The sequence below is a fragment of the Aythya ferina genome (assembly GCF_964211825.1).
Source record: "Aythya ferina genome assembly, chromosome: 18".
NCBI lineage: Eukaryota > Metazoa > Chordata > Aves > Anseriformes > Anatidae > Aythya > Aythya ferina.
Window position 1 is genome coordinate 718,245 of NC_140317.1, and position 70,520 is coordinate 788,764.

General features: G+C 43.4%; 2 protein-coding genes across 2 annotated transcripts in view; both read right to left on the reverse strand.

Moving 5' to 3' along the window:
• Positions 1–13,500: 13,500 nt before the first annotated feature.
• On the reverse strand, positions 13,501–33,019 carry LOC311421040 (myosin heavy chain, skeletal muscle, adult-like). Its single transcript, XM_084492563.1, has 39 exons — positions 32,994–33,019; positions 31,294–31,534; positions 31,062–31,205; positions 30,813–30,969; positions 30,111–30,138; positions 29,913–30,024; positions 29,732–29,824; positions 28,510–28,573; positions 28,320–28,418; positions 28,110–28,213; positions 27,889–28,027; positions 27,514–27,632; positions 27,274–27,423; positions 26,146–26,316; positions 25,035–25,341; positions 24,852–24,928; positions 24,402–24,489; positions 24,196–24,313; positions 23,900–24,023; positions 23,678–23,814; positions 23,320–23,575; positions 21,218–21,460; positions 20,952–21,128; positions 20,727–20,872; positions 20,537–20,627; positions 20,060–20,449; positions 19,744–19,870; positions 19,394–19,512; positions 18,891–19,087; positions 18,339–18,522; positions 18,087–18,252; positions 17,782–17,906; positions 17,226–17,534; positions 15,053–15,256; positions 14,663–14,788; positions 14,381–14,551; positions 14,190–14,294; positions 13,970–14,065; positions 13,501–13,676 (listed from the first exon to the last, which is right to left on the reverse strand). The coding sequence occupies exons 2-39, from the start codon at positions 31,495–31,497 to the stop codon at positions 13,521–13,523; spliced, it is 5,823 nt and encodes a 1,940-aa protein (XP_084348689.1). The 5' UTR covers positions 31,498–31,534; positions 32,994–33,019; the 3' UTR covers positions 13,501–13,520.
• A 25,867-nt stretch (positions 33,020–58,886) lies between these two features.
• The window catches only part of LOC311421044 (myosin heavy chain, skeletal muscle, adult-like), a 19,939-nt gene continuing 8,305 nt past the window's right edge, over positions 58,887–70,520 (reverse strand). The window contains exons 16-40 of the mRNA XM_084492568.1: positions 70,112–70,421; positions 69,933–70,018; positions 69,315–69,402; positions 69,116–69,233; positions 68,911–69,034; positions 68,689–68,825; positions 68,331–68,586; positions 66,980–67,222; positions 66,714–66,890; positions 66,489–66,634; positions 66,299–66,389; positions 65,822–66,211; positions 65,461–65,587; positions 65,244–65,362; positions 63,865–64,061; positions 63,283–63,466; positions 63,031–63,196; positions 62,726–62,850; positions 62,170–62,478; positions 60,940–61,143; positions 60,279–60,404; positions 60,013–60,183; positions 59,822–59,926; positions 59,602–59,697; positions 58,887–59,191 (exon numbers count right to left, since the gene is read on the reverse strand). Of these exons, the coding sequence (XP_084348694.1) occupies positions 59,036–59,191; positions 59,602–59,697; positions 59,822–59,926; positions 60,013–60,183; positions 60,279–60,404; positions 60,940–61,143; positions 62,170–62,478; positions 62,726–62,850; positions 63,031–63,196; positions 63,283–63,466; positions 63,865–64,061; positions 65,244–65,362; positions 65,461–65,587; positions 65,822–66,211; positions 66,299–66,389; positions 66,489–66,634; positions 66,714–66,890; positions 66,980–67,222; positions 68,331–68,586; positions 68,689–68,825; positions 68,911–69,034; positions 69,116–69,233; positions 69,315–69,402; positions 69,933–70,018; positions 70,112–70,421 (4,251 nt within the window). The 3' untranslated portion in view covers positions 58,887–59,035. The remainder of the gene's footprint in view (positions 59,192–59,601; positions 59,698–59,821; positions 59,927–60,012; positions 60,184–60,278; positions 60,405–60,939; positions 61,144–62,169; positions 62,479–62,725; positions 62,851–63,030; positions 63,197–63,282; positions 63,467–63,864; positions 64,062–65,243; positions 65,363–65,460; positions 65,588–65,821; positions 66,212–66,298; positions 66,390–66,488; positions 66,635–66,713; positions 66,891–66,979; positions 67,223–68,330; positions 68,587–68,688; positions 68,826–68,910; positions 69,035–69,115; positions 69,234–69,314; positions 69,403–69,932; positions 70,019–70,111; positions 70,422–70,520) is intronic.

Here is a 70,520-nt window from a genome sequence, read left to right on the forward strand (position 1 = left end):
TTTGGGCCCCTCGCTACAAGAAGGACATCGAGGTGCTTGAGCGGGTGCAGAGAAGGGCGACAAAGCTGGTGAGGGGCCTGGAGAACAAGTCCTACGAGGAGCGGCTGAGGGAGCTGGGCTTGTTCAGCCTGGAGAAGAGGAGGCTCAGGGGCGACCTTATCGCTCTCTATAGGTACCTCAAGGGAGGCTGTAGCGAGGTGGGGGTTGGTCTATTCTCCCACGTGCCTGGTGACAGGACGAGGGGGAATGGGCTTAAGTTGAGCCAGGGGAGTTTTAGGTTAGATGTTAGGAAGAACTTCTTTACTGAAAGGGTTGTGAGGCATTGGAACAGGCTGCCCAGGGAAGTGGTGGAGTCACCATCCCTGGAAGTGTTCAAAAGACGTTTAGATGTAGAGCTTAGGGATATGGTTTAGTGGGGACTGCTAGCGTTAGGTCAGAGGTTGGACTCGATGATCTTGAGGTCTCTTCCAACCTAGAAATTCTGTGATTCTGTGATTCTGTAATTCCATTCAGTATCATCTTCTCTCAGCTGAACTAGTGACTTCAGCTGTTCCTCATACATCTTACCCAATAGACCCTTGACCATCTTTGTAGCCTACTTTCTAATAGTTTTAAATCCTCATTATATTGTGGTGCCCAAAACTGTACATGGAACTCTAGGTGAGGCCACACAAGTGCAGAGTATAGTGGGACAATCCCTTCCCTCGACCAGACAGCAATGCTTTGTCTGATGCACACTGGGATATGACTGGTCCTTCTGGCTTCCAGGGTACATGGTTGACTTATAGCACTTGCTATTGACCAGAACCCCCAGAACTCTTTCTGCAGAGCTGCTCTCCAGCCTTTCATCTCCTATTCTGTACATATATCCAGCGTTGCCCCATTCCCAGGTGCAGAATCTGGCACCTTCTCTTAGTAAGCTTCATACTGCTGGTGATTACCCAGACCTCTTGGGTGTCAAGACCTCTCTGAAAGGCTTCTCTACTCTCAAAGGAGTCAACAGCTCCTCCCAATGTCATCAGCAAATTTACTTAGTATTCACTGACATCCTGCATCCATGTACTTTATGAAAACATTAAAGAGAACTGTCTCTAAAATGGAATCCTGTAGAATGCCATTAGTGACCGGCTGCCAGCCTGATGTAACGTCATCTACTATAACCCTTTGAGCCTGACCCATTGCATTATGTATTTGCCTAGCTGTATTATGGACATAATGTCCAGAAGGATACTATGAGAAACAGTACCAAAAGCTTTTCTGAAATCCAAAAAGATTATATCAACTGGCTTCCCTTGGTCAGATAGGTGGGTGATCTTGTCATAAATAGAAATTAAGTTCATTGAGCAGAACTTTCCACCTGTGTTGGCTATGACTAATTGCTGCATTGTCTTTCTAGAGTTTTTCAGTAACTTCCAGTATAGTCTTCTCCATAATTTTTTCAGGTACTGAAGTGAGACTGACATGCCTGTAATTACTGAGGTCTTCTTTCTTGCCCTTCTTGAAAATTGGAACAACTTTGCCAGTTTCCAGTTGACTGGGACCTCCCCAGATTCCCAAGGTGTTTGAAAAATAATTGAGAAGTCTTGTGATGACATCAGAAAGCTTTTTCTGTTCCTTGGGATGAATTCTATGGGGCTACATAGACTTATATGCATCCAGGTTGAGTATCAAGTCCCACACATGTAGATCATGATCACATTCACTCTTTTCTTCTCTTTCATCATCTCACTTCTCACTTACTGCAAAGTAAATGAAACAACATTTATACCTCTTTATAGTAAGAAAAGAGATCACTGTGTGCAAGACTGTAAAAGTTTTCCTCTCCTTATTTGATAGAATTGTTATTTTATTTAGAGTGAATGGTTGCTTTTGCACTGGGAGATGGAATCATTTCCTCCTTTGGCAGCAGAAGCGAGACAGTGAAACAGAAAAAGTTTGCATATATATATAGCTGGACTATCACTTCAGAGAATCATAGAATCACAGAATAATAGAATGGTTAAGGTTGGAAGAGACCTCTGGAGGTTATCTTGTCCAATCCCCTGATGTTCAAACAGAGCCATCTAGAATAGGTTGCCCAAGACCATGTCTAGATTGCTTTTGAATATCTCCAATGAGGGAGACTCCACCTCCAGACACCTCTGTCAGTGCTGTCACCTGCACAATGAAAAAGCACTTCCTGATATTCAGATGGAACCTCACATGTTTCAGCTTGTGGCCATTGTCTCCCTTCCTGTCCCTGGGCACCACTGAAAAGAGCTTGGCTCTGCCTTTTTTGCATTCTCCCTTCAGGTGTTTGTAGACATTTATAAGATCATGCCTGACTTCTCCACACTGAACTGTCCCAGCTCTCTCAGCTACTCCACATTCGACAGAAATGAGCCTGGGAGAGCAGTTCCAGGGCTGAGGCTGAGGTTGGTGGCATGACTCAATTGCATCTACACCAATGCACTCAGCATGCACAACAAACAGGAGGAGCTGAAAGCAATTGTGCAGCAGACAAACTAGGACCTTGCTGCCATCACTGAAATATGGTGGGAGCACTCCCATGACTGGAGTACTGCAATGGATGGCTACAAGCTCTTCAGAAGGGACAGGCAGCTAAGGAGGGGTGGTGATACAGCTCTCTATATTAGAGAGTGTTTCAGTGCTGTTGAGATCAGGGTTGGGAATGAAAAGGTAGACCCTTACCTTTGTGGATAAGGATCAGGGGGCAGGCATCCTGGTGGGGGTCTGTTCTAGACTGTCAAACCAGGATGAAGAGACAGATTAGGTGTTTTGTAAGCAGCTGGCTCAATCACCAGTGCTTGTCCTCTAGAGCAACTTTAATTTCCCAGACATGTGATGGAACTATAATATAGCCCTGAGGAAGCAGTCTAGGAGGTTCCTGGATTTCATGGAAGACAGCTTTCAGACTCTGCCAGTTAGTGACCCTACCAGAGGAGGTGCCCTGCTAGACCTGCTGTTCACAAACAGAGAAGGACTGGTGGAGATGTGGTGGTAGGGAGCTGTCCTGGGTAGAGTGACCATGACATGGTAGAGTTCTCTATTCTTGGTGAAGTCAGGAGGGGGATCAGTAAAACTGCTACCTTGGACTTCCTGAGGGCAGACTTTGAATTGCTGAGGACACTGGTAGGGAGGGTCTCTTGGAAGTAAGTCCTCAAGGACAGAGGGGTCCAAGAAGGCTGGATGGCCCTCAAACAGGAAGTGTTAAAAGCACAGGATCAGGCTGTCCCTATGTACCGTAAGATGAGCCAATGGGGCAGAAGACTGGTGCACCTTAACAAAGAACTTTTGCTTAGTGTCCAGGAGAAAAAGAGAGTTCATGTCCAGTGGAAGAAGGGAAAGAGAAACTCAGAGACAGTACAAGGAAATTGCCAGAATATGCAGAGAAAAAATCAGAAAGGCCAAAGCCCAGCACAAGCTCAACCAGGCCACTATGGTAAAGGATAACAAAAAATGTTTTTATAAATATATTAATGGCAAGAGGAGGGTCCAAGAGAATCTCCATTCTTTACTGGACACAGGGAGGAACATGACTACTGAGGATAAGGAAAAGGCTGAGGTTTTTAACACCTTCTTTACATCTGTCTGTACTAGTCAGACCACTTATCCTCGGGGTATTCTTCCACACACACACACCGTTCAGGTGGAAACAGTTAGAGACCCGTTGCTCCACCTGGCCTGTCACAAGTCCATGGGGCCAGATGAAATCCACCCAAGGGTGCTGAGGGAGTTGGCGGATGTGATTGCTGGGCCGCTCTCCGTCATTTATCAGCAGTCATGGTCATGTGGAGAAGTCCCAGATGACTTTAGACTTGGTAATGACACACCCATCTATAAAAAGGGTCATAAGGAGGACCCAGGGAACTACAGGCCAATCAGCCTGACCTCAGTGCAAGTAAAGGTGATGGAACAGGTCATCTTGAATGCAATAACACAGCTTGTACAGGACAGCCTGGGGATCTGTCCAGGTTTCGGTTAGGACAGAGTTAATTTTTCTCCTAGTAGCTGGTAGGGTGCTATGTTTTGGATTAGGATAAGAAGAGTGCTGATAGCACACCGATGTTTTAATTGTTGCAGAGCAGTGCTTACACCAAGCCAAGGACGTTTCAGCTTCTCACTCTGTCCTGCCAGCGAGCAGGCTGGGGGTGCAGCAAGAGCTTGGAAGGGACAGACCCAGGACAGCTGACCCAAACTGGCCAAAGGGGTACTCCATTCCATCTGATGTCATGCTAAACAATATATAGGGGTGGCTAGCTGGAGTGGGGGGGGCCGGCTGCTCGGGGTTAGGCTGGACATTGGTCAGCAGGTGGTGAGCAATTGCATTGTGCATCACTTGTTTTGTACACATTATTAGTAGTAGTACTATTTTCATCATTATTGGAATTATTGTTGTTGTTATTATTATTTTCCTGTCTTAATAAACTGTCTTTATCTTAGCTCACGGGCTTCACTTTCCCATTTCTCACCCCCATCCCAGAGAGGGAGGGGGGAGGGTTAGCGAACAGCTGTGTGGTGTTTAGCTGCCATCTGGATTAAATCGCAACATGATCTTGTCCAGTCAGCATGAGTTCATGAAAGGCAAATCCTGCTTGACCAATCTCATCTCCTTCTCTGACTGGGTGACCCACCTGGTAAATGAGGAAAAAGCTGTTGATGTAGTATAACTAGTCTTCAGCAAGGCCTTTGACACAGTCTCCCACAGTATTTTCCTAGAGAAGCTGGCAGCCCAGGGATTGAACAGGTACACTTTTTGCTGGGTTAAAAAATGGCTGCACAGCCAGGCCCAGAGAGTGGTGGTGAATGGAGTGAAATCCATCTGGACACTGGTCACCAGTACTGTTCCCCAGGGTTTGGTGTTGGGGCTCATCCTCTTTAATAACTTTATTAATGATTTGGATGAGGGAATTGAGTGCACCCTCAGTAAGTTTGCAGACAATACCAGGTTGGGGCGAAGTGTCAATCAGCCAGAGCATAGGAAGGCCCTGCAGAGGGACCTGGACAGGTTGGATCAATGGGCAGAGGCCAAGGGGATGAGGTTCAACATTGCGAAGTCTAGGTCCTGCACTTTGGTCAAAACAACCCCATGCAACACAACAGGCTTGAGGGGAGAGTGACTCGAAAGCTGTGCAGAGGAAAAAGATCTGGGGGTGTTAATTGATGCTCATCTGAACATGAGCTGGCAGGGCGGCCAAGAATGCCAGCGGCATCCTGGCTTGTATCAGGAATAGTGTATCCAGCAGGATCGGGGAGGTGATTGTCCCCCTGTACTCAGTTCTGGTGAGGCCACACCTTGAGTACTGTGTTCAGCTTTGGGCCCCTCAGTAAAAGAAGGATATTGTGGCTTTGGAACCTGTCCAGAGAAGGGCTACAAAGCTGGTGAAGGGCCTGGAACAAAAGTCCTATGAGGATTGGCTGAGGGAATTGGGGCTGTTTAGTCTGGAAATGAAGTTGTTGGGAGGTGGGAGTCAGCCTCTTCTTGTAGGTAACTAGCAACAGGACAAGAAGAAATGGCCTCAAGTTGCGCTATAGGAGGTTTGGAAATTAAAAGGCATTTTTTCTCCAAAATAGTATTGAGGCATTGGTACAGGTTGCCCAGGGAAATGGTGGCATAACCGTCTCTGGGGGTGTTTAAAGAAAGATTGGACATTGCATGTAGGGACTTGGTTTAGTGGCCGACATTGGTAGTGGGGTGATGGTTAGACCAGATGATTGTGAAGGTCTCTTCCAACATTAATGATTCTATGATTCTGTAAAAGTTCAAGCTTATCTATATTTCCAGCCATATTAAAGTAATAACTTCTTTTGTGAAGCACTGGAACAGGAGAAGTTCTGGATGCCCCATCCATATTACTGTTTAAGGCCCTTTTGGATGGCTCTTTGTGCAATGTGATCTAGTGGAAGATGTCCATGTCAAACCCCAAAAGGGAGTTTAGAACTAGATGATCTTTAAGATCCCTTCCCATCCAAACCACTCTATAATTCTGTTATTACCACCCCGCTTCATGCTCAGAGGAGTTATGTCCTCCTTTTATTCAGCAGAGCTCTCCAGAGACAGATCTTGGATATGAGATGTGTATTTTTCTGTTGGCTGCCCTCCTTATCTATTTAATCAGATTATTAAATATTACTATGCTTCACTTCTTCCAGTTATAAAATAGCATAGTGTGTGAGGTAGAATAGACACTTTGAACCAACTAAGTGTTCATTAAGCATGATCCCACCTCTGGATATAGATATAAATATAAAATAACATTCCTTTTTTTAATCTTCCAACGTCCTGGAAATCTTGAGATTACAGATTCATGGTAGGACAGATGACTGTGGTCAGGAGATTTTGCTAGATTTTTCTTCCTTTGATTTAATCACTTCAGGACCAATTTTACTTGCCCTCTAGCAATGGGAGTTTTAGTTTAAATGAGGTTCTTGAAAACTATTTTCTTTACTTTAATGGTGCTTATTTCCCTGTCCACCCATTGTTCTGATAATAGAAAGAGTCAGTAATCACTCTCCACATAACAAGGCAAAAAGTGGTAATCTATCTAATCTTTCTTTGTATGAAAATTATTATTTACTTAGCATTGGCTTTGCCATTCTCCCCTATAATTTCCAAGTTCTATCTTCTCTCTTTTAAGATTTGATGATATGCAGTGTTAATATTGAACCTCCACATATCTGATCGCTAACCATCACTATATAAGATGGAATTGCTTTTCCTAAGTACATAACTTTGCACTTATCAACATTTTCTTGCCCATTGTAAGCATCATGACATTCTTCATGGCGAGGTGCCAACTGAGAACTTATGGGTAAGGATTAAAGAGAAGATAGGTAAGGGTGATACTGTAGTGTGTGTCTGCTATAGGCCACCTGACCATGCAAGAACAAGAGGATGAGAGCCTCTACAGGCAGTTAGGAGCAGCTCGGTGTTTGCAGGCTCTGGTCCTCGCAAGGGTCCAATGCTCCAACTCTCTGTGACAAGGCCTCTTTGCCAGGTGCTGGCCCTGAGGGGGACCTTCCTTCATCACCGCTGTGTGCCAGCTGGTGGTGTCAGGATGCGGAAGCTGTTCTGGGTCAGCCCAAAGACGGACTCAGAGCAGCATCTCTCTGGCAGTGGCCAGAGAGTCATTTGACAAATCCTTTCCTTCTGTCTCTGGCCACATGGTAATTTCACTTGATGGACTTCTTGTGCAGGTGAGGTGGTAGAATCATAGAATGGTTTGGATTGGAAGGGATCTTAAAGACCATCTAGTTCCACCCCCCTGCCACAGGCAGGGACAGCTCCCATGTGACCAGGTTGGTCAAAGCCCTCCCTATCCAGCCTGGCATGGAACACCTCCATGGACAGGGCATCCACAGGTTGCTTCTCTGGGCAACCTGTTCCAGTGCCTCAGCACCCTCACAGTAAAGAATTTACTCCTAATAGATAATCTTAATCAATCCTCTTTTAGTTTAAAGACATTGCCCCTTGTCCTGTCACTACAATCCCTGACAAAGAGTCCCCCCCTAGCTTTTCTGTAGCCCCCCTTACGTACGGGAAGGCTACTGTAAGGTCTCCCCAGAGCCTTCTCTTCTCCAGACTGAAAAACCCCAGATCTCTCAGCCTGTCTTCATAGGAGATGTGATCCAGCCCTCTCATCCTCCTCATGGCCCTCCTCTGGACTCGTTCTAATATGTCCATGTCCATCTGGTGCTGGGGGCCTCAGAGCTGAACACAGTGCTCCAGGTGGGGTCTTATGAGAGTAGAGCCGAGGGGGAGAATCACCTCCACCAATCACACTTCTTTTCATGCAGACCAGGATATGGTTGGTTTTCTGGGCTGCAAGCACACTTTACTGGCTCGCATTGAGGTTCTCATCCACCAACACCCCCAAATCCTTCTCCTCGGGGCTGCTTTCAATCCATTCTCTGTCCAGCCTGTGTTTGTGCTTGTGATTGCCCCAGCCCAGATGCAGGACCTTGCACTTGGCCTGGTTGAGCCTTATGGGGTTCACACAGGCCCACCTCTCAAGCCTGTCCTGGTCTCATCTGGGATGCCATCCTCTAGCATGTTGACCGCAATTATGGTCAGAAGTGTCCCCCTTGTCTGGTCTGCTTGAAATTCACCTGAACAGGGGTTTCCCATGTAGCATGAGTGTTCTTTATGGAACCAGGATCATCGTGTGTTGGGCACATCATGGGTGGGTACCCCTGAGAAATGTCTGTAGCAGCTTCTCAATCCACGCAGTCTTCAACATCAAAGATTGTAACAGGCACTAACTCAGCAAAGTTGCCAGGCAGTTTCTTGAGTTTTACCATAGAAGATTTCACTTAGCTACCTTCCTTCCTTCGACCTTTCTGCTCCCCACAAAATGCTGCATCATTGCTAGAGAAAACAGCATGTGTTCATTGGTCACAAAAGTGTTGCAGAAGAGGGAATTGTGTTATCAGTAAATTGACAACGTACTGCAGAGGCTGGAGAAGACCTGTCTGGTGACAGTGGTCTGTATTTAGCTCAGGGCGAGGTGCTGGGCTTCCATCAGTTCACTCTTGCCAGAGCAGCAGTTCCCTGGTGTCCTCATCTGAGGGGTCCATGTGGCAGTCCTGCCAGAGGCAGTCCTGCAGCAAAGGGCTTGTTAACATGCCCAGGAAACAATCCACGCATTGAATGGCTGATTGGATTGTTTGGGAACAGCCTGTAAACAGTGGATTATCTGCATAACAAGGAAATTTGGCACCTAAAGAGTTTGTCTTCCACATTATGCAAAGCATTCGGGCTGCTTCCAGCACAAGCCAGCCGCTCAGTGTAGTAGGTGTGAGGCATGCACAGAGCTGGTAGTTGAGCCAGAACAGGGTGCGGACTAGATGCTGACACTAACATGGCTTTGTCTTCTTAGAAGGGAGAACGGAAGGGAAGAGGTTGGCCCCTAAGACTACCTCTGCTTACGGGAGAAAATGCTGGAAAGCTGTTTCTTGTCTTGTGACTGTGAAATTACAGGTGACAAGAAAGAGCCCTTTTTAGGCTACGTACAGTTTTGTAAGGGAATGCATGTGTGCGCGAGAGCATGTGTGTCTGTGGGCAATACACAGGGGTGCCTGCACATGCCTGCTGCATCCTTGAGTGAAATGCTCTCCCATCTCTCCTCCTGCCTGCACTTCCACCCACGGGGGGGCTTTGTGTGCATGTGCATTTTCAAATGTGTCTGCATTTCACTCTGAAAAGTACACTTCACTGTGTCCTTCTCTTTGAAAACTTGCTCTTTTCATGTGACTCTGCTAAATGTCCCTAACTGACAAGGCTGGTTGGCCTATGGCAAAAGGACTTTACCAACAGTCCTCGCAGGGCATAGTGGGCTGAACAGTGGGATCGTGCCATTCTGGTCAGTTCCTCTCCCTTTTATTTTGATTGATTTTCTTTCCAGCAAGCTTCATCCTTGTCAGCACTGAGTGAATTACAAGTTCCTAATATAGAAGACAAGTAGTGAGGTTTGTGCCTTCCCAGCCAGGTCAGGCAGAAGAACTTTCCAACTATGTTTGTCATTCACTTGTTATCTAAGACACTGCCAGAATATTTGGAGCAGCAGTTCTCTGCAGCCCTGCCAGTTGGAGAGGGGAGAGTTGGGAGGGGGGCGGGGGGGGGGGGGGGGGAGGGGGGGGAGGCGGCGGAGGGAATGAGGGGGAACTATTTGAAAACTAATTCTGCTCAATATCTGACTTTTTGCCTTCTTTGATGGCAGTTTTCCTGTTGGCTTTGTTCCAGAACTTCTTATGAAATCCAGGGAGACGATAAGTAACCAAGATCCTTTGACTTTTAGACATCTCATCGGAAAAAGGAGAAAAGTTAGTCTGTCTTGGCCTGCCATTGACAAATGGCCTTTTGTCCACTCTTTCTTGTAGCTCTATGTATTTTGCAGTTTCTGTTTCAGGGTATTACCACTTGCTTAATGACAGAGCATGTTCCGCCACCCTGTAGTCAGTCATGCTCAGGCTTTGTTATTCCTTTGTCTTGCTATGACCCTGTATGGTGTGCTCTGCTTGGCATGCAAGAAGGCAGCTCTGGAAATCCTCCTGAAGGAGAACTGGGGAGGTTTCTTCTCAAGGTGTGGTTTCAGTAGGATAAAAGTTCCCTCCTCCCTTATCATCAGCCCCCTTGGAACATTTAGCTCTTATCTTGCTATTGCAGCACCCACAGAGGGAAGCCATCATTAGTAACAGCAGTGAGGGGGCTGGGTGAGAGCTGGGCAGGGTGGGCTGACTGTGCAGCCAGTTAAAACAATGCGAAGCTGCACTTGTAAATAATGGAGGAGCTGGTAGCCACTGTCCAGCTGGAAAACTATGATTTGATTGCTGTCACAGAAACTCGGTGGGAGGAATCACACAATCGGAGTCCTGCAATCCATGACAATATGCTATTCAGAAGGGACAGGCAAGGAAGGAAAGGTGAGGGAGTCACCATCTGTGAAAAACAAACAAACAAACAAACAAACAAAAATAAAAGAAACAAATAAGAGCAAACAAACAAACAAACAAAAAAGGATTGATTGCACAGAGATGTCTCTGAACGTAAACAAACAAACAAAAAAAAAAACAAAACAAACAAACAAACAAACAAACAAAACAAAACAATGCACAGTTTGAGAGATTATGGGTGAAATTTAAAGACTAAGCCAACAATGTAAAGTTTGTGTTTTTGTTTGTGTTTTTTAAAGTTTGTGTCTACTACAGGCCATCCAGTCAAGGAAAGGATGTTGATAGATGAAGAGCTCTTTCCTTCACTCCAGAAACCATCATGCTCACAGGTCTTCATTGTGCTAGGTGACTTAAACCACCCTGATGTTTGCTGAAAAAGTGGTATAGCAAACTGCAGGTGATCCAGATCCAGGAAACTATTAGAGGCAACTACTAGGGCAACTTCCTAGTAGAGATGATCGCCCAACCAGAGGAAAGACATTGGACCTGTTGCCCACCAATGCAAAAATGTATCAGAGAGGTCAAGATCAGGGGTAGCCTAGGCTGCAGTGTTTATGACCTTGTACTACAATTCTCACTCTTTAGGTATGCAGGATGAGCAAAAAGTAGAGTCAAGATTCTAAAACTCAGAAAGGCAAACTTTGGGCTATTTAGGGCACTAGATCATGGGATGATTTGGGAAACTGCCCTCACAGAAAAAGGAACAACTGAGAGATGAGAGGCAATTAAAGACTTTTTTTCTTTGGGCCCAAGAGCTCTCAGTTCCAACGTGCAAGAAGTCAGGCAAGAAAGGCAGAAGGCTGGCTTGGCTAAGTCAAGGCCTCTTATCCAAACTAAAACACTGAACAAAATTGGTGACAGGGATATACATCCTGGAAAGATGATAGGGATATGGCTTGGGAGTACAGGGAGGGGATCGGGAAAGGGGATCAGGAAACAAAGATAAAAGAAATTGTATCCCCCATGAGTGAAACAGAAGACCTGGCTACTCAACATGGAGAACGTTAAGGTACTCAACTACTTTTTTTGCCTCAGTCTTCACCGGCAAGTGCTCTAGCTGTACAGCCCAATCCATGGAGTACAAAGGCAGAAGCAGGGAGAAGAAAGAACTACCCGCTATAGGAGAAGATCAGGATCAAGATCACCTAAGGAACCTGAATGGACACAAATAACTGAGACTTGATAAGTTGGGGTTGTTCAACCTAGAGAACAGAAAGTTCCAGGGTGACCTTATATTGACCTTATATATACTAAAAGGTGGCCTACAGGAGAGATGGGGAGAGACTGTTTTTCAGGGAGTGTGGTGATGGGACAAGATGTAACAGTTTCAAGCCAAAAGAGAGTAGATTTAGATTAGATATCAAGAAGAATTTTTTTCCTATGAGGGTGGTGAGGCATTGGAACAGGTTGCCCAGAGATGCTGTGCGTGTCCCATCTCTGGAAGTGGTCAAGGCCAAGTGTGATGGGGCTTTGAGAAACCTGAGCTAGTGGAAAGTGTCCCTGCACTGGCAGGAGGCTGGAACTAGATCGTCTTTTAAGGTCCCTTCCACCCAAACCATTCCATGAATCTATTATAGGTCCTAACAAGAACACTGCACTTCCGGCTCTCCAGCAAAAAGGGTTTTCCAGGTGCTGCACTTAGATCTTCTCTTGGATCACAGAGTCACTGAAGTCTCACATGACTGGTGGGAGGATCTTCTCCAGGTTCACTGGGAATTTGTTACTGCTTTGGATCATTTAGGCAGTCTGTTGTAAACTTGGACTAAGAAAAAGTCCTCTCAGAATAGTGCCTGTAGGAAAACCTCTGCATTGTAGTTACAGGCAGTCAGAGAGATTTAGCTGCAGAAAGGAAGCTCTTTTGTTATCATGAAGTTTACGTATGTTTTTAATAGTGGCCTTTCACTACATATGCCTGAGACTTGGACTTCCTAAATAGAAGTCCTGGTCCTGGGAGAACTCTAGGTCTAGAATGGAGTTGGACTTGATAATCCTTATGGGTCCCTTCCAACTCAGAATATTCTACAATTCTATGATTCTATGAATGTAACTAATCTTAATCTTAGGCTATCAGGGATTGGTGAACAATAATGTTTTTGTTTTGAAGGGAAGGTAAGGCTACATCTTGCCAGAGGAGGAGCCAGCTAGTGTCTTGTGTGAAGGAGGGACTAATGTGTTTGTGTTTAGTATGGCTATAAAAGGTAACAATGGCTGTAAAAGGTTTGATATGGGTATGTCCTAAGCAAAGAATAAGAGAGGTTGGGGATAGCCTGAGTGAGGTAAACACATTTCAGTTGCACATTTCCTGTGCACTATTTTATTGTTGTGTTGTGTTTGTTCTCACTTGAACCATGCATTTGCATATGTTACTTACTTGTCTCCCATCCCTGAAGCAAAGGTCATTGGAAGAAGGGGTAGGAAGTGGGGTACAGGTATCATGGAGGGACTTATCCCACTGTTTACACCCCTTTTTTGCAACACCTTAGCAGATAATTTGATGCTACAGCAGTTTTAAGAACTCACTAAGACATTGTGCCTAGAGGATGAAAGGTACGTGCATCATCAGCACGTCATGCCTTGTTGAAGGGACAATGCCTGTTTTGGTAACTCCACATGATTCAGAGAAGGAAGACGTGGATGTTATCACCACCACACATTGTGGCACTCTGCAATTGCAAATGCTGCAGATGTTCTCAGAGGAAGGTGATGTCCTGTCTCTGTCAGGAGTTGATCAGGCAATACAAAGCACAGTTATCATGAATTTTGCTTTTCAAACTAGTAGAATCATCCATGGATTTTCTATAACGAGCAAGGGCTCTATAGATTAAGCTAACAGAAGCCTTTTCATTCACTTATAAGAACAAATCATTTGATCATTTTGATCATTTGAAAACAACACAACCATAAGTAACTACAGAATTGAATTACAATAAACAAAACCACCGCTTCTGCAAAGTAATCTGCGGTCTTTATTCTCTAGACTTTGAAGCAGTTACAAAGACACTGCAGAAGAAAAGAGAGGTTTCACATTTTGTGCATCCCTCCAGCTACTTTTCTGCCACGAGACATCCTCACTCTTCCTCTTCTATCTTCTTGCTGTGAAACTCCCGGCTCTTTACTCGGAGCTTGTTGACCTGAGACTCTGCAATGTCAGCCCGCTCCTCGGCTTCTTCCAGCTCATGCTGGATCTTGCGGAATTTGGAGAGGTTGACATTGGACAGTTCCTCCTGTGTGGGGAGAGGGACTTGGTGGCAAGGAGCCTCGGGCAGGGGCTTCACTCCTCATACACCTGGGCCTTAATGGTCTGTGGTGATTGCCCAGAGAAAGCACAGACCTCCTGTTTCCTATCTATCACTGCTGATCCAGAACCCTCTCAAAGATCTCCTCATCCTCCCGTATTCATGATTCAACATCCACCCTCATACCCCTCTGCTGACCCATAAGCCTTCACACAGCCCTCCTTCTATTTCTATGATTCTTCTTGGAAAATGATTCTTGCTCCCACTCAAGTGATACTTACAGCCTCTTCAGCTTGTCTCTTGTAGGATTTCACCTTCATCTGCAGCTTGTCCACCAGATCCTGGAGCCTGAGAATATTCTTCCGGTCTTCCTCAGACTACAGTGGTTGGTAAGAAGGAAAGAGAGAGAGTTGGTTTTGCCAACACATAAAGTTAACAATTTCCGTTGGGGGTGATGTGTTGTGTGGAGGCTGTGGCAGGATAAAGAGCCTTCTCCCTTACCTGGTAGGTAAGCTCCTTCACCCTCCTCTCGTACTTGCGCACACCCTTCACAGCTTCAGCGCTGCGCTTCTGCTCAGCATCTACCTCCCCTTCCAGCTCCCGCACCTGCAATGAAAAATCTGTCTTTGGAGCTTCTCCGGTACCTCTCCAAGGGACATGCTCACTTGTGCACAAATACCAGCCCCACGCACCCTGGCCTCCAGCTTCTGGATTTGCTTCTTGCCTCCTTTCAGGGCCAGCTGCTCAGCCTCATCCAGACGGTGCTGCAGGTCCTTCACCGTCACGTCCAGGTTCTTCTTCATTCTTTCCAGGTGAGCACTAGTGTCCTGCTCCTTCTTCAGCTCTTCTGCCATCATGGCCGCCTGGAGAAGAAAGAATCAAAGGCGTCTTGCAGCTGAAGACTTTTTTTTTTTTTGGGGGGGGGGGGGCGGGGATACATCCACCATCATCAGTGAAAAGGGCCCCCAACTCACATCTGTGATGGCCTTCTTGGCCTTCTCTTCAGCATTGCGGGCTTCCTGGATGGTGTCTTCCATTTCACCCTGAATTTGGGCAATGTCTATTTCCAGCTTCTTCTTGGTGTTGATCAGGCTGGTGTTCTGTTAATTCACAGAGCAGCTTAAATATATTATTTTTAGAAAGAAAAAAAAAAAAAAAAGAAAGAAAGAAAAGAAAAAGAAAAAGAAAAACATAACATTTTCACTTCTTTTGTTTAGAGTTCTGTTATTGGTTTGTATGAAGGGTATCCATTGCTGATAGTAGTTATCAAAGACTGATGATGCAATATTCTTATTGAAAAAATTAGAAGAGGCTTAATTTATTCCTTTTTTCAATTTATACATTTATTCAACCCTTGGACTTGCCTGGGTGTGGAGGAGCTGAACTCTCTCACTTGCATCCATTAGTTCTTGCTCAGCCACTTTCCTTGACCTCTCTGTCTGCTCCAGGGCTGCCCGCAGCTCCTCAATCTCAGCCTGCAAGAGGTTTGCTCTACGCTCCACCATGGCCACCTGCTCCTTTAGGTCTTCCTGTGTCCTGAGAGCATCATCCAAATGTATCTGTGTATCCTGCGAGTGAGGAAATAGAAAGTAGGAGGTGTATTTTTCCTATTTCCTATTCATAGAAACATGGAATCATTTAGGTTGGAGAAGACATCTAAGGTCATCCACTGCAGCCTTTAACCTAGCACTGCTGAGTCCACCATGAAACCATGTCACTAAGCTCACCGTCTACATGCTTTTTGAAAACCTCCAGGGATGGTGACTCAACTGCTTCCCTGGGCAGCCTTTTCCAATGCCTCACAAACATTTCAGTGAAGAAATTTCTCCTAATATCCAACTTAAACCTCCCCTGACACAACTTGAGGTCATCTCCTTTCGTCTTACCACTTATTGCTTGGGAGAAGAGCCCCACCCCCACCTTGCTATAGCCGCCTTAGGCTCCTATAGGAGTGCGATCAGGTCTCCCCTGAGCGTCCTTTTCTCCAGGCTAAACAACCCCAGTTCCTGCAGCTGCTCCTCATAAAATTTGTTCTCTTGGTCCTTCACCAGCTTTGTTGCCCTTCTTTGCATGTGCTCCGGCACCTCAGTGTCCTTCTTATAGTGAGGGGCCCAAAACTGAAGACGGTATTCAAGGTGTGGCCTCATCAAAGCCAAGTTCAGAGGGTCAATCACTTCCCTAGTCCTGCTGGCCACATTATTTCTGAAACAAGCCAAGATGTGCTTGGCCTCCTTGGCCACCTGAGCATACTGCTGGCTCATATTCAGCTGGCTATCAACCAATACTGCTAGGTCCCTTTCCTCCAGGCAGCTTTCCAGCCACTCTTCCCTCAGTCTATAGTGTCGTATGGTGTTGTTGTACCCCAAGTACTGGACCCAGCACTTAGACTTGTTGAACTTCATATAGTTGGCCTTGGCCCATCAGTCCCACCTACCCAGATCCCTCTGCAGATACTTCCTACCCTCAAGCAAATCAACACTCACACCCAACTTGTTGTCTGCGAACTTCTTGAGGGTGCACTCGATCCCCTTGTCCAGATCATTGATAAAGGTACTGAAGAGAATTGGTCCCAGTACTGAGCCCTGGGGGATTCCACTAGGGACCAGCCTCCATCTGGATTTAATTCCATTCACCACGACTCTTTAGGCCAGGTGACCCAGCCAGCTTTTAACCCAATGAAGCGTACACACATCCAAGCCATGAGCAGCCATTTTCTCCAGGAGGATGCTTTGGGAAATGGTGTGAAAAGCCTTGCTGAAGTCTAGGTAGACCTCCTTTCTAGCTTATCCCTTCAGAAGAGTTTGTAGCCATCCATTGCAGCACTCCAGTCGCGTGAACCATCCCACCATGTTTCTATGATGACAAATGTTCTATTGTTTTCCTGCCTCACAATGGCTTACAAATCCTCCTGTTTCTTGTCCATACTGCATGCATTAGTGTAGATGTGCTTAAGCTGGGTTAGTCCTGTCACATTTTTAGGGGAGAAGCCCTAATTCCCATATGACCATTCCCAGATACTTTTGTGATTTCTAACCTGACAGTGTCCTTTTAATCTTTGCCGTGACTTGACTGTCCATCTCCTGCCTCAGTTGGGATGGCAGTGCGCTGGAGCTTGCTACCACACTGTCTCATAACCACTGTCATACCACCCCCAGGCTTGTCTGTCAAGCCTGTTTTTGTACCTTTACCTCTTCAAATCTAGTTTAAAGCCCTATCAATGAGCCCTGCTAAATCCTGACCAAAGATCCTTTTCCAAAGGCTTGGAGCCCAGGTATTGATTTGCTGGCTGTTCCTGTTCTTTGCCTCATTATTCCCTGCCTCTGGAGGGATAGAGGAAAATACCACCTGTGCTCCCGATCTTTAACCTCCTTAACAAGTTTTCCTAAGGCCCTGAAGTCTCTCTTGATTTCCTTCAGACTTCTTCTTGGAGCTTCATCACTGCCTACCTGCCTATGTTCACATAGTTGTAGAACTGATACTGTACCAGATATTTTTAGCGATGTCAGAAAGAGGTGAATATGTTTGGTATTGCCATACCTTGAGCACTCCCTGTGTGTTTCTCAGGTTCTTTTGTGCCTCTGCAGCCACACGGTTGGCATGGCTCAGCTGGATCTCCATTTCATTCAGGTCTCCCTCCATCTTCTTCTTCAGCCGCAGGGCTTCATTCCTGCTCCTGATCTCAGCATCCAGGGTGCTTTGCATGGACTCCACAATTCTGAGGTGATTTCTCTTCAGCTGGTCAATTTCCTCATCTTTCTCTGCTATCTTCCTGTCAATCTCAGACTTGACCTGGTTGAGCTCCAGCTGGAGGCGCAGGATTTTCCCCTCTTCATGTTCTAGAGAGGCCTGAATAACAAAGAAACTGAATTTTAAAATCCTTTTAAAATGCTTCTTCCTAAAGTTATCTTCCAAATTATGTCTAATAAAATAAAAGGAAAGGGGCTCCTTCACTGTGGATGATGTACATACTGAGGCCAGACCTCCAGACCCAGTAGAAACAAAGAAGTGATATTTGTTTGAAATTCCCAAGCTTTTATCATTCACAGTGTTCCAAAGTACTCCAGTCTGGAAATCGGTGTTTATGGGCATGTACCTCAGCTTCCTCCAAGGCAGCCTGGATTTCAGATTTCTCTTGCTCAATCTGTTTCTTGACTTTCTCCAGCTCGTGGATCGCCTTTCCTCCCTCTGCAATCTGCTCTGTGAGGTCAGAAATCTCCTCTGCAAGGAAGGGTGAAACAAGGCATGGTCAGACATAGGGCATAAAGGAAGGAAAAGACCATACCAGCCACACGAACGTGACAGGTACCTTTGCAGACCTGTGGTCAAGGACCTTTGTGGAGTGGAGGACAGGCTGGCTTGTGAGAAAATCCAGCCAGCAGCAGAGGGCTAGTGACTTACGCTGCAAGTTCTTGTTCTCACGCTTCAGCGTTTCCAGGTGGTCCAGGGACTCCTCATAGGCATTCTTCATCTTAAACAGCTCCGTGCTGAGAGAGCGAGACTCCTTCTGGGAAGCTTCCAGCTCAGCCTGTGTTTCCTCGTACTTCTGCTTCCACTCTGCCAGGATCTGAGGAGCAACAGGGCGTGAGTATGGATGTGGCAATTGTGAGGGGATGCCCTGCCCAGGAAGCACAGGGCCAGAGGCCAGAATACCTTGTCAAAGTTCTTCTGCTTCTTGTCCAGAGCTGCGCAGGCAGCATTTGATCGCTCCACGTCAATCATCAAGTCTTCCACCTCGTTCTGCAGCCTCTGCTTTGTCTTTTCCAGGGAAGCACATTTGGCGTTGACGGCTTCAACGTGTTCCTCTGCATCCTGCAGGCGCTGTGCCAGTTTCTTCCTAGGAAATGGTTAGCACATTTCCCAGTTAACAACAAAAAAAAAAGAGTATATCTTACTTTTTTTTTTTTTTTTTTTTTTTTTCCTCAACAGCATGCTTTACCACTTCACAGTCTATACCCCAAATCTCTTGTCTTTTTTTTTTTTTTTTTTTTCCTAAACCATACCTGTTCTCATTCTGCAGTTCTCTGATTCCTACACATTTTGTCCTTTTCATATTCCAACTCACATACATTACAAGATGCATTTGCCTTCCTCCTGTCATTCCACTCTAAGCACTGCATTGGCTTTCTTCCTGACAGTATTAGAGTGGTCTCCACAAATTTCTGTTGTTACTTTCTGCCAGCCTTCCCTGCTTTCTCCACATACTTGGCCTCCTCCAGCTCCTCCGTGCGCTGAATAGCATCTGTCTCATATTTAGTTCTCCATTGGGCCACTTCGCTGTTGGCTTTGGACAGTGCACGTTGCAGTTCTCCCTTGGCTTCTTGCTCCTCCTCATATTGTTCCCTGAGCAAGTCACAGTCATGGCGAGCAGACTGCAAGGCGTGGGCCAGGGCACTCTTAGCCTGAGGTGACAAGTGACAAGAGTATTTGGACATTGAATGGAAATGTCCTGATTGAAATGTTTTTGGACATTGATTTATTCTTCTATATGAAACGACAGCAGTTCTGGGAAAAGGCCTGGAAATTTGCAAGAGGATTAATTAACAGATAGAAGGGAACAGACTGCAAAGCTAGCATGGAAAGACTTGCCCTGTACTAGCTAAGTACGGTTTTCTCCCATGGTATTTTTGTAATCTCATAGGTGTCTGAAGTACCTCTTGGTCAGGAGGAATCCAATGGATAAAACAGAATTTGGAAAGCCTCCTCACCTTTATCTCTTCTTCTAAGTGCCTCTTGAGTTCCTCAATCTGTTGGGTGAATGCCTGCTTGCCTCTTGATAGCTGAGAAATTAGAGCATCTTTCTCCTCCACCTGGCGTGAATATTCACCTGGGAAAGTTTGCAGATACACCGGACTTTCATTGCCACTGATTATAGTGTTGTGGGCAGTTGGGGCTTTAAGATAAGATATTTAGCAGTGTTTACAGAAACTTATGATCTTATGACAAACTTCTCCTCACAGGACAGCATGTATTGGACAGACCATATGTCCAGAAGGCTCATTTCTACATTAACTCCCTGTCATTGTTCATTTGCACACTAGAGATGTGAAAGTCTCACCTGATTCTGTCTGCAGACGAGCTCTTTGAGCATTGAGGTCATTGACCATGCGTTGATGTTCCTCTTCTTTTGTCTTAACCTCACTCAGCTGGTCTTCCAGTGTGCGGCACATCTTCTCCAGGTTTGCCTGCATATAAACATGGTACTCTATCACTGTTACTCTTAAAAAACAACAACAACCAAACCAAACCAACCAAACAAACAAAAGTCCAACACACACAAAGAAACCTACATCATCAAGATCTGAGAAGGATTCACGGGATACAATGCGAAGAGTGTACCTTTGAGCACATACCCTTATAGGTCTGTATTATACCTTGGCTTTGGAGACAGACTCCATGTTACTGGCCAAGTCATCTATCTCCATCTTCAGCTCACTCTTCTCCTTCTCCAGCTTCTGCTTGACTCGTTGCAGGTTGTCAATCTGCTCCCCAAGCTCAGCTGTGCTGTCTGCGTGCTTCTTCCGCAGGGCGGCAGCTGTGGCTTCGTGCTGCAGCGTGGCCTCTTCGAGGTCGCGGCGCATCTTCTGAAATTCTGCCTCACGCTTCTTGTTCATCTCAATCTGAGCTGCCGTAGCCCCTCCAGCTTCTTCCAGGCGCTCGCTGATCTCCTCCAGCTCCCTGGAGAGGTCAGCACGGTGTTTCTCTGCTTTTGCCCGAGAGGTTCGCTCTGCCTCAATTTCCTCCTCCAGTTCCTCGATACGGGCCTGGGGAAAATGCAAGACCCTTCACACCCATGCCCTACTTGTATTGATGTCCTTCTGAAGGGCTGAAGGGAAGGACCAGAGGCTTGCCTGCAGCTCCTTGATCTTTTTCTGTAATTGCATGCCCAGGGCTTGCTCATCCTCAATTTTGCTCTGGATCTGGCTGATTTCAAAGTCTTTCCTTTGCACAAAGCATACAGAAACACAGTGTTAACATCCAAATAAAACTACCTAATAAATGCACCTGACCCACACTCAGGTGTCCCACAACCACACTTACTTCTTCAGTTTCTCATCCAGCTGCTGTTTATCATTTTCCAAATCCATTATGCTATCATGGGCCAACTTCAGGTCTCCCTCAAGTTTCCTCTTAGCCCTTTCAAGGTCCATGCGCAGTTTCTTCTCTTGCTCCAGGGACCCTTCCAGCTAAACACAACGACACCATTAATGCCAGGCAGGTTGAACTCCATACCTGTCCTGTCTCGCTGGAGGCACATGTGCTTACATCATCCACTTGCTGCTCCAGCTTGGTTTTAGCTTTGGTCAATGTATTGACTTTGTCCTCTTCGGCCTGCAGGTCGTCCAGTGTCTGCTGGTGGGCCTCTTGGAGGGCTTTCTTCTCTTTTGTCAGCTTGGCAATGGTCTCATCCAGGGATGCCATCTCCTCTGTGAGGTTTTTCACCTTTGATGAGAAGGAGCAAGTGTAATTAAAGCAAGTAGGTACAAGACTCCCATAATAGCACAGTATGACTGATGTCTTCTGCCTCATACCTTGTTTTCGGTGGCATGTTTTTCCTTTTCAACCTTGGCCAAGGTTAGCTCCAGGTCATCAATGTCTTTCTTCAGCTCTGAACATTCATCCTCCAGTTTCCTCTTCTTGGCAGTCAGCTCAGCATTAATTTCTTCCTCATCCTCGGCCCGTTCTGTCACCTCCTTAATTTTGGCTTCCAGCTGGATTTTAGTTTTGATGAGCTGATCACATCTTTCCTCAGCATCAGCCAAGCTATCTGCTTCCTTGTGGGGAGATACAAAATATTTAAATTTTATAAATTTATATAATTCTTTGAAGTTTATCTTTTATCTCAGTAAATTGACATCTAAATTCTATATCTGGATTTGCACTTCCACACAAACAGCTGATCTATTTTTTCAATTTATTTTCTTAGGGGGAATAAAGAAAAAAAAATGCACATCTCTTAGAAATAAGGGTTGTTTTGTTTAGTTCTTTCAAAAAATGTCTAAAAGAATTGTGAGCTGTGAGGATACCTCCTTGCCTGACACTCCTCATCTCTGTTACTCCTTTCGTCAGTGGAACAAATTTACAGGCTTTTTTGCTTTGTACTAGAAATAGTACAAAGCAGCTTCCTTTTTGTAATTCACTTATGGTGGACCAAGTATTACATTGAGAGGTAAAGCTTTTATTATGTTCAGGATTAAAATGTCACAGAAAGAAGAATATCTCTTTTCTACATTCATTAAGCTTACTGCACATACTGTAGAGGCATACTTAGTTTCTAGACACCGTGCCTGTAGTTTTCAATGCTGATTTCAGCTTGTTCTCTATTCCTTCAGTCTTTGATATTTCATTAAGATAGCTTTGCAGTGAGTAAGTTTAATTGACAGACAACTTTAAAAGTAAGACAATTAAAACCAGTGTTTATTTTTCTCATTTGGACTAAGAAAAAAATCCTCAGCTTTCCCACTTTCTAACTCAAAACCCAGATCACTATGAAACTATGGGCAATGTGAATGTATTAGGTAATTTTAGTGATTTCAGTGACTTAATTAGTAATTTTGGTTTTCTTTCTAAGATGGGTTTTGAATATCAAACACTGGTGGAATATATTTTTAAACGATACTTAATTTTTCTAGTTTTTTTTTTTTGTTTGTTTGTTTTGTGTACATGAGCTTCATAGGATATTACTAATAACACAACTACCATATGGCATGTGATGAAAATCCAGGTTGCAGATGCAAATAACTACAGTACCCAGAAGTGAAAGATTTTGCTTAGTCATCTGTTTTTGCTTACTCATCTTTCTTGTTCTGTGCTTTACTCAAGTCTAAAGAATACAGAGATATGAAGTGTCTACCCAGAGCTGCTTTAATTTTATTATACATACATATGTTCTTTAAATTTAGCATATGTGTTTTATATTTAAGGATTATAAACTAAAGCACTGCAGGATGGGCAGGGCTCAGAAAGCCTTTTCACTAGGAAGTGTACCTTTTCCAACATCTACCAATACCAGGCTGTTACTTTTCATCATCCCAGGGAATACTGAACTCTCCTGTACATAGTAAAACACCATAGAACAGCCCCAAGAGATTAGACTTCATTAGAAGATGAGCTTCATTAGGCTGAGAAGACATTTCTAGTCATATTTCCCACTTGAATGAATGAATGAATGAATGAATAACCCGTAGTTATCAAGAAGCTGATATATAATATTATAAGCATCAGTTTGGTAACTGATATCATAATATTACAAGCATGGTAACTGATATTATAATATTATAAGCATAATATTATAAACATCAGTTTGAACTCTAGATTGCATTTCATGTCCAGAATGTATTCATGGTTTATATCTTGGTGAAGGAGGTACAACCGGCAGGACTCACCTACTCAGCTGTAGATAGTTTCTTATAAAACAAGAGAACAGAGTTCTACCTAGAACTCCCTGCACTGGGTATCAAAGGACTCACCAGGCTACTGCCAGACATTATTTTATGCAGTTTCACAGTCAGTATGATGCACACCTCACTAAGTATCTGACATATAATCTTCTATAATCTCACCATCTGTTTGGGAAAGAGGAGCCTGAATGTACATAATCTTTTGCTGGGTGGAAATAAATGGAATAACTCACAGCTTGCACTTGGAGCTGCAGATCATTTTTCTCCTGAAGCAGAGACACCATTTTCTCCTCCAGCTCCTTCCTCTTTGCCTCAGATTTTGCAAGCTCTTCCTTGGTTTTCTCAAACTCCCCCTTCATGTTGGCCATCTCCTTCTCAGATTCTGCACTCTTCAGCAAGGGCTTGATCTTAAAGAACAGCTTCATCCAGGGCCAGTGCTTGACATTCATGAATGCACGAACGTTGTACTGGATGCAGAAGACGGACTCCCTGAAGCATAATGAAATTATACATTGATTATTTTCAGTGTGATGAATGGTGACGCTTTCCCCCAGAGGAAAATGACTCTAACTGAAGATGAGCAATGTCTACCTCCTCTCCACCATTCTCTGGTACTCCACTCTCATCAGGAAGCCCCTGCACCTGGCCTGTGTGCGAGTGATGAGCTGTGCCAGCTTCTCATCCCTCATCTCCTCCAGGAGCCCTAGCAGCCCAGCTTTGAAGAACACCTTGAGAAAGGGAACGTTGCAACACATCACTGCCAGGTAGAACTAGGCACAGGCACATAGTGATTGAGTCAGGAAGAGTTTGTACCTTGGTGTGACCAAATTTGTACTGGGTGTGATCCACATCAATTGACCCCAGAAGCTTCTCAGAAGCCTTTTTGCTATCAATGAACTGTCCCTCTGGGATAGCGCTGGCATTAAGCACCTTGTACCTGTGAAAAGCAAAAAAGCAAGATAAAGCTGAGCTTCCCAATCAACACACAGTAGATACTGAATCCAACCATTTTATCAACAGTTATTTTGGAGAATGTAGTCCAACCTGAATAAATCTAAATGAATGAACCAACTATGTTTTTATTATGCTGAGAAGTGCAACACTCTCACCTCTGTTTAAAGTCTGCATAGAGGACTCTGCTGGGGAATCCCTTCCTGCAAATTCGTATCCCTTCCAGCACACCATTACAGCGCAGCTGGTGTAGTACTAGTTCATGTTCCATGGCACCTAGCAATTTAAAGCATAAATACCAGTTTTCAGCATAGAAGCGAATGGCTGTGTCAGTGGAAAATCTGTTTCTGCTGGATTGCCTTACCTGGTGTTTTTGTTTCATTTGGTATGATGCAACGGACAAAATGGGGGTGAGTGCTCCGTAGATTGGTCATCAGTTTATTTAAGTTCTCCTGTGGGACCACAATATGGTATGCGTTTAAAGAAAATCTTTGGTTCTCACTACTAGGTTCCTTGAACTTGTCATTAAAAGGTCATGCACCTAACAATGGATATGCACTCAGCTGAAAATTCTCAGCTACATAATAATGGTAACACCTCAATCAAAGTTCCCCTCTAAATATTGAAAACCATCTGCCAAGATAAGATAAAATGTTGCTTTTGACACAATGAGAAACAGAGGTTGTCTACTTCATAGTTTTACCAAAAAAACTTCTTCTCTTTTCTTTTCTTGACTTAGAACTACAGTCTTTTCTGATGTAAAAAAATCCAATTTTGATTTTCAAAGATAAAAACATATTGAATTTTTACTTACCCGAAAAAGAGCTGAGACAGTCTGGAATGAAGAACCCTTTTTCTTGCCACCTTTCTTGCCACCACCACCACTAGCCTCTGATAAAGTGAAGATAACAATATTTTTTGGTTTTTGGACCATTCATGATTCTACAATTTTGCATAACCACTGTGCACCAGAGTGTTGACATTTCAGAGAACTGACCTGCTTCTCCACCAGCAGAGGCAAAGAGTAAGGCCAGTGTCTTCACTGATGACTTCTGGTACAATCCAATGACAGTTTCATTCAGGGGGTCCTTGTTCTTCTCAAGCCAGCCAGAGATGTTGTAGTCCACTGTGCCAGCATAGTGCACAAGTGAAAAGTGGGCCTCAGCCTTGCCTTTACCAGGCTTGGGCTTCTGGAAGTTGTTGGACTTGCCCAGATGCTGGTCATAGAGCTTGTTCTTGAAAGAGGTGTCAGTTGCCTTGGGGAACATGCACTCCTCTTCCAGGATGGAAAAGATGCCCATGGGCTATGAGAAACAGCAACAAAAAATAGAGTTAAATACAATTCTGATTTCATAAGGAGACTAGAGTAAGGCATAGGAATTTTAGAAATTGATTTTTTTTGTTGTTGTTGTTCTTTTGGACATACATTTTTACATGAAATGTGATTTGAAGTGTCTGAAAATAAAATTCTGATGGTTAAAAAGGAGATTTTTATTTTTGCATTAAGCCTTTCTCACATTAACTTCATGTAGACAAAGGTGCCTAACTAAATTTAACCTTTGTTCAATAGATCAGTAGGTATTTCAGATGCTTCCTGAAATCTTATTTTTGATGAGGTATCTTTCTTCTCATTCTTGTACATAATGTTACACAAAATAGTGCTGGCTCACAGCTATGTTTTTATTCAGCATTGTTAATCCAATACCATTTTTTTTATATGTACATCTCTGATTTTAATTACAAATTGCATTTCTGAAATCACAACATTAATAATGAGATCATAATCCTGATCCTGAATATTGTGCCTGAGTTTCTGAAAAGAGCTCTTTCAAAATCTTTGCACATTAGAAAATACATCTGCAGAGAATCCTTGCCATCAGATTATGTGTGATCACATTTATTTTTCTATTTCCAGGCAGGTAAAACTACAGGTCATTTAAAAAAAATGTATATTAATGTACTTAAATGATAAGATGAATGCACCTCATTCATAACCTAATCAAGTCCTTAGAAATTACTTAGAAATCTGAACTAGAGCAAAAAAATGAGGTAAAAGCCTACAATTCTGCCACAAACAAGAAATAATATTTTAAACACAAAGAACGTACTTTTTCAATGAGCTCAATACAAGCAGCCAAGTCCATCCCAAAGTCAATGAACTCCCATTCAATTCCTTCCTTCTTGTACTCCTCCTGCTCCAGCACGAACATGTGGTGGTTGAAGAACTGCTGCAGTTTCTCATTGGTGAAGTTGATGCACAGTTGCTCCAGGCTGTTGAACTGCTCAGTGCAAAGGTAAGATTTACTCATACTCAAGATGCAGCAATCTCTGTAATGCTTTCTCCTGTGTACTCAATCCCACACAGGAATGCCCAGTGAAAGATTTTAAAAGATCCCATTCACTTTTTTTTTTTTTTTTGGTTGTTCTTTTCTACCTGACTAATGTTTACATCTATCACTTATTTTTAAATCAAATTCCAAAATAATTTAGTAGTCTTATCCCTAACAAGGTTTTATGTATGTTTTCCCATTGCCCTAACAAAAAACATTAGATGTTACAAGTGTTTTCCAGCAGTGGCCTGCACTCAGGTTCTTTATCTAAAGTTTTATAAAAAATTGTGTGCCTGCTTTTTATGCCTGCACTAAAGGCAGTCAATAATCTCTTCCTATTGGAATCGCCCTATGGGTCTTCGGAAGCAAAGAGTATACATTGCCTTCTTTTTCCAAAGCCTTGGGATAAATCTGTGTGGGAGTGTGGGACTTAGGTCTAATTTTCTGTTTACACAATATGTGATACTGTATCATTGGTATCTTTATACAACTTGTCAGATGATTTTTTTTTCAATAATATGCTCAAGCTATTGAAAAACTACAGCATTTGTGGTAATTATATAAAAAGCAGTTATTTTCCCCCTTTATACTACAGAAAGCTATTACATGAAAAATCTTTGAAGATTGTACTTTTACCTGGTGTAAAATCAATGACATATTCAGAAAAGGCAAGCATTTCCACACAACTGCAAATTTTCTGCTTTTGCAATAATTTTTTTTTCACTTTTGCAATAAAAATATATATTTTCCACTTTTTCTGCAATAAAATATGAACCCATATTTGAAATTGTAAGTGAATGGCATGTTTTCAAAAAGAAACCAAAAACCCCCAAACCATAATTCTCTGCTTTATCTTGACCCCTAATTGCCTTTTGAAGACTTTACTATGATTTCTGTGTTCCTTACATCAAAGATCTCGAAGCCAGCAATGTCCAGGACACCAATGAAGTACTGTCTGGGCTGCTTCGTATCAAGCTGCTGGTTGATGCGAACAACCATCCATAAGAACATCTTCTCATAGACAGCTTTTGCTAGAGCACCCACTGCATTGTTCACCTAGAAGAAAAAAGAATGCAGCAGAAGAAGAGCATCCAGAGTAAGACAGTAAATCAAGCCAGAGGTACCCAGTCACCAGCTGTTTGTTACCTGCTGCACAGTTTGACCCTTGGTCACATATTCATTCCCAACTTTGACTCGGGGGTAGCACAGTGCCTTGAGCAAGTCTGCTGAGTTCAAACCCATCAGGTAGGCAGCCTTGTCAGCAACTATATGCAAAGAGAGAGAGAGAGAGAATGGCAGAGAAGTAATCAGTGAACAGTGGATGTTCTCTAAGAGCTAAGTGCAGAGGTGCAAATTCTAAAACTGCAATACTGCGGTAGCCTGAAGGGAAATTTAGAAGCATGATTACTATGGAAACTGAGATTATGTTTTTATAAAAGTGAATTTGAGCAATGTGCCTGACCACCACCTGCCAACTACTTTACTGTTTCTCTTATTGACAGTTTTATATTTTATTAATACCTTCTGTGCCATCTGGCTCTGCCTGCTCCTCTCGCTGTTTCTGCTTGAACTTCAAGTTGCCATAGTGCATGACAGCCCCTGTCAGCTTGTAGATGGCAGTTTTTTCATCAGCAGTGAAACCCAGGATGTCAATGGCACTCTGGCAATAGATTCAGTGAATGTAAATGCCACATATATTAAACGTATCAAATCAATTAATAAAATTTCTATGTGTAACTTACATCAGTAGCAATCAACTCCTCTTGGTCGTTAATGCTGGGAACAGTGATCTCACCTTGACTAACAAATTGGTAGTCATATGGGTTGGTGGTAATGAGAAGCATGTCTGAAAGCAGAAAGAAGAAAGACGCAGGCTTAGTGTTTTCAGCTAGGTAGTAGGGGGAACCATTGCTCATTAATCATCCTCAAAAAGATATAATGATCCTTCCTACCAATCAGCTCTGGCTTCTTGTTGGACATGATCTGATAAAATATGTGGTAGCTTCTTTCTGCCTTGAGCTGGAAAGTGACTCTGGACTTCTCCAGCAGATCTAACAATGAAGGCAGAAAGAGTTAGGCACATAACAGCATATGGAAGGAGGAATTTGGGAAGAGATGTGATCATGCCAGGAGATCACTTACAAGTTTCAATGTCAGCAGAAGCCAGTTTGCCTGTGGCCCCGAAGTGAATTCGAATGAATTTGCCCTTGAGAGGAAAAGAAAATATGTATGTTGAAATTTCACTAAGGCCACAAGCATGTAACCATACAGTCTCCATACAGGTTTTCAACTTAGAAGATCTGTGAATTTGTTGTCCCCCCTCAAACAAACAAACAAAAACAAACAGAAACAGAACAAAAGAAAACATAACACACATACAAGAACAGTGAAACTAAGAAACAGCTCTATGTTGGCAACAGTAAGATAAAGATCTGAGACAAGTTATTGTTATTCAGTTGATATCCTGATTGAAGAGGAGCAAGAAAACCACTAAAGTAGGCATTTGTTAGCTCGTTTGTGCCTGAGTTTGAACAGATGTATATAGAGAAAGCCCAGATGCAGTGGATTCAGTCCTTAATGAGATCGGATGAAGTGAAGGTCAATTTTAATGGAATACATGTAAGTGTTAAAATGAGTTTTTGGATCTTGTAGAACAATGGAAGGCAGCTTTTCTTTTCTGAACCATGGGCACAGGGACAATGCAATAGAATGCAAAACTTAAAGCTGCAACCGTGAATTGGTATTGCAATTTCTTAAGAACATTCACAGCTTATCTAGTAGAATTTACTAATGGCTTTCTGTAATTAAAAAGATCAAAAATATGTGTCATAGAGCAGTTAAGTTTGTTATAGTATGTCTGAAGATACTCTTGTCACTTTCCCTTCCCAGGCAGCTCATATCAAGGTCTGAACGGTTAAATTACTAGACCTGTCCAGTTCTATATCTAGCAAAGTCAGATTAATATTTTGTGGATTGGATACAGGCAAATTCTTTCCTGTATGTTAGTCTCTTCCTTCCTCTCTCTCTCCCTTTCTTCCTTTCTTTGCATTATATAAATTTACACAGCTTTGTATCTATAGTCTGTATGACAGATACTAGGAGTTTATATATACATTTATAAATTCTAAATAACAAATACATTTACACATATTTAAATGATCACTCTTTGTACATATTTGTTTGCTGTGCTACACTTCTACAGTTAAACAGTTAATTAGACAGATATTTTTTAGTCAAACAAAATATGAGGAAAATATGACTTCAAGGAATAAAACTATCCTACTATGTCACTTCAGAAGTGACAGGTTCTGTTCGGACATTCTTGTTCATCAATAAATGTCAAAATCTCTTATCAAAAACTTACAAAGCGTGAGGAGTTGTCGTTCCTCACAGTCTTGGCATTACCAAAGGCCTCCAGCAAGGGGTTGGCGCTGATGATTTGATCCTCAAGTGTCCCCTACAAGATGATAATTGTACATTTACAGTATTTAATTCACTCAGCAATTATGGGCTGAGTCTTGAGTCTGTCTGTCCGAAGAGCTCACCTGCATTTTGCCAGGCTGCTCCTCCTTTTTCTTCTCCCCACTAGCTGCAATTGTTGCAAAGTATTGGATGACACGCTTTGTGTTCACAGTCTTCCCTGCACCAGATTCTCCACTGTCAAACCAGACAGAGAATCAGATAGTGTGTGGTCCCTGGGCATGGGGCAGCCCTGCAAGGACCCCAGCAAGGAGCATACTTACGTGATTAGGATTGACTGATTCTCACGGTCTGTGAAAGAGGCAGAAAGAAGTAGACATTGTAAATGAAGAACAAAATAAGATTGAAAATTAGCGCAATACATGTAAATTATACTCAGAAAAAGTATATATATATTTTAACTTCCTTTACTACTAATAGTTTTTTCAGTTTGCAAAATAATGCTTTCCTATGAACACTGAAAATCCTTGAACAGACTTGTGTTTTTTTCTCACTATACTGTTATGATCTTTTTTCTCCTGCATAGTAGAGTGAATGGTTTCCATTTTTATTTTGTTACTTCTGCTACACAGATTGTGTTTAGAGCAGAAGCAGAATTTTCAAATAACATATGGAGTTTGTACCCTGTTCCCTTTCAACATTTCATTATAGGCATAACTATATTCCTTTCTCTATCTGCTCCATTCTGCTTATTGTTTTTCCTAATATGCTAACTACCTATGGCATTAAACCTCCTCTTTAGAAATACTGATGTAAAATGACTGTTTAAATATGCGGTGATTAATACTATGTCTGAAATAAAACATACAAAAAATAAAAACACACACAAAAAACCACCACCAACAAAAACAAAAACAACAACAACAAAAACAGATGTGTTAATATAAATCAGCATATTTATCAGGAAAATTTTCTGCTTACATTTAAAACATCTTTTAAGTAGAATAACTTTGAGAACCACTCACCAGTCAGCATGAACTGATAGGCATTGTCAGAGATGGAGAAGATGTGTGGAGGGGCCTCCTGGCGCTTTTTGCCTCGGTAGGCCAACACCACCTCCGGGTTGTACACCGGCAGCCACTTGTAGGGGTTGACAGTGACACAGAAGAGACCCGAGTAGGTCTGAGAGGAAGGGAGACAGCACGTTGGTTTCTGCTCAGCTTGGCACAGCAGGCCTTCCAGCTACCCAAAGGAAGAGAGCTGCTGGTACTTACGTAGATCATCCAGGCTGCATAACGCTCTTTGAGGTTGTACAGCACAGCAGGTTCGTGGAGGTGGGTCATCATGGCCATGTCCTCAATTTTATCATACTTGGGAGGGTTCATGGAGAAGATTTGATCTTCCTTCACGGTCAGAGTCTGCCAAGAAAATGAAAGATCAGTGTATGTCAGCTTACAGCCCAGAGTGGGAATCAAATGGTGTCTTTCAGCCTTGTTTTTCACTCACCTCTCCACCTTCAGTCTTGACAGTGACCTTCCCTGATTCTTTGCTCTGGATTGTCCCTTTTACAAAGGATTCCTTTGGATGTACCACAAAGACAGATGATTTGGCATCAAAAGGCTTGTTCTGAGCTTCAATTCTTTCCTTCTCTGACTTTCGGAGGTAGGGAGCTGCCTCCCCAAAGATGGCCATCTCAGAATCTGAAGACATGGTTGATCGTTATGGAGGGGCTTGTCAGCAGAAAACACTATGAAAGAGCAGATATATTGTCCAAATGAGTCAACAATTTTTGTTGCCCTTTGGTTTATTGGAAAACTTACAGAGCATTATAGAAGGGTTTGCCTGAGAAGAATCTCAGGCAGTTCTCTGGTCTATCTTTTTGTTCAATACACATCAAATCAAGTTACTCAGAGGCTTTTCTGGTGAAGTTTTGATTATCTCCAAGGATGGAGATTCCTTAGTCTCTCTGGATACCCGTTTAATATTTGACCACCTTGATGGTGACTTTTTTTTCCAAATACCTGATCAGAATTCCTATTGCTACAACATGTGTTTGTTGCCCCTCATCCCTTCACTCTGCACACTCAACAAGAGCTTGTTTCTTTTTTCTGTATAACCTCTGTTTGTTGAAGAAGACAAAAAGAGTCTTTATTTCCACGTCCAGAGTAGACAAACCTCAGTCCTTCAGCTTCTCTTGAAGGACCCTAGAGAATAGCATGAAGATGTACTGGGGCAAGTTCAGGTTGGATATTAGCAAAAGGTTCTTCACCAAGAGGGTGGTCAGGCACTGGAACTGGCTCCCCACGGCAGGAAGCCCCAATCCAGTAAGTTAAAATACTGCATCACCAATTATTTCCTTGTATGCCAACTGTTTCTGGGAATAATTATACCAAAAATTTATCAGCCTCAGTTCAAAAATTTACAAATCAATGATGAATATCTAAATGCAGTACTGAGTTCCCAATTAAACATTGCATGCCTAGTAATAGAAAGCACCTGAGTTCCTAGGTAGTTGAACAGACAGGAAAGTTGTTTAGATGTCATGTTAGGACTTTTAGTTACCTAAATGAACCAATCAAATGTCATAACTTCACACAGTTCCTAGTAGCATGCAGAGCCTCCATTTTACTCAATTTATTTTCAGAGGAATAGAAGGACATCTCTTTGTTTGTTTGTTTTTTAAGTATGTGAGTTGTTTTTTACATTTTTGCAAGTTTCCTAACATAAGAGTCACATGCAGATTATAACCCTGTAGTATAGGCTGATAGGTATTTTCTTAGCAATTTCCGACCAATATACACTGTATATCCTATACAGTAATACACATAGTTTATTGCAAATTTGTAAGATTTTGCAATCAGCTGTTCTATCAGCTCCCTTTATCTAGCTGGACTTCCTGCCAGAACAGATCATTTACTTCACTGATCCATAATTAAACATGAGGAATCCCCAAGAAGCATTTCCCAGCATGGCATCAGTGGCTACTGAATTCAAGCAAAGACACTTTGGAAGGCTTGCTTGTTATGAGCAGCCTACCCAACCTTAAGCATGCTGTATTTACCATAACAGAGCAATGTCCAGGAAAACAGGGCATATTGCAATTGCCTACACAATTGTACAGAAATCTGCCACCACAAAATAACAATTCTACAGTAATATGCCACCTTTTCATATGTCACTTAAATATGTGTAAATTAGGCTCTTACCTCTTATGATACAAGAAGATGCCTTGCAGGCTGGAAGATGATCCGTGCTGTAAAGCAGAAATGGAAAATGCAGATCTCTCATTATTGCTGCACAGGACTTCATAAGCAAGTCACAAATTTAATGTACAAATGTGCATTCTGTCACAGACTTTAAATGCTTGCAGGCACACATATTTACACCAGGACTGCAGGAATGAAGTGGGACAAATGGACTGCAGAGATGCTGTCCATTTCTGCTAGTCACAGACACTCACTTACCATGAAGTTTTCTCTGAAGACAGGACTGCCCAGATTCAAGGACTCTTTTATAGAGTCTGGTCAGCACATGCTACAGATGCCTCCTCTGTCTTTGGGCAAAGCATTTTTGGCAAACCTTGTTTTTGGCAAAACATTGTCTGGCAAACTGAACAGACTGAAAACTGGAAAGTGATGTTGCTAGATATAATTAGAAAATTTTGGTCTCTCACTAGCTATGTGGATAAATCTCCTATAAATAATATGAGAAGATTCATAGGGGCGGAATTTCAGCTAATGCTGACTAGAGGGATGAGAGTAACAGCTATTAGATGTAGGCCATGGATGCTCCATGATGCCGAGCAAAGGCAGCAGGAACAAACATTTACTGGGCAAGCACGGTGACATTTGGGTGCATACAATAACCTTTTTTTGAGGCCAGCAGAAGTCTAATAACAGCTGTTCTTTTACAGAGCTCTCCAGAGACAGATCTTGGATATGAGATGTGTATTTTTCTGTTGGCTGCCCTCCTTATCTATTTAATCAGATTATTAAATATTACTATGTTTCACTTCTTCCAGTTATAAAATAGCATAGTGTGTGAGGTAGAATAGACACTTTGAACCAACTAAGTGTTCATTAAGCATGATCCCACCTCTGGATATAGATATAAATATAAAATAACATTCCTTTTTTTAATCTTCCAACGTCCTGGAAATCTTGAGATTACAGATTCATGGTAGGACAGATGACTGTGGTCAGGAGATTTTGCTAGATTTTTCTTCCTTTGATTTAATCACTTCAGGACCAATTTTACTTGCCCTCTAGCAATGGGAGTTTTAGTTTAAATGAGGTTCTTGAAAACTATTTTCTTTACTTTAATGGTGCTTATTTCCCTGTCCACCCATTGTTCTGATAATAGAAAGAGTCAGTAATCACTCTCCACATAACAAGGCAAAAAGTGGTAATCTATCTAATCTTTCTTTGTATGAAAATTATTATTTACTTAGCATTGGCTTTGCCATTCTCCCCTATAATTTCCAAGTTCTATCTTCTCTCTTTTAAGATTTGATGATATGCAGTGTTAATATTGAACCTCCACATATCTGATCGCTAACCATCACTATATAAGATGGAATTGCTTTTCCTAAGTACATAACTTTGCACTTATCAACATTTTCTTGCCCATTGTAAGCATCATGACATTCTTCATGGCGAGGTGCCAACTGAGAACTTATGGGTAAGGATTAAAGAGAAGATAGGTAAGGGTGATACTGTAGTGTGTGTCTGCTATAGGCCACCTGACCATGCAAGAACAAGAGGATGAGAGCCTCTACAGGCAGTTAGGAGCAGCTCGGTGTTTGCAGGCTCTGGTCCTCGCAAGGGTCCAATGCTCCAACTCTCTGTGACAAGGCCTCTTTGCCAGGTGCTGGCCCTGAGGGGGACCTTCCTTCATCACCGCTGTGTGCCAGCTGGTGGTGTCAGGATGCGGAAGCTGTTCTGGGTCAGCCCAAAGACGGACTCAGAGCAGCATCTCTCTGGCAGTGGCCAGAGAGTCATTTGACAAATCCTTTCCTTCTGTCTCTGGCCACATGGTAATTTCACTTGATGGACTTCTTGTGCAGGTGAGGTGGTAGAATCATAGAATGGTTTGGATTGGAAGGGATCTTAAAGACCATCTAGTTCCACCCCCCTGCCACAGGCAGGGACAGCTCCCATGTGACCAGGTTGGTCAAAGCCCTCCCTATCCAGCCTGGCATGGAACACCTCCATGGACAGGGCATCCACAGGTTGCTTCTCTGGGCAACCTGTTCCAGTGCCTCAGCACCCTCACAGTAAAGAATTTACTCCTAATAGATAATCTTAATCAATCCTCTTTTAGTTTAAAGACATTGCCCCTTGTCCTGTCACTACAATCCCTGACAAAGAGTCCCCCCCTAGCTTTTCTGTAGCCCCCCTTACGTACGGGAAGGCCACTGTAAGGTCTCCCCAGAGCCTTCTCTTCTCCAGACTGAAAAACCCCAGATCTCTCAGCCTGTCTTCATAGGAGATGTGATCCAGCCCTCTCATCCTCCTCATGGCCCTCCTCTGGACTCGTTCTAATATGTCCATGTCCATCTGGTGCTGGGGGCCTCAGAGCTGAACACAGTGCTCCAGGTGGGGTCTTATGAGAGTAGAGCCGAGGGGGAGAATCACCTCCACCAATCACACTTCTTTTCATGCAGACCAGGATATGGTTGGTTTTCTGGGCTGCAAGCACACTTTACTGGCTCGCATTGAGGTTCTCATCCACCAACACCCCCAAATCCTTCTCCTCGGGGCTGCTTTCAATCCATTCTCTGTCCAGCCTGTGTTTGTGCTTGTGATTGCCCCAGCCCAGATGCAGGACCTTGCACTTGGCCTGGTTGAGCCTTATGGGGTTCACACAGGCCCACCTCTCAAGCCTGTCCTGGTCTCATCTGGGATGCCATCCTCTAGCATGTTGACCGCAATTATGGTCAGAAGTGTCCCCCTTGTCTGGTCTGCTTGAAATTCACCTGAACAGGGGTTTCCCATGTAGCATGAGTGTTCTTTATGGAACCAGGATCATCGTGTGTTGGGCACATCATGGGTGGGTACCCCTGAGAAATGTCTGTAGCAGCTTCTCAATCCACGCAGTCTTCAACATCAAAGATTGTAACAGGCACTAACTCAGCAAAGTTGCCAGGCAGTTTCTTGAGTTTTACCATAGAAGATTTCACTTAGCTACCTTCCTTCCTTCGACCTTTCTGTTCCCCACAAAATGCTGCATCATTGCTAGAGAAAACAGCATGTGTTCATTGGTCACAAAAGTGTTGCAGAAGAGGGAATTGTGTTATCAGTAAATTGACAACGTACTGCAGAGGCTGGAGAAGACCTGTCTGGTGACAGTGGTCTGTATTTAGCTCAGGGCGAGGTGCTGGGCTTCCATCAGTTCACTCTTGCCAGAGCAGCAGTTCCCTGGTGTCCTCATCTGAGGGGTCCATGTGGCAGTCCTGCCAGAGGCAGTCCTGCAGCAAAGGGCTTGTTAACATGCCCAGGAAACAATCCACGCATTGAATGGCTGATTGGATTGTTTGGGAACAGCCTGTAAACAGTGGATTATCTGCATAACAAGGAAATTTGGCACCTAAAGAGTTTGTCTTCCACATTATGCAAAGCATTCGGGCTGCTTCCAGCACAAGCCAGCCGCTCAGTGTGGTAGGTGTGAGGCATGCACAGAGCTGGTAGTTGAGCCAGAACAGGGTGCGGACTAGATGCTGACACTAACATGGCTTTGTCTTCTTAGAAGGGAGAACGGAAGGGAAGAGGTTGGCCCCTAAGACTACCTCTGCTTACAGGAGAAAATGCTGGAAAGCTGTTTCTTGTCTTGTGACTGTGAAATTACAGGTGACAAGAAAGAGCCCTTTTTAGGCTACGTACAGTTTTGTAAGGGAATGCATGTGTGCGCGAGAGCATGTGTGTCTGTGGGCAATACACAGGGGTGCCTGCACATGCCTGCTGCATCCTTGAGTGAAATGCTCTCCCATCTCTCCTCCTGCCTGCACTTCCACCCACGGGGGGGCTTTGTGTGCATGTGCATTTTCAAATGTGTCTGCATTTCACTCTGAAAAGTACACTTCACTGTGTCCTTCTCTTTGAAAACTTGCTCTTTTCATGTGACTCTGCTAAATGTCCCTAACTGACAAGGCTGGTTGGCCTATGGCAAAAGGACTTTACCAACAGTCCTCGCAGGGCATAGTGGGCTGAACAGTGGGATCGTGCCATTCTGGTCAGTTCCTCTCCCTTTTATTTTGATTGATTTTCTTTCCAGCAAGCTTCATCCTTGTCAGCACTGAGTGAATTACAAGTTCCTAATATAGAAGACAAGTAGTGAGGTTTGTGCCTTCCCAGCCAGGTCAGGCAGAAGAACTTTCCAACTATGTTTGTCATTCACTTGTTATCTAAGACACTGCCAGAATATTTGGAGCAGCAGTTCTCTGCAGCCCTGCCAGTTGGAGAGGGGAGAGTTGGGAGGGGGGCGGGGGGGGGGGGGGGGGGGAGGGGGGGGAGGCGGCGGAGGGAATGAGGGGGAACTATTTGAAAACTAATTCTGCTCAATATCTGACTTTTTGCCTTCTTTGATGGCAGTTTTCCTGTTGGCTTTGTTCCAGAACTTCTTATGAAATCCAGGGAGACGATAAGTAACCAAGATCCTTTGACTTTTAGACATCTCATCGGAAAAAGGAGAAAAGTTAGTCTGTCTTGGCCTGCCATTGACAAATGGCCTTTTGTCCACTCTTTCTTGTAGCTCTATGTATTTTGCAGTTTCTGTTTCAGGGTATTACCACTTGCTTAATGACAGAGCATGTTCTGCCACCCTGTAGTCAGTCATGCTCAGGCTTTGTTATTCCTTTGTCTTGCTATGACCCTGTATGGTGTGCTCTGCTTGGCATGCAAGAAGGCAGCTCTGGAAATCCTCCTGAAGGAGAACTGGGGAGGTTTCTTCTCAAGGTGTGGTTTCAGTAGGATAAAAGTTCCCTCCTCCCTTATCATCAGCCCCCTTGGAACATTTAGCTCTTATCTTGCTATTGCAGCACCCACAGAGGGAAGCCATCATTAGTAACAGCAGTGAGGGGGCTGGGTGAGAGCTGGGCAGGGTGGGCTGACTGTGCAGCCAGTTAAAACAATGCGAAGCTGCACTTGTAAATAATGGAGGAGCTGGTAGCCACTGTCCAGCTGGAAAACTATGATTTGATTGCTGTCACAGAAACTCGGTGGGAGGAATCACACAATCGGAGTCCTGCAATCCATGACAATATGCTATTCAGAAGGGACAGGCAAGGAAGGAAAGGTGAGGGAGTCACCATCTGTGAAAAACAAACAAACAAACAAACAAACAAAAATAAAAGAAACAAATAAGAGCAAACAAACAAACAAACAAAAAAGGATTGATTGCACAGAGATGTCTCTGAACGTAAACAAACAAACAAAAAAAACAAAACAAAACAAACAAACAAACAAACAAACAAAACAAAACAATGCACAGTTTGAGAGATTATGGGTGAAATTTAAAGACTAAGCCAACAATGTAAAGTTTGTGTTTTTGTTTGTGTTTTTTAAAGTTTGTGTCTACTACAGGCCATCCAGTCAAGGAAAGGATGTTGATAGATGAAGAGCTCTTTCCTTCACTCCAGAAACCATCATGCTCACAGGTCTTCATTGTGCTAGGTGACTTAAACCACCCTGATGTTTGCTGAAAAAGTGGTATAGCAAACTGCAGGTGATCCAGATCCAGGAAACTATTAGAGGCAACTACTAGGGCAACTTCCTAGTAGAGATGATCGCCCAACCAGAGGAAAGACATTGGACCTGTTGCCCACCAATGCAAAAATGTATCAGAGAGGTCAAGATCAGGGGTAGCCTAGGCTGCAGTGTTTATGACCTTGTACTACAATTCTCACTCTTTAGGTATGCAGGATGAGCAAAAAGTAGAGTCAAGATTCTAAAACTCAGAAAGGCAAACTTTGGGCTATTTAGGGCACTAGATCATGGGATGATTTGGGAAACTGCCCTCACAGAAAAAGGAACAACTGAGAGATGAGAGGCAATTAAAGACTTTTTTCTTTGGGCCCAAGAGCTCTCAGTTCCAACGTGCAAGAAGTCAGGCAAGAAAGGCAGAAGGCTGGCTTGGCTAAGTCAAGGCCTCTTATCCAAACTAAAACACTGAACAAAATTGGTGACAGGGATATACATCCTGGAAAGATGATAGGGATATGGCTTGGGAGTACAGGGAGGGGATCGGGAAAGGGGATCAGGAAACAAAGATAAAAGAAATTGTATCCCCCATGAGTGAAACAGAAGACCTGGCTACTCAACATGGAGAACGTTAAGGTACTCAACTACTTTTTTTGCCTCAGTCTTCACCGGCAAGTGCTCTAGCTGTACAGCCCAATCCATGGAGTACAAAGGCAGAAGCAGGGAGAAGAAAGAACTACCCGCTATAGGAGAAGATCAGGATCAAGATCACCTAAGGAACCTGAATGGACACAAATAACTGAGACTTGATAAGTTGGGGTTGTTCAACCTAGAGAACAGAAAGTTCCAGGGTGACCTTATATTGACCTTATATATACTAAAAGGTGGCCTACAGGAGAGATGGGGAGAGACTGTTTTTCAGGGAGTGTGGTGATGGGACAAGATGTAACAGTTTCAAGCCAAAAGAGAGTAGATTTAGATTAGATATCAAGAAGAATTTTTTTCCTATGAGGGTGGTGAGGCATTGGAACAGGTTGCCCAGAGATGCTGTGCGTGTCCCATCTCTGGAAGTGGTCAAGGCCAAGTGTGATGGGGCTTTGAGAAACCTGAGCTAGTGGAAAGTGTCCCTGCACTGGCAGGAGGCTGGAACTAGATCGTCTTTTAAGGTCCCTTCCACCCAAACCATTCCATGAATCTATTATAGGTCCTAACAAGAACACTGCACTTCCGGCTCTCCAGCAAAAAGGGTTTTCCAGGTGCTGCACTTAGATCTTCTCTTGGATCACAGAGTCACTGAAGTCTCACATGACTGGTGGGAGGATCTTCTCCAGGTTCACTGGGAATTTGTTACTGCTTTGGATCATTTAGGCAGTCTGTTGTAAACTTGGACTAAGAAAAAGTCCTCTCAGAATAGTGCCTGTAGGAAAACCTCTGCATTGTAGTTACAGGCAGTCAGAGAGATTTAGCTGCAGAAAGGAAGCTCTTTTGTTATCATGAAGTTTACGTATGTTTTTAATAGTGGCCTTTCACTACATATGCCTGAGACTTGGACTTCCTAAATAGAAGTCCTGGTCCTGGGAGAACTCTAGGTCTAGAATGGAGTTGGACTTGATAATCCTTATGGGTCCCTTCCAACTCAGAATATTCTACAATTCTATGATTCTATGAATGTAACTAATCTTAATCTTAGGCTATCAGGGATTGGTGAACAATAATGTTTTTGTTTTGAAGGGAAGGTAAGGCTACATCTTGCCAGAGGAGGAGCCAGCTAGTGTCTTGTGTGAAGGAGGGACTAATGTGTTTGTGTTTAGTATGGCTATAAAAGGTAACAATGGCTGTAAAAGGTTTGATATGGGTATGTCCTAAGCAAAGAATAAGAGAGGTTGGGGATAGCCTGAGTGAGGTAAACACATTTCAGTTGCACATTTCCTGTGCACTATTTTATTGTTGTGTTGTGTTTGTTCTCACTTGAACCATGCATTTGCATATGTTACTTACTTGTCTCCCATCCCTGAAGCAAAGGTCATTGGAAGAAGGGGTAGGAAGTGGGGTACAGGTATCATGGAGGGACTTATCCCACTGTTTACACCCCTTTTTTGCAACACCTTAGCAGATAATTTGATGCTACAGCAGTTTTAAGAACTCACTAAGACATTGTGCCTAGAGGATGAAAGGTACGTGCATCATCAGCACGTCATGCCTTGTTGAAGGGACAATGCCTGTTTTGGTAACTCCACATGATTCAGAGAAGGAAGACGTGGATGTTATCACCACCACACATTGTGGCACTCTGCAATTGCAAATGCTGCAGATGTTTGTGGTGGTTTTACCGTGCTGGGCAGCTAAACCCCACAACCGCTCTCTCACTCCCCCTCCTTTAGATAAGGAGGGGGAGAAGTAAAGCAAAGAACAACTCACGGGTTGAGATAAGGATAATTTAATTAAAGGGAAATAATTATAATAATTAAATAAAGACTACCATGAACTAAACAATTTAACTAAGGGGAAATAAAAGGGAAAGGGGAAAAAGGGAGGAAAACAAACAAACAAAATAAATGAAAGCTATATGGAAGTGCAGAGGAAAGAAATTACTCTCTACTTCCCACAAATGAGCGATGATTGACCACGTCCTTGAAGCAAGGCCTCAACGCACGCAGCCGGTGTTCGAGAGGAGGACCGACGTCTTCTCAACGAGAGCCCACCCCTCCCCTCTTCTTCCTGTTTCCACCTTTTATTGCTGAGTGTGACACCACATGGTATGGAATATCCCTTTGATTGGTTTAGGTCAGCTGCCCTAGTGATGTTTCTCTCCTCACTTTTTTGCCCACCCCCTAGGAGGGTTAGAGAAAGGCCCAATGCTGTGCCACTGCTGCTCAGCAGTAGACACAACACTGGTGTGATAACACTGCTGTTCCAGCTACAAGTACAGAGTACGGCACTGAATGGGCTGCTGCTGGGAAAGTTAACATTCCAGCCAGACCCAGTACAACCTCCACCCCTTATTCCATAACATTTGTGTCACACTCAGATCCCCGTACTTTAGCATACAAGCATTCTCATCATTATCCCTTGTCCTTTAACAGGACAAGGATTTAACAGGACAGGATTAATAGGCAGATGTATCTTTTCATTCCATAGGTCTTTCTTGGAAAATGTTCATAAGAACTGTTGATGATTAGGTCTTCATCTGCCAAAGTGGCCACTCAAGGCAGGCGGAGTTGGATGTCTGGACACCAGCACCAGCTTAGTTCAAGTCCTTGTTGCACTGCCCGGCTCCTTGCAAAGTTGACCTGTAGTTGATCCTACAGCATCTTCCTACAACATATAACTTAGATTATAGATTAGTTTTCTCTCAATGTCAAATCTCCTTGAGGCACACACTTGATATCCCCATTCTTTTGCATGACCCACCAGGTATACCCTGGTCCTTGGGCGAAGACAATCCCACGAGTGGGTTTGCCTTTTCCCGAGGCAGGAGCAACCCACACTGCCTTCCCCATCCACCTTCCTATATGCACTACGGGAACCTTAGCTCCTTTCACAGTGTGTAGGGGTTTTGTTTCGGCAGGACCAGCATGGCTGTCAGACCCCCTATTGTTAACTAGCCAAGTGGCTTCTGGTAGATTTGTGTCCCATTGTTTCCACGTCCCAGCACCTAATGCTCGTAACATAGTCTTTAACAGTCCATTGTACCTCTCAACCTTCCCAGAGGCTTGTGGGTGGTAAGGGATGTGGTACACCCACTCAATACCATGCCTCTTTGCCCAGGAGGTAACAAGATTGTTTCGGAAATGACTCCCATTGTCAGACTCAATTCTCTCTGGTGTACCATGACGCCACAATACTTGTCTTTCCAGGCCCAAGATAGTGTTTCGGGCTGTGGCATGGTTTACAGGGTATGTTTCCAGCCACCCAGTAGTTGCTTCTACCATGGTGAGTATGTACCGTTTGTCTTGGCGAGTTTTTGGGAGTGGTCCGATATAGTCAATTTGCCAGGCCTCACCATATTGAAACCCTAACCATCTCCCCCTGTTCCAGGGAGATTTTACCTTCATGGCTTTCTTCATTGCAGCACAGGTCTCACACTCATGGGTAACCTGTGTGATGGCCTCAATGGTCAAGTCCACCCCTCGATCACGAGCCCATCTGTAAGTGGCATCTCTCCCCAGATGTCCTGATGTTTCATGGGCCCATCGAGCTACAAACAGCTCACCCTTACGTTCCCAGTCTAGGTCCACCTGAGCCACTTCAATTTTCGAAGCTCGATCCACTTCGTTGTTGTTCTGATGTTCTTCAGTAGTGCGACTCTTGGGCATGTGGGCATCTACATGACGTACTTTAACATCCAGGTTTTCTACCCGGGCAGCAATATCTTGCCACAGGGTAGCAGCCCAGATAGGCTTACCTCTGCGCTGCCAGTTGCTCTCTTTCCATTGCTGCAGCCACCCCCACAGAGCATTTGCCACCATCCATGAGTCAGTATAAAGATACAATACTGGCCAATTTTCTCTTTCGGCGATATCTAGGGCTAGTTGTATGGCTTTTACTTCTGCATACTGACTCGACTCACCTTCCCCTTCCATGGCTTCCACAACTCGTCGTATGGGATTCCACACAGCAGCTTTCCATTTCCGATGGCTCCCTATCACACGGCAGGATCCGTCAGTAAACAACGCATACTGCTTTCTGTCTTCTGGCAACTCATTGTATGGTGGTGCCTCTTCAGCACGGGTTACCTCTTCTGTTGGCACTCCGAAATCTCTGCCTTCCGGCCAGTCCATAATCTCTTCCAGGATTCCTGGGCGATTGGGTTTTCCCATTCGAGTCCGCTGTGTAATTAACGCTATCCACTTACTCCATGTAGCATCAGTTGCATGGTGTGTAGTGGGAATTTTCTCTTTGAACATCCAATGTAACACAGGTAGCCGCGGTGCCAAGAGGAGCTGTGCCTCTGTACCCACAACTTCTGAAGCAGCTCGAACACCCTCATATGCTGTGAGTATTTCCTTTTCAGTTGGGGTGTAATTGGCTTCTGATCCTCGATAGCCCCGACTCCAGAAGCCCAGAGGTCGACCTCGAGTTTCTTCTGGGGTTTTCTGCCAAAGGCTCCAGGTGAGCCCATGCTCCCCAGCTGCAGTGTACAGTATATTTTGCACAGCTGGTCCAGTACGGACAGGCCCAAGGGCTACTGCACGAGCTATTTCTTGTTTGATTTGTTCAAATGCCTGTTGTTGCTCAGGGCCCCACTCAAAATAGTTTCTCTTTCGAGTCACTCGATATAGAGGACTCACAAGCTGACTATAGCCTGGCACATGCATTCTCCAGAATCCCACGAGGCCTAGGAAAGCTTGCGTTTCCTTTTTGCTAGTTGGCGGAGACATTGCTGTTATTTTATTGATCACATCCATTGGAATATGGCGACGTCCATCCTGCCATTTTACCCCCAAGAACTGGATTTCCTGTGTAGGCCCCTTGACCTTGCTCTTTTTAATGGCAAAACCAGCTTTCAGGAGAATTTGGATTATTTTCTTCCCTTTCTCAAAAACTTCTTCTGCTGTGTTGCCCCACACGAGGATGTCATCAATGTACTGAACATGCTCAGGAGCTCCCCCTTGCTCCAGTGCAGACTGGATCAGTCCATGGCAAATGGTAGGGCTGTGTTTCCACCCCTGGGGCAGCCGATTCCAGGTGTATTGGATGCCCCTCCAAGTGAAAGCAAACTGCGGCCTGCATGCTGCTGCTAAAGGGATGGAGAAAAATGCATTAGCAATATCAATTGTGGCATACCACTTGGCTGCCTTTGACTCTAGTTCGTACTGAAGTTCTAGCATGTCTGGCACTGCAGCACTCAGTGGTGGCGTGACTTCATTCAGGCCTCGATAGTCCACTGTTAGCCTCCACTCGCCATTAGACTTTCGTACTGGCCATATAGGACTATTAAAGGGTGAGCGAGTCTTGCTGATTACTCCCTGACTCTCCAGTCGGTGAACCAACTCATGGATGGGAATCAGGGAGTCTCGGTTGGTGCGATATTGCCGTCGGTGCACCGTTGTGGTAGCAATTGGTACCTGTTGTTCTTCAACCTTCAGCAATCCTACAACAGAAGGGTCTTCTGAAAGGCCAGGCAGGGTAGACAGCTGCCTAATCTTCTCTGTGCTCAAAGCAGCTATGCCAAAAGCCCACCGGTATCCTTTTGGATCCTTGAAGTACCCTCTCTTGAGATAGTCTATGCCAAGGATGCACGGAGCCTCTGGGCCAGTCACAATGGGATGCTTTTGCCACTCATTCCCAGTTAGACTCACTTCAGCTTCCAGTACAGATAGTTGTTGGGATCCCCCTGTCACTCCAGAGATACAGGTGAGTTCTGTCCCTTGGTAGCCTGATGGCATTATGGTACATTGTGCGCCAGTGTCCACTAAAGCTTTGTATTCCTGTGGTTCTGATGTTCCAGGCCATCGGATCCACACAGTCCAATAAATCCGGTTATCCCTCTCCTCTACCTGGCCAGAGGCAGGGCCCCTCTAGTCCTGGCTGGAGCGTCTGCCACTTAATTCTTGCAAATGCACAAATTCTGGCAAATGAGAGGTAGAGGTCCCTTCATCGTGGTCAAGAATAACATCAGCTCTTCTACTGCCTCTGGGGTACTGCCCAATAGAAACTGGAGCAGCATTTCTCTTAGGAGCCCCTCTTCTTGCTGCTGTATTTCCTTTCAGTTCACGTACCCGAGCAGCTAGGGTTGAAGTAGGTACACCATCCCATTTCCTCATATCTTCCCCATGGTCACGCAGATAAAACCACAAGGTGCCACGTGGTGTACGTCTTGGGTACTCTCTCTCTTGAGCAGGCGAATGCTGATTCTTAGTGGCTGAAGTATCACTCTGTCTAGATGAGGGGGAATATACTTTCTCCACAAGCTTGTCAAGTCCCTTAGACAATTTCTCCACAGCTGAGACACAGGACTGTAGCGGAGCAGAGAGGTTGTCTTCATATTTTTGAAGTTGGCAGGAGACATCATACATTGTTGGTCCCATCCCCTCATCCCAGTGAATTGCTGCCAGGGTACTGGCATGTGCTGCTGGTGCACTCCGCACAAATTTACGCCACATGGATGTTGTGCACTGGACTTCATCGGGGTCTTGAGGTGTCTGGGCATTGTCCAAATCACTATAAATCATCTCCCGCACAGCTAATTCCCACAGATGTTGGAGACCTTTATCCACAGTGGTCCACTTGCCTATGTGATATACAATATCTTCCTTATGGGGATATCTTTCTTTGATGGCTGCCAAGAGTCGTCTCCAGAGGCTGAGGGCCTGTGCTCCTCTCCCGATTACTTTGTCGATTACCCTTTCTCTAGAGAGGGATCCCAGCTGCTTGGCTTCATTGCCTTCTAATTGTAGGCTACTGGCCCCAGCATCCCAGCATCGGAGCAGCCAAGTGAGGATGTGTTCACCTGGGCGTCGACCATAATCCTTTCGTATTTCTCGCATCTCACTCAGGGATAAGGATCGAGTGATTTCTGATTCCTTTATGATTTCCGTCTCGTCTTCCTGCTGTTTTTGTGATGGCTCTGCTTTAGAGGTGCCTGCCAATTCCCCTTCTCCCTCCTTCTTAGGAGAGCCTTCTTCCCTTACTAAACGAGCTGACCTCCGTTTCCATTGTTTTGACTTGACTATGGGGGCGACTGATACCATAGTTGGTTGGTCCTCTGGGTCAGCCACAGCATGTGTTACTTGGTCATCAGATTCAGAGACTTCCTCCCTCTCTTCAAGTTGCTGGATGATGTTAAACAGTGTTTGATAGGAATAAACCAGGACCCAGCACAATGCTGCAAGCTGTTGTTCTCCGGCATTATCAGGATCAGGACATACAACTCTCAAACATTCTACCAAGTTTTTAGGATTTAGCACTTGCTCAGGGGTGAAGTTCAAAACTATTGGAGGAGACACTCGTGACAGGTATCTGCTAACATCATCCCACACACCGTGCCACTCACCACGAGACTGTTTCGGGACAGATTCCCAAATAAGTTTTCTAAACAATCGACTAATCTTAGAGAGAAAATGAAACCTGTTATTCAGAATTAGAAATAGCAATACATGGGTTACAGATGGATCTTCAAAATACTCCCAAACTGTTGTAATTAGCCCACTGTGAAAGAAGGGAAAGGTACCATTCCTGATATTATTAATAAACTCGTGTCCAGATGAGAAAAGGAAGGCAGTGTAGTTCTGAATATTCTCTGAAAGATAGTTTCCATGGGACCCAAATGATAACAGCGCAGAGCCTGAATTCCAGAGTAAAACCAAGGTCAGTGCTTGGCAGCACAACGAATTAAAAAAAGTGAACACAGATTGTAGCACTTTGTCGGATCGGATATATAGGAGAAAGGAGAATATGACACGAATTGCATGACATATGAACAAAGCCATTATTATTAACAGGGCAAGGAACATGGTTACTAGCAAGCAAGTGTGTTAGTTGTATGCGTTTAATCAATTCTATTGTTATCTCAACCCTTCGAGCCCCACGTTGGGCGCCAAAAAGGACTGTGGTGGTTTTACCGTGCTGGGCAGCTAAACCCCACAGCCGCTCTCTCACTCCCCCTCCTTTAGATAAGGAGGGGGAGAAGTAAAGCAAAGAACAACTCACGGGTTGAGATAAGGATAATTTAATTAAAGGGAAATAATTATAATAATTAAATAAAGACTACCATGAACTAAACAATTTAACTAAGGGGAAATAAAAGGGAAAGGGGAAAAAGGGAGGAAAACAAACAAACAAAATAAATGAAAGCTATATGGAAGTGCAGAGGAAAGAAATTACTCTCTACTTCCCACAAATGAGCGATGATTGACCACGTCCTTGAAGCAAGGCCTCAACGCACGCAGCCGGTGTTCGAGAGGAGGACCGACGTCTTCTCAACGAGAGCCCACCCCTCCCCTCTTCTTCCTGTTTCCACCTTTTATTGCTGAGTGTGACACCACATGGTATGGAATATCCCTTTGATTGGTTTAGGTCAGCTGCCCTAGTGATGTTTCTCTCCTCACTTTTTTGCCCACCCCCTAGGAGGGTTAGAGAAAGGCCCAATGCTGTGCCACTGCTGCTCAGCAGTAGACACAACACTGGTGTGATAACACTGCTGTTCCAGCTACAAGTACAGAGTACGGCACTGAATGGGCTGCTGCTGCTAAAGTTAACATTCCAGCCAGACCCAATACAATGTTCTCAGAGGAAGGTGATGTCCTGTCTCTGTCAGGAGTTGATCAGGCAATACAAAGCATAGTTATCATGAATTTTGCTTTTCAAACTAGTAGAATCATCCATGGATTTTCTATAACGAGCAAGGGCTCTATAGATTAAGCTAACAGAAGCCTTTTCATTCACTTATAAGAACAAAGGAGTTGCAAATGTGGGAGCATATACCACAGTGGAGGAATCCTTTCTAGGTGAAGCTCCTGACAAAGTCACATGGACCACAGGAAGAAATCCAGTCTGTACGATGTCAGCCACCAGCAGGCTTACGGTGAACTTCTTCATCCAGTTAGCTCAACACAGAGTATTGTGAGACATTCCCAGGCTCCAGAGGAGATCAACTTCTATTTCCATGGCGAGTACTTTGCAGTGCTCATAGCAGGTCTGTAGCCTCACTCCTTTGTACTTTACCGTATTAACAGAGGTCTAAGTTGTGTTGTTGCTGGTGCTAGGCGTTTAAAGCTACTGCTGGCCTGGCCTTAGACCACCACATGGAAGTGATCAAATCTTTAAGGTCATCGTCTCTCTAGGGAAAACAGGAGATACATAGGCAGCAAGTTGATGCAACAAGAGATAACTAGAAGCTCATTTTAGGGAGGGGCTAGTAGCACCCTTTTACAGTAAACAGTGGTGTGCCCATGACTTACATGGCAAAGAAGTTACGTGCATACTGTGTACAATAAAAATCAAGGTTGGGAAAATCCAGAAAGCTGTGGAATACTTGTCACCACAGTGTCTTGCAGCATATGCATAGAAGGGAGGCAATACACCATGCCCAGAGGCCACTGCTCAAGAGCCACAGTACTAGTGTGATTGAGGGTGAATCATGTGCTCCTGTGCCCAAGACGTGCTCTCTTGGTCATGATACAAAGATGATGTAGATGTTGTTGTTGAGTAACCACTCTGAGGAGTCAATACACTTGCAGGAAGGTCTCCTAGGTGCATAGCTTTGTTCTAGGCTGTCATCCCACTGTGTCACCCACAGATAGTGCAGATTTAGCACTGTGAACCCACACATGAGCTGCTGCTTTATTTGTGCCATATAGCACAGGAAGATTTTTGTTTTATTTCCTCTTGTCATTTTGTTACTGACAAGTTTACTTGCTGCTGGTTACTTACATGACACAATTCATTTCTCTTCCTCTTCTCCACATAAGTGTTGGAAATGTGTGATGTCTATACAGATGCTTCACTGTACCTTTTTGATATCTGGTTACCAATTTAATTCAATATTCAAGCATTGAACACATGAAATATATTATGACAGTATAGTATTTTTGGATTTGTTATCAGTCTCTTTTACAAAAAGTGCATTTTTTTTCACTTATGTTGCTAACCTGTCTTTGGGCTGACAATTTCAGAGAACTGTTACTATCAATATATTTTCTATGAGTAAAATGTTTTTTGGAGAAGTACAATGATGATTATTTTTTAAACGTTAAATACCACTAATCTAAATTTCAGCTGACGTAGATAATCTTCCACTTACTCTGTAATGATATCCTCTGCAATTTTAGCATCAAAAGTAGATCTTGCCATGATGTTATCATTTGTTTTAATCCATTTTTCCATTTATGTATATGTTGAACTGTACGAGTTATAATTTACATACCTATGAAACTCTGACGGTGGCTTCCTTCCATTGGTCAGCTAAGCACCTTTTTCCTTGTTTCATGTCCTGTCTTTATATTGACACGGTGAGGTGTTTTTTTGTTTGTTTGTTTGTTTGTTTTTCCATTTGTTGCAATTTTTGCCAATGTAATGTGGGAGCATACACATAATTTTGAAAATCTCATCAAACTGCATTGCCTGATCATTTTTACCAGTGTCCCTGTTGATTCTCTTGAAGTCAACCATACTGTGAAACATGACTTTCAAACTAAGTTCTGTTCTTATTATGGTGTCTACTGATGTGTCTTATGTGGATGACAGACTGGTCTTTTTCCTGCTCTATTCTGTGCTAGTGCAGCCTCACCTTGAGTACTATATGCAGTTCTAGGCACCACAGCACAAAAAGGATGTAAAACCGTTGGAGAGTGTCCAGAGGAGGATGACAAAGATGGTGAAGGGCCTAGAGGGGAAGACCTATGAGGAGTGGCTGAGGTCACCTGGCCTGTTCAGCCTGGAAAAGAGGAGTCTGAGGGGAGACCTCAATGTGGTCTACAACTTCCTCATGAGGGGGAGTGGAGAGGCAGGCACTGACCTATTCTCGGTAATCACCAGTGATAGGACCCACAGGATCGGTGTCAAGCTGAGGCAGGGGAGGTTTAGGCTATACATCAGGAAGAGGTTCTTCACTGAGAGAGTTGTCAGGCAATGAAACAGGCTTACCAGGGAAGTAGTCACTGCGCCAAGACTATCTGAATTTAAGAAGCGATTGGACTGTGCACTTATTGACATGGTCTAAAATTTTGGGTAGACCTGTGTGGTGCCGGGAGCTGGACTTGATGATCCTTATGAGTCCCTTCCAACTCAGGATATTCTATGATTCTATTTCCCCACAATCAGGAAAATTTTTAAAGTCTAATATCACAGGTGCAACATTTTATTCTCTTGTTACTAAACATGACTTTAAGAGCATTACTACAACCATTAAATTTGAGTTTTAAAAAATAGTGCTTTATATTTTAAAAATATAAAATTTGCTGCAGCAGATGGATTACTGTTCAATATATTATTTACTACCACAACATGAAGTATACAGTAAATACCTTAAATTGACAGGGTTTCTCAGACTTTTTCTCTATTAATAGATGTCCTTTCTGGAAACTTCTTCCCTACTGAAGTAAAAAAAAAGACAAACACAGAAACAATTAATTTAGCTTTTCTGCAACGCTCTTTTTTTTTTTTAGTGCTCAGAAAATGTTTATTCTAGACATATATTGAGTTCAAACCATTTGGATCATCTTTTTAGAACCTTTACTCACATTGGAACAAATTAATGCCAGTGATGCCAATTAATGGGATATTAGTGGAATCATTCTCCAATATTAGGTTATGTCACTTTCAAAGAAAGTGCTGTAAGTGTTTGGTAAGTGACAAAGAAATTGTCAGAAGTGTTGAGGCAAACACTATAGCACACATGTGCAGACATATCCACTATCTAATAATCTACATTAAAAAGCTCACAGAGAACATAGACAAACATAGCAACACTCCCATTTAAAGTTATTTTTTTTAGTTCTTGTTTATACGATACACCACTTTATTCAAAAATGTTCCCCATCAGATTTACAGCTTGCAAGTGCTTTTGTCCACCACGCTTTTGATATGAGCAGGGTATGCTGGAGGGATCAGGACCTCCTATGGACCTCTGATGAACCAGCTGACAGGGAATACCCAACTTCTGCTGTAACAGCATTTCTGCTGTCCTCTGCGTAAAACAAGAGCTCCTGGGAATGTTAATACAAGCTGAAAAGAAATGCCAGTGCTCTAATTTTCTAGAGCAAAACTTTTCTTCCCTACAATTCTGCTAAGATGCAACTGAGCACTGGACCATGGCAAAGTCCAAGTAAGTACATTCTTTCTGTATAGAAACTAATAAGCATTAGAATAAGTTTAACTGTGTGAATCTTTTTGTGTTTCTTGCAGGCTGTGTGCCATACTTTGGCTGGCAGGATGTGTTACCTGGTTAGGAGATGTGCTTTATAGATTTGATCTGGCATTCTTAACAGAGAATGCCATGCTAATGCAGAAGAAAAAGTGGGAAATGTGAACTGATCTCTGTAAGAAATTCACTAATTAACATAACTAACGAGACACTTGAACATATTGTCTGGGATGAAAAGCAGTTCAAAATGTTTGTTCAATGGGCTATAACAGATGCTTGTTAAAATCTATGGAGCTAGACCATAAGCCCTGAGACACTGCTGCACATGAAGTTTCTTTTTTGGTTTATTTGATTTTTTTAAAATGTATTATTATTTCTTTATCTGTATTTATTTATTTGTGTGTGTGGTATGAGCAGCTAGCTTTTCCTCCCCTCAAGTTCTGTCCTATTCTTAGCATTTGGTATACCTGTGATAGCTTCATTTCAAAGAAATCAAAGTGGTTAGTTCTCCTGGGATGTTGGAAAGGCCATTTTTGTAAAGTTTATGACATCCTTTTTCAGTGTGGATTCTGAGCAGCTTCCTGAAAAGCTACGGTGACAGATAATCTGCAGTTAAGGGGAAGGAGGCAATTCATTGAGCCTTGGATAGGAAAGTAAAAACCATGACTTGGAATATCAGGATAAGCAATTCTTGATAGTACATCAGAGTTATCTCGTTATTTAAACTCCTCCTACCACCACATTAAACCCAAAATGATGACATCTGAGAAGTGTTTTAGGTAAGATGAGAGTGATAAAAAGGATACGTTTCCACCATGCACTGGAGATCCAGTTACACGGAAGTTGATAGGGTAGAAAGATTGAGAAGGCAATGGACAGAAGATGCTGTCTTGGAAATGTCTGAGATATTGAAGAGTGAAACAAAAGAAATCGGTGTCCATTCAATATCAGAAATAGCAAACAACCAGCTTTTAAGAAGAGAGTAAACAAGATTATAAGGTATGATTCATCTACAGCGTTATTATGAATGGCTCAATGTCCAAATGGAAACCAGTAGCAAATTGTATCCCAAACTGAGGTTGACATTATTCAACATCTTTATTAATTGTATAGATGATAGACTGAAGTGTACCCCCAGCAAATCTGCAGATGACACCAAAGGGCATTATGTAGTTAATACACCAGAGAGAAGGCATTTTTCCAGCATGTCCAGGTCCCAACCAGAGGGACCTGAACAAGAAGGAAAAATGGGTCCAGGTGAACCTCATGGAGTACAGCAAGGACAAGTACAAGGTCCTCCATCTGAGTCAAGTACAAGGTCCTCCACCTGAGTCACGGTAATCCCTGATATCATTACAGATTGGATGCCAATTTGATTGATGGCAGTCCTATAGAGAAGGACTCAGGGTTACTGGTGGATGAAAAACTAGGCATGAGCAATCACTGTATACTTGCAGCACAGAAGCCAATCATGTCCTGGGCTACATAAAGAGAAGTGTTGCTGGCAAGTCAAGGGAGGTGATTCTCCCCCTCTGCTTCACTTTCATGAGTCCCCACCTGAAGTACAGTGTCCAGCTCTGGGGTCCTCAGCATAAGAAACACATTGATGTATTACAGCAAGTCCAGAGGGTTGTCACAAAAATTATGCATGGGCTCACCTATGAAGAGAGGCTGAGAGTGCTAGGTTTGTCTAGATAAGTGAAGAGAAGGGTCTGGGGAGATCTTACCACAGCCTTTCAATACACAGAGGGAGCTTACATGTAAAACCTTTTACCAAGGCCTGTAGTGATAGGTCAAGGGCTTTCGAACTGAAAGAGGCTATATTTAGATTAGGGATCAGAAAGACATTTTTTACAAAGGTGGCTAGGCACTCGAACATGTTCCCAAAAGACATTGTGGATACTCAATGCTTATGAGGTTTAAAGCCAGGTTGAATGGGCAACCTGATCTAGTATAAGGTGTCCCCATTCCTGGCAAGGGGGTTGGACTAGCTTATCTCTAAACATTCTTTTTAGCTCCCAAAATTCTATGATTCTATGAATCTATGATGCTATATTTCTATGATTCTATGAATCTATGATGCTACATTTCTATTATTCTATTATTCTATTATTCTACAGTAGAAGCTTAGAGATGTTTGCATGGAAGTATTTTAGCTTCATTTTCAAGCCTGACTCTTTTGATGATGTAAATGGAAATTTTGCAGACATTGAATCTTATATATCAAGCTTCTGTATGAAAAAAAAAATAAATCTCAAAAATGGGAATGCTTTTTTGTTGCCCCACCCATGACATTGCAATTGTTAACTGGGTTAGAGTATAGGTGCCCTGCAGGATTTATTTATGCCAGTGCTGTGGCCATTCTGGAGATGTAAGTTACCTCGCTGTTCTTTACTTTGTAGAGGTTTGAGGTTTTTATGAAGGTCAAGTTCACACTAACTGTATCTCAAAGAGTTACCTGTTGGACCCGATGATCCTTATGGGTCCCCTCCAACTCAGGATATTCTATGATTCTATGATCATAGGGCATAAGGACAGGCCCAGCATGCCCTTAGTCTATCCCAGGTGCATAGCACACCATACCTGCCCTCCCAGTTCTTCAGCAGTACCTCTGCTTTAAAAAGTGCAGCTCCCTTTTGTTGTTTTCAGTTTGTTTCTTTTGGCACCGTGGCTCACAAGGGTGTGAGGAGGCACCAGACACAGCCTGCCTGTCTGTCCTTCCTGCACTGACAGGACAAAGCAGCAATTCAGAAACCAAATCTTTCCAAAGGCACTTTTTCCTGTGTTTAGTGAGGCAGCTTTTCAGGCAGTCAGGAAATGTGCATGAAATAAGTGGAGAGACAGTGGATGGATCCACCTTCCTGTGTATGGCTGGTAAAGATATGCTGCCCTGAGTCCCTGAATTCTTACCACACCTTTGCCCGCAGAAACCACTACTCTCCAGTTAGGAACAGCAGCTACCTACACAGTGAGCCAACTACTTGAAGAGTGCCAAAGTTGTAACTAGGAAATGCTCCCAAAGATGATTAAAAGCCATGGACTCAAAAACCATGGTCTGGTAACAACAGCTAAATGAAGTTTATCTGATTGTTTTCTCCCTCCCTCCCTCCCTCCCTCCCTCCCTCCCTCCCTCCCTCCCTCCCTCCCTCCCTCCCTCCCTCCCTCCCTCCCTCCCTCCCTCCCTCCCATCCTCCCCCTTCCCTTCCCTTCCCTTCCCTTCCCTTCCCTTCCCTTCCCTTCCCTTCCCTTCCCTTCCCTTCCCTTCCCTTCCCTTCCCTTCCCTTCCCTTCCCTTCCCTTCCCTTCCCTTCCCTTCCCTTCCCTTCCCTTCCCTTCCCTTCCCTTCCCTTCCCTTCCCTTCCCTTCCCTTCCCTTCCCTTCCCTTCCCTTCCCTTCCCTTCCCTTCCCTTCCCTTTTTTCACTTTCATTTTCTTTCTTTCTTTCTTTCTTTCTTTCTTTCTTTCTTTCTTTCTTTCTTTCTTTCTTTCTTTCTTTTTCTTTCTTTCTTTTCTTTCTTTCTTTCTTTCTTTCTTTCTTTCTTTCTTTCTTTCTTTCTTTCTTTCTTTCTTTCTTTTTCTTTCTTTTTCTTTCTTTCTTTCTTTCTTTCTTTCTTTCTTTCTTTCTTTCTTTTTCTTTCTTTCTCTTTCTTTCTTTCTTTCTTTCTTTCTTTCTTTCTTTCTTTCTTTCTTTCTTTCTTTTTCTTTCTTCCTTTCTTTCTTTCTTTTTCTTTCTTTCTTTCTTTCTTTCTTTCTTTCTTTCTTTCTTTCTTTCTTTCTTTCTTTTTCTTTCTTTCTCTTTCTTTCTTTTCTTTCTTTCTTTCTTTCTTTCTTTCTTTCTTTCTTTCTTTCTTTCTTTCTTTCTTTCTTTCTTTCTTTCTTTCTTTCTTTCTTTCTTTCTTTCTTTCTTTCTTTCTTTCTTCCTCTTGTTCCATTCCTCCTTTCTCCCTTACTCTCTTTTACTAATTCTTTCTTCCTTTCATTTTGTCCTACTTTTTTCTTCCCTACTAACACCCTTTATTTTGTCTTCTCTTTCTCACTCTGTTCCTCTCCATCTGTTATTGAAGAAGAACACACTTTTTTTTTTGTGAAGGCAGCTTTTCTGGAGCCTGAGCATGTGGTTAGTAAGTAGTTTGAGAAGTAGAAAGAGGAATCTGTTTTTATTGGCAAGACATTTCTGAAATGACCATGTTTCTGCAGGTCAGAAATACCTTCTCTATGTCTTGGTGCCTCTTAACTGGCTAATGTGTTTGTGCTCAGGAGCCAAACCTCACTCTTTAATGTCCAAGCTGTCCTTGGTCACAGATCTCCACGGTCGATATGTGGCAACACCATTTTGGAGCCCAGCAACTGTATCTATTTTAAACTTTCTTTAGAGATGTTACTTTATGCCAGTTATGGACCCATGTTTTTCCCAAGATCAGTTACCTTTGCATCAGCACTTATCATTGGATCACAGGCAGCCTGACTCCAGAAATAGTGTGTCAATGCAAAATGACTCCTGTCCTCCATGTACGGCAGCAAATCACAATTTTTCCTTACCCAACCATTAATAATCCACTCACATTCCAAGAAGTCTCTGCTTCTACTTTCTGGGTTGCTTGGTGGAAAGGGCAGGCCAGCCCCATGCAATGTATGGGACTTCCTTTCATTTCCCACATGTGCAGCTTGAAGCAGCTAACTGGACTGATATGTCATAATTCAAGGAAATTATAATGTTACCTTTTGTCAGCTGAGTGGTTTGGAACAAATTCTCAAAACATAATTACCTACAGGTAAGAGAGAAGCCCTAACATTTTCAATGGCTTCATGATTCTTTCACAGTTGGGCCAGAAAATTTGTTTTGGGTGGTTATTTTTATATATTTTAATATTTTAATATATTTTTAATATTTTAATATTGAAGATGGATTTTAGGCATCAAAATACGGTCCCAAAGTCATTGTGGTATTTGCTAGTCAGTCAGCAAGTTGAAAAAGTTACCCATGCAGCTAGAAATGCATCTGCACATTTAACTGATCCACATTTGCAAAAGACTGACTTCAGAATCAAGCTTTTTGTTTGTTTGTTTGCCTGTTTTATCATTAAGAAAAAAAAAAAAAAAAAGCCAAGACTAAACCAAGCCACCAAGTGAGCAGTCTGATGTTCCCTGTGCAGCATGCCCAGTATCTTCTTGAATGCTAACCAGTATGTCCCTTTTTGTGCTTTGCTGTTTTGTGATCTTTGCCATTAACAAGGTGGGAACTGAATCTTGCAGATATATTATTTTGGCTAACATGAAAAGGAAAATATTTCCATAGCATTAGCAACATAAAAAGGAATTGGCTAGAGTTCAAAGAAACTGTAGTACAGAAGTTCTTTTGTTCTTTTGCATCTCTTCAAAGTGTAGGAAAAAAAGAAAAAAAGAAAGAAAGAAAAAAAAGAAAAAAAGAAAAAAAAGAAAAAGAAAAAAAAAGAAAGAAAAAAAAAAAAGGAAAAAAAAAAAGCTTTTATCTGGACAGAAAGAATCTCACCTATTTATCAAGAGCATGCTGGGGGAAGAGAGAGTGGAGAGGGGTTGTTTCCCTTCTTTGGTGCCCAGATATCACTGGCATTGATGCAACTTTCACAGCTTCACACATAAAGATGCTGTCTCTCAAGAGAAGCCTTACAATGACGTAGGAATCAACACAGGGTGTCATGTTTTCCTTCAATATATTTAGCTTCTGCCTAGCAAAGTACATCCATATTTGGTTATAACACTGGGGACTCCTTGGGTCCAAACCTCAGTACACTTAGAGAAGGAGAACCTCCTAATCCTGAATGCAGGTGCTGCAAGCACATTGACGGCTGTAGGCAGTGTGAAAGGCTTCCCTCCTACTCTCTCTTGCGCACCTCTCCTCCAAAAATTCCAGTTCCCTTCTCCAGCGGGTTCACAGCTCCTTGAAGTATTTTGTGGAAACATAGCAGCCAGGAATTCAAGAGATGCATAAATCTCCCTGTACTGAGAAGGAGTCAAGTCTTCTTTTTACCTTTTCTGATACTGTAGAATGTACCCTTAGCAGTTATGTGATGCACCACAGGCCAGTGCTGCCAGGATGGCTATTATGTACTTTAAGCCGCTCTGCTGCTTGCCCTGCAGATAATAGACTGTCATCTTTTATAAACTTCAAGGCCAGCACACTTTATCTTTGTTACTTGTTTCTTCTCTGTCCACCCAGTATTCTCTTAGTATCTACATTCCAACTCATTAATTGCTGCAGGAGTCAGACTGATAGGACACCATGGTATTATTATATTTGGAGTTTTCCTCTACACAGTGCTAGACTGGGAGACTTCTTTAATGCTGTAATGTGCCCACAGTTATTCTGATGTGAAGTCTTATCTTAAAAAAAAAAAAGTTCTTGTAGCTCTTTTTATGTATAACTCTATTTATGTGTAGCTCCACATCATTCCTCATCACAAAAGTTTATTATGGTTTTATGTTAAAATTTCAGTACTAGGAAGCACTCTAAAGTACTGCAGCAGTTAGTAGGTTGTTATCTCGGCTGTATGTGTTATGCTTCCTAGGACTTTTTCCCCTAGTGTGTCCTCTTTTTCTCATTTACTTCTACCAGTCTGTTCCCATTTAATTTAATTTACAATAGGAGCAGTCTGTCTTAATATTGTCCTCATAGTCTGTCTTCATCAATGTGTATAAATATCTGAGGGGAGGATGTCGAGAGGATGGAGCCAGTCTTTTCAGTTGTGCCCAGTGACAGGATGAGAGGCAATGGGCACAAATTGAAGCACAGAAAGTTCTAGCTCAATAAGAGGGTGTACTTCTTTACTGGGAGGGTGACAGAGCACTACAACAGGTCATCCAGAGAGGATGTGCCGTCTCCTTCTCTGGAGATATTCAAAACCCACTTGGATACTATCCTGTGCAATGTGCTCTGGGTGATTCTGCTTGGGAGGGAGGTTGGACTAGGTGATCTTCAGAGGTCCCTTCCAAACCTACACATTCTATAATTCTGTGATTGTCTAGTCTGTCTAATAGAGAAAGTAAGGAACAGCAAAAGACATAATATATTCTGTTTTAGAACTAGTTGTTAAAAATGCCACGAAAAAAAAAAATCTGTTTAATATATCCTGCCTGCTGTATTTGACTCTGCTTGTTAACAAAAGGCCACTCTTTAGAGTGAGTGGTCTTCATCTGCCTCATTCTGAAAAGGTAGCACCTCAGTCCTTGCATAAGTTCCTTCATGAAGACTCAGAGTCACACAGATGGCTTTTGGGCTTGGCTCTAAATCCGGCTTGCCAAAGTGAGAATGGGCCAGCACAGACTGCCTGTATATTGCACCCATTTGGAGAGAGGTCCTCAATGCAGTGCTGTGCTGGGACAGACAATGTACTCCTGCATCTGTCCTAATCCTCTCCTGTTGCCAGTGTGGGAAGTGAATTAGTGTTAATCACAAGTCAGTAATATAAAAGAATACAGTGGAGAAACACTGGGGATGGGATTAAGAAAGCTCTATTGGTGTCCAAGTATAAAAATGAAATAAAATGATTCTTTGAAAATGCCCCAAACTTATGTAACTTATGTATTGAATTATAACAAATAAAACCACTGCTTCTGCTGTGTATGCAGAGGAACATGTAGTGTTTATTCTCTAGACACTGAAGTGGTTGTAATGATTATTTATAAAAGGCTTCCTTTTATAATGACAATCCCTGTGACAGAGGGTTCACATTTTGTGCATCCCCCAGGCCACTTTGCTGCCACGTGATATCCTCACTCTTCCTCTTCTATCTTCTTGCCATGAAACTCCCGGCTCTTTGCTCGGAGCTTGTTGACCTGTGACTCTGCAATGTCAGCCCGCTCCTCGGCTTCTTCCAGCTCGTGCTGGATCTTGCGGAATTTGGAGAGGTTGACATTGGACAGTTCCTCCTGTGTGGGGAGAGGGAGTTGGTGGTGAGGAGCCTCAGGCAGGGGCTTCACTCCTCATGCACCTGGGCCTTGATGGGCTGTGGTGATTGCCCGGAGAAAGCACAGACCTCCTGTTTCCTACCTAACACTGCTGACCCAGAACACTCTCAAAGACCTCATCATCCTCCTTTATTCAGGACCTCACCATAACAAACTGCACCAGTACACTGTTGCTCTTGAGGCGCTGTTTCATCACTTGATCTTTGCATCTATGTACTTACTCATTTGTGCTTAGGTATCAGGGTGGTTTATCTAGATGACAAAGACCCTGAAACCCTCAATACATCAATGGTATTTTCAAAGTTATGTCCTCAGCATCTGTGTGACACCCACAGAAAGCAACTCTTGCCCATTTTCCAAGCAGTACTTACAGCCTCCTCAGCTTGTCTCTTGTAGGATTTCACCTTCATCTGCAGCTTGTCCACCAGATCCTGGAGCCTGAGAATATTCTTCCGGTCTTCCTCAGACTACAGTGGTTGGTAAGAAGGAAAGAGAGAGAGTTGGTTTTGCCAACACATAAAGTTAACAATTTCCGTTGGGGGTGATGTGCTGTGTGGAGGCTGTGGCAGGATAAAGAGCCTTCTCCCTTACCTGGTAGGTCAGCTCCTTCACCCTCCTCTCGTACTTGCGCACACCCTTCACAGCTTCAGCGCTGCGCTTCTGCTCAGCATCAACCTCCCCTTCCAGCTCCCGCACCTGCAATGAAAAATCTGTCTTTGGAGCTTCTCCGGTACCTCTCCAAGGGACATGCTCACTTGTGCACAAATACCAGCCCCACGCACCCTGGCCTCCAGCTTCTGGATTTGCTTCTTGCCTCCTTTCAGGGCCAGCTGCTCAGCCTCATCCAGACGGTGCTGCAGGTCCTTCACCGTCACGTCCAGGTTCTTCTTCATTCTTTCCAGGTGAGCACTGGTGTCCTGCTCCTTCTTCAGCTCTTCTGCCATCATAGATGCCTAGAAAGGCAAAACAATCAAAGGCATTTTGTGGCTGGAGACATTTTGAGGGAGGATACATCCACCATCCTCAGTGACAGAATTCCCCAACTCACATCTGTGATGGCCTTCTTGGCCTTCTCTTCAGCATTGCGGGCTTCCTGGATGGCATCCTCCATCTCACTCTGAATTTGGGTGATGTCTGTTTCAAGCTTCTTCTTGGTGTTGATCAGGCTGGTGTTCTGTCAAAGAAGGAAAATATTTTCTCCAGTTTGTTGCGAAACAGAACGCTTAGTTTAAGTACTATACTATTTAAATTTTAAGTTATAATCTCTATGGCTTATATTAGCACCTTCCTAAAAATGTTATCAGGTCATATACACCAGACAACAGAGAGAAGCACTCCTGAATTCTAAGGCAACCTACTTACTTAGCTATAGTCCCATTCTATGTATAAGGGTAATAACTGTGATTTAGGCTAAGATACAATCCCTTAATAGAAGGGTTTACAATTTAAGAACTTACACAGATGAAAATTCAGGAAAGAAGTACAAATGATGGATCATAAGATTTTGAAATGTGTTTGTCTTAATGAGATAGTGAAAATGATGATCAAGGCACGTGTTGTTATGAGAAAAAATAATTCCAATTCTTTTTCCTAGAGAATATCTAAACACTAAAGAACAGCTTAGGGCAACTAATGTATCTGTTTACATAGTATTTACACAGTATTTTCCATCAATGACTATTTATGGTATTTTCATCCAAGAATCTAACCTGAGTGTGGAGGAGCTGAACTCTCTCACTTGCATCCATCAATTCCTGCTCAGCCACTTTCCTTGACCGCTCTGTCTGCTCCAGGGCTGCCCGCAGCTCCTCAATCTCAGCCTGTAACAGGTTTGCTCTGCGCTCCACCATGGCCACCTGCTCCTTCAGGTCTTCCTGTGTCCTGAGAGCATCATCCAAGTGTATCTGGGTATCCTGTATGAGAGAAAAGAAAAATAAGGTGGCGCAACACTGTTGGACAATGGCAATTACTGCCACTCTATAATAATTTAGATATGTAACTATTATGACAACATAATCTCCTATGAAGTAAGGTTGAGAGTTGGGGCTGTTCAACCTAACAAGGAGAAGGCTCTGGGGAGACTTTATAGAAGCTTTTCAATACCTAATGGAGGCTTACAAAAGAGATGGACAGAACTTTTTCTTAGTCGGATAATGACAGAACAAAGGGGAATGTTTTTAAACTAAAAGAGGGGAGATTTAGATTAGATGTTAGGAAGAAATTCTATACTCAGAGAGTGGTGAGGTATTAGAATAGGTTGCCCATAGATGTTGTAGATGCCCCATCCTTGGAGGTGTTCAATAAAAGATTGGATGAGGCCCTGGGAGACATGATCTAGTGGGAGGTTGGAACTAGTTGGTCTTTAAGGTTCCTTTCAACCCATTCTATGATTCCATAATCATGTCACACTAGATAGCTACATGCACAAAATTAGCTTTACTTTGAGAACTCGTGTCTTTGCTGCAACTTGACTGTCCATCTCCTGCCTCAGCTGGGATGGCAGTGCGCTGGAGCTTGCTACCACACTGTCTCATAACCACTGTCATACCACCCCCAGACTTGTCTGTCAAGCCTGTTTTTGTACCTTTACCTCTTCAAATCTAGTTTAAAGCCCTATCAATGAGCCCTGCTAAATCCTGACCAAAGATCCTTTTCCAAAGGCTTGGAGCCCAGGTATTGATTTGCTGGCTGTTCCTGTTCTTTGCCTCATTATTCCCTGCCTCTGGAGGGATAGAGGAAAATACCACCTGTGCTCCCGATCTTTAACCTCCTTAACAAGTTTTCCTAAGGCCCTGAAGTCTCTCTTGATTTCCTTCAGACTTCTTCTTGGAGCTTCATCACTGCCTACCTGCCTATGTTCACATAGTTGTAGAACTGATACTGTACCAGATATTTTTAGCGATGTCAGAAAGAGGTGAATATGTTTGGTATTGCCATACCTTGAGCACTCCCTGTGTGTTTCTCAGGTTCTTTTGTGCCTCTGCAGCCACACGGTTGGCATGGCTCAGCTGGATCTCCATTTCATTCAGGTCTCCCTCCATCTTCTTCTTCAGCCGCAGGGCTTCATTCCTGCTCCTGATCTCAGCATCCAGGGTGCTTTGCATGGACTCCACAATTCTGAGGTGATTTCTCTTCAGCTGGTCAATTTCCTCATCTTTCTCTGCTATCTTCCTGTCAATCTCAGACTTGACCTGGTTGAGCTCCAGCTGGAGGCGCAGGATTTTCCCCTCTTCATGTTCTAGAGAGGCCTGAATAACAAAGAAACTGAATTTTAAAATCCTTTTAAAATGCTTCTTCCTAAAGTTATCTTCCAAATTATGTCTAATAAAATAAAAGGAAAGGGGCTCCTTCACTGTGGATGATGTACATACTGAGGCCAGACCTCCAGACCCAGTAGAAACAAAGAAGTGATATTTGTTTGAAATTCCCAAGCTTTTATCATTCACAGTGTTCCAAAGTACTCCAGTCTGGAAATCGGTGTTTATGGGCATGTACCTCAGCTTCCTCCAAGGCAGCCTGGATTTCAGATTTCTCTTGCTCAATCTGTTTCTTGACTTTCTCCAGCTCGTGGATCGCCTTTCCTCCCTCTGCAATCTGCTCTGTGAGGTCAGAAATCTCCTCTGCAAGGAAGGGTGAAACAAGGCATGGTCAGACATAGGGCATAAAGGAAGGAAAAGACCATACCAGCCACACGAACGTGACAGGTACCTTTGCAGACCTGTGGTCAAGGACCTTTGTGGAGTGGAGGACAGGCTGGCTTGTGAGAAAATCCAGCCAGCAGCAGAGGGCTAGTGACTTACGCTGCAAGTTCTTGTTCTCACGCTTCAGCGTTTCCAGGTGGTCCAGGGACTCCTCATAGGCATTCTTCATCTTAAACAGCTCCGTGCTGAGAGAGCGAGACTCCTTCTGGGAAGCTTCCAGCTCAGCCTGTGTTTCCTCGTACTTCTGCTTCCACTCTGCCAGGATCTGAGGAGCAACAGGGCGTGAGTATGGATGTGGCAATTGTGAGGGGATGCCCTGCCCAGGAAGCACAGGGCCAGAGGCCAGAATACCTTGTCAAAGTTCTTCTGCTTCTTGTCCAGAGCTGCGCAGGCAGCATTTGATCGCTCCACGTCAATCATCAAGTCTTCCACCTCGTTCTGCAGCCTCTGCTTTGTCTTTTCCAGGGAAGCACATTTGGCGTTGACGGCTTCAACGTGTTCCTCTGCATCCTGCAGGCGCTGTGCCAGCTTCTTCCTGGGAAGGGGTAAGTAAGCACAGCTCAAGGCTTCTGAGCAAAGGGTCTGTGGTTGATGGGCTTTTTTGAAGAGCACATTTTCCCTCTTCACAATATGTTCATTCACAGCACAGACATTGGAAGCAATCTTGAAATCATCCATTGTCATCGCAATTCTGTTTCCCATGCTTCAGCACTTGTGCCCTTTGTGCCTACAATCCATAAGGTGTTTGTACCATACTCTGGGCCAGGGAAGTATTTTTTTTGCATCTGTCAAATATTTCTTTTATAGGGTATAATTTCTTCAGGCCATTGCACTGCTATAAAGCACAGCCTCCTTTTTCATGACAAAATCACATTTGTCTGTTCATATTTACTGCATTAGACTTTTTAAATCTTTCTCAACTTGCCCACATACTTGGCCTCCTCCAGCTCCTCCGTGCGCTGAATAGCATCTGTCTCGTATTTAGTTCTCCACTGGGCCACTTCACTGTTGGCTTTAGACAGGGCACGCTGCAGCTCACCCTTGGCTTCCTGTTCCTCCTCATATTGTTCCCGGAGCAAGTCACAGTCGTGGCGAGCAGACTGCAAGGCGTGGGCCAAGGCATTCTTGGCCTAGGGGAAAAATAGTAGTGGGACAAGGAATAGTAATATCCTGGAGAATCTCTTTGAATGAATGAATTTAACACTTCAAATGCAAACACTGGAAAGGTCGAGATATTTGCAGTGAAGGCTGGAGGACAAAATCCGTTAATCATATTCATAGAAACATGGAATCATTTAGGTTGGAAAAGACATCTAAGATCATCCACTGCAGCCTTTAACCTAGCACTGCTGAGTCCACCATGAAACCACGTCACTAAGCTCCCCATCTACATGCTTTTTGAAAGCCTCCAGGGATGGTGACTCAACTGCTTCCCTGGGCAGCCTTTTCCAATGCCTCACAAACATTTCAGTGAAGAAATTTCTCCTAATATCCAACTTAAACCTCCCCTGACACAACTTGAGGTCATTTCCTCTCATCTTACCACTTGTTGCTTGGGAGAAGAGCCCCACCCCCACCTTGCTATAGCTGCCTTAGGCTCCTATAGGAGTGCGATCAGGTCTCCCCTGAGCGTCCTTTTCTCCAGGCTAAACAACCCCAGTTCCTGCAGCTGCTCCTCATAAAATTTGTTCTCTTGGTCCTTCACCAGCTTTGTTGCCCTTCTTTGCATGTGCTCCGGCACCTCAGTGTCCTTCTTATAGTGAGGGGCCCAAAACTGAAGACGGTATTCAAGGTGTGGCCTCATCAAAGCCAAGTTCAGAGGGTCAATCACTTCCCTAGTCCTGCTGGCCACATTATTTCTGAAACAAGCCAAGATGTGCTTGGCCTCCTTGGCCACCTGAGCATACTGCTGGCTCATATTCAGCTGGCTGTCAACCAATACTGCTAGGTCCCTTTCCTCCAGGCAGCTTTCCAGCCACTCTTTCCTCAGCCTATATTGTCACACAGGGTTGTTGTGCCCCAAGTGCAGGTTCAGTAGGGCCCTGTCCCTAGTTGGCTTGCTCACCAGATGTGTCAGGAATTTATCTTCTACATGCTCTAGAAACCTCCGAATCTGTTCCTTCCTTCTGTGTTGTATTTCCAGCAGATATCTGGTAAATTAAAGTCCCTCATGAGAACAAGAGCTAGCAATTGTAATACTTCTCCCAGCTGCTTGTAGACTACTCCCTTTTCCCATTATAGCCCCTTTCCCCATAACTTCAATGTGTGAAGTTAAGTATGTTTTCATTGGCCAACTTAAAAAAAGACATCACCTTTATCTCTTCCTCTAAGTGCCTCTTGAGTTCCTCAATCTGCTGAGTGAATGCCTGCTTGCTTCGAGACAGCTGAGAAATCTGAGAATCTTTCTCCTCCACCTGGCGTGAATATTCACCTAGGGAAGCATACAGAAATGAAAAGTTTGTCACTTGTGACCAAAACCAAACCTTTATAGTATGCTCTCCCATTCCACAATAGATGAAGCTTTCTCACCTGATTCTGTCTGCAGACGAGCTCTTTGAGCAGTGAGGTCATTGATCATGCGCTGATGCTCCTCCTCCTTTGTCTTTATCTCACTCAGCTGGTCTTCTAGAGTACGACACATTTTCTCCAGGTTTGCCTGTGCAGATGATGAGGTATGAAAGAAGATATGTATGTAGACTCCTCCTCATTCGGAACAACAGGATTCTCAAAAGAAAATTGCAGCCAAAAGTGAAAGCTATATCATGCTCATTGGTGCCCTCAGATTAGAAATACAGTCCTATACACAGACTTATATGTAACCTGGCCATATTTTGAAAAAGATATAATTCCACAATATTTATTTTCCAGTAGTCTACAATATGTTCTGTACCTTGGCTTTGGAGACAGACTCCATGTTACTGGCCAAGTCATCTATCTCCATCTTCAGCTCACTCTTCTCCTTCTCCAGCTTCTGCTTGACTCGTTGCAGGTTGTCGATCTGCTCCCCAAGCTCAGCTGTGCTGTCTGCGTGCTTCTTCCGCAGGGCGGCAGCTGTGGCTTCGTGCTGCAGCGTGGCCTCTTCGAGGTCGCGGCGCATCTTCTGAAATTCTGCCTCACGCTTCTTGTTCATCTCAATCTGAGCTGCCGTAGCCCCTCCAGCTTCTTCCAGGCGCTCGCTGATCTCCTCCAGCTCCCTGGAGAGGTCAGCACGGTGCTTCTCTGCTTTTGCCCGAGAGGTTCGCTCTGCCTCAATTTCCTCCTCCAGTTCCTCGATACGGGCCTGGGGAAAATGCAAGACCCTTCACACCCATGCCCTACTTGTATTGATGTCCTTCTGAAGGGCTGAAGGGAAGGACCAGAGGCTTGCCTGCAGCTCCTTGATCTTCTTCTGTAATTGCATGCCCAGGGCTTGCTCATCCTCAATTTTGCTCTGGATCTGGCTGATTTCAAAGTCTTTCCTTTGCACAAAGCATACAGAAACACAGCGTTAACATCCAAATAAAACTACCTAATAAATGCACCTGACCCACACTCAGGTGTCCCACAACCACACTTACTTCTTCAGTTTCTCATCCAGCTGCTGCTTATCATTTTCCAAATCCATTATGCTATCTTGGGACAGCTTCAGGTCTCCCTCAAGTTTCCTCTTAGCCCTTTCAAGGTCCATGCGCAGTTTCTTCTCTTGCTCCAGGGACCCTTCCAGCTAAACACAACGACACCATTAATGCCAGGCAGGTTGAACTCCATACCTGTCCTGTCTCGCTGGAGGCACATGTGCTTACATCATCCACTTGCTGCTCCAGCTTGGTTTTAGCTTTGGTCAGTGTATTGACTTTGTCCTCTTCGGCCTGCAGGTCATCCAGTGTCTGCTGGTGGGCCTCTTGGAGGGCTTTCTTCTCTTTTGTCAGCTTGGCAATGGTCTCATCCAGGGATGCCATCTCCTCTGTGAGGTTTTTCACCTTTGATGAGAAGGAGCAAGTGTAATTAAAGCAAGTAGGTACAAGACTCCCATAATAGCACAGTATGACTGACATCTTCTGCCTCATACCTTGTTTTCGGTGGCATGTTTTTCCTTTTCAACCTTGGCCAAGGTTAACTCCAGGTCATCAATGTCTTTCTTCAGCTCTGAACATTCATCCTCCAGTTTCCTCTTCTTGGCAGTCAGCTCAGCATTAATTTCTTCCTCATCCTCGGCCCGTTCTGTCACCTCCTTAATTTTGGCTTCCAGCTGGATTTTAGTTTTGATGAGCTGATCACATCTTTCCTCAGCATCAGCTAAAGCATCAGCTTCCTGGTGGGAAAATACAGTTTTGTTTGAACATTTATTCTTTTAATGCAGAAGAAAGGTTATTTAATATTCTAGGAATAGATCAGCAAGACTCTTAGGATTACTTTTTGGGAAATGGATCTTGTGCATTTACAATATAAATCAGAAATTTTCAATTAGTTTATTTTTTCACACCTTTTGCAACACCAGATATGGTGTTTTATTTTCTGTATTTCATGTATGTCAGTAGGTTATAAGGTTTAATTTACATTGTCCATTTGAAAGTGATTGTAATATATCAGTCACCCTAAGTTTCCAATTATTATGACTGTCAATTTCAAATTTCTGTGGATATACTGAGAAATGTAAATACTTCCACTTTGTTCATCCATCATTGAGAAAATATCTGCAATTTTCTGGTAAATTTTCTAATGTGCACTAAGCTGCCTTCTTTGTAAACACTGAGAATGTGTTTGAGATTAACATCACTAAATGACTGATTGCATGAGAGCTGGTTATCTGAGCTCCAAAATGTTGATGCACAGATGTTACAGTCAGTGGACACTAAACAACATTCATCTTTCCCTGAACAGACTCTCAATTCAAGGATGTTGTCTAAATGATGCCTAAGATTTTGGGACCAGAAGGCATTGGAGACAAATACATAATGTTTTCAGTTGTGTCATGGGATGTATTGGTCATCTATGTCCTCTGGGATCAGTAGCTACAGGAACTCAGGAGATATGCCATAATAAATGGCAGTAAGCTCTTCATATGGATAATTGAAGTAAGACATAATAGTTGATCAGTAGAATGATTGCCCCTACTCTACTAGGTACATAGCAAAGGCGATAATGATGCCTTATGCCGTGACCTTACATGGAGATGTGTAATTGTAGGCATAAAGAATAAGATTTGAAATTAATTGTGAAGCTGGACCTCGACTTTTTTAACAGTAACACTGAATGTAGAAATAATGTGGCCTGAATTTTACATTCAGTTATATGCTATTCAGCTTGCAATATTTCCTAAGATAGTTTAGAGTGCAGTGTGTGTATTATGTACTCTGAAGGAAGGGTTAGGTCAAATTTAATAATTTCTCTGTATACATAAACTAATTAATGTTGCTCACAGCCTGAACTTGGAGCTGCAGATCATTTTTCTCCTGTACCAGCTTCACCATTTTCTCCTCCAGCTCCTTCCTCTTTGCCTCAGATTTTGCAAGCTCTTCCTTGGTTTTCTCAAATTCTTCCTTCATGTTGGCCATCTCCTTCTCAGATTCTGCACTCTTCAGCAAGGGCTTGATCTTAAAGAACAGCTTCATCCAGGGCCAGTGCTTGACATTCATGAATGCACGAACGTTGTACTGGATGCAGAAGATGGACTCCCTGAAGCATAATGAAATTATACATTGATTATTTTCAGTGTGATGAATGGTGACGCTTTCCCTCAGAGGAAAATGACTCTAACTGAAGATGAGCAATGTCTACCTCCTCTCCACCATTCTCTGGTACTCCACTCTCATCAGGAAGCCCCTGCACCTGGCCTGTGTGCGAGTGATGAGCTGTGCCAGCTTCTCATCCCTCATCTCCTCCAGGAGCCCTAGCAGCCCAGCTTTGAAGAACACCTTGAGAAAGGGAACGTTGCAACACATCACTGCCAGGTAGAACTAGGCACAGGCACATAGTGATTGAGTCAGGAAGAGTTTGTACCTTGGTGTGACCAAATTTGTACTGGGTGTGATCCACATCAATTGACCCCAGAAGCTTCTCAGAAGCCTTTTTGCTATCAATGAACTGTCCCTCTGGGATAGCGCTGGCATTAAGCACCTTGTACCTGTGAAAAGCAAAAAAGCAAGATAAAGCTGAGCTTCCCAAATTTTGACTTTACTTGAAATCATGCTAAAAGGATCCTTACCTCTGTTTAAAGTCTGCATAGAGGACTCTGCTGGGGAATCCCTTCCTGCAAATTCGTATCCCTTCCAGCACACCATTACAGCGTAGCTGATGTAATACCAGTTCATGTTCCATAGCACCTAAGCATTTATTGCACAAATCAGTTTTCAATACAGAATGGATGTGTCAGAGGAAAATCTCTTTCTGCTGGACCATCTTACCAGGTGTTTTAGTTTCATTTGGGATGATGCAACGAACAAAATGGGGGTGAGTACTCCGTAGGTTGGTCATCAGTTTATTTAGGTTCTCCTGTGGGATAACGTGCAGAAGTTTAGATTAATTTTTTTTACTTTTGCGCATTCTGTATTTAGCCATCATGAATCTAATATAATGAATCTTAGGAGTAGGGAAGTAATCAAGTTTCAAATCCAGAATTTATATTTAATCAATCCTTCTGCATACATAGTTACTCTTATTAAAAGAAAGTTTAAAATTCTGCACCTTAATCTGAAAAAAAATGAAAAGCTACTATATCGAAATGTTAACACAAGCCTTAATTATTATTTTTATTACATCACAATTTATGTTAAAAAAGTTCTTCACCAAGACCTTAAGTGGCATTTTGAAAGAAATTCAGGAGGCAAACTGAAAATTGCTTGAAATATACCGTAAGTGTGAACAGAAAAACAAGAGGAAAAGGTAGTGGGTGATTTCTACCCATTTTATAGATATTGTTCTTTCATCATAAAACTCAAGTTGTGATAAGGATGGAAGTTCAGGTAGTTCAGAGATGAAACTATGTTCATGTCACTATAGTGATAATGAAATTCATACTTTACCCGGAAAAGAGCTGAGACAGTCTGGAAAGATGACCCCTTCTTCTTGCCACCTTTCTTGCCACCACTAGCACCACCACCACTAGCCTCTTCAAAAACAAATGTATCTTTTATTATTATCTTTTGGGGGTTAATCTTCACATATTATGAATGTGGAAAAATCACAATTTAAAAAAACTGACCTGCTTCTGCTCCACCATAGTTGGCAAACAGTAAGGCCAGTGTCTTCACTGATGATTTCTGGTACAACCCAATGACAGTTTCATTCAGGGGGTCCTTGTTCTTCTCAAGCCAACCAGTGATGTTGTAGTCCACTGTGCCAGCGTAGTGCACCAGGGAGAAGTGGGCCTCAGCCTTGCCTTTGGCAGGCTTGGGCTTCTGGAAATTGCTGGACTTGCCCAGATGCTGGTCATAGAGCTTGTTCTTGAAAGAGGTGTCAGTTGCCTTGGGGAACATGCACTCCTCTTCCAGGATGGAGAAGATGCCCATGGGCTGGAAGATATTAAAATACAGAAATAAGAATGCCTATATGATCAATGCTTGGTCTTAAAGACAGTATAGTAAAAGACAGGAAGCTGAGGAACAAGCAAA

What these genes read in the sequence shown, in the direction of transcription:
- LOC311421040 (XM_084492563.1), bottom strand. Translation starts at nt 31,497, where the DNA reads ATGTCTTCAGATTCTGAGATGGCCATCTTTGGGGAGGCAGCTCCCTAC. An exon ending in ACGACAACTCCTCACGCTTT is followed by an intron (nt 28,574 to 29,731) that starts GTAAGTTTTTGA and finishes TTTCCTCTCAAG; the next exon opens with GGCAAATTCATTCGAATTCA. An exon ending in GAGGAGCTGGAGGAGGCCAA is followed by an intron (nt 18,523 to 18,890) that starts GTATGTGGAGAA and finishes ACCATTTCCTAG; the next exon opens with GAAGAAACTGGCACAGCGCC.